This window comes from Cibotium barometz, chromosome 20, assembly GCF_041138505.1.
Source record: "Cibotium barometz isolate CiBa-2024 chromosome 20, ASM4113850v1, whole genome shotgun sequence".
In the NCBI taxonomy this organism is placed as follows: domain Eukaryota; kingdom Viridiplantae; phylum Streptophyta; class Polypodiopsida; order Cyatheales; family Cibotiaceae; genus Cibotium; species Cibotium barometz.
The window spans coordinates 50,444,114-50,516,202 of NC_141065.1; the positions used below are offsets into that span (position 1 = coordinate 50,444,114).

At 41.2% G+C, this 72,089-nt stretch overlaps 2 protein-coding genes across 3 annotated transcripts; one reads left to right on the forward strand and one right to left on the reverse strand.

The window, feature by feature from the left end:
• Positions 1-4,414: 4,414 nt before the first annotated feature.
• On the forward strand, positions 4,415-5,426 carry LOC147627986 (uncharacterized). Its single transcript, XM_086815189.1, has one exon. It carries the CDS (start codon positions 4,525-4,527, stop codon positions 5,026-5,028), a length of 504 nt encoding a protein of 167 aa, XP_086671315.1. The 5' UTR covers positions 4,415-4,524; the 3' UTR covers positions 5,029-5,426.
• A 20,598-nt stretch (positions 5,427-26,024) lies between these two features.
• CLP2 (CLP protease proteolytic subunit 2) lies at positions 26,025-58,594 on the reverse strand. 2 transcript variants are annotated; one of them, XM_086814956.1, is made up of 8 exons: positions 58,436-58,594; positions 58,265-58,337; positions 58,064-58,184; positions 27,375-27,512; positions 27,094-27,210; positions 26,881-26,949; positions 26,697-26,792; positions 26,025-26,573 (listed from the first exon to the last, which is right to left on the reverse strand). In XM_086814956.1, exons 1-8 carry the CDS (start codon positions 58,536-58,538, stop codon positions 26,436-26,438), a joined length of 855 nt encoding a protein of 284 aa, XP_086671082.1. In that variant the 5' UTR covers positions 58,539-58,594; the 3' UTR covers positions 26,025-26,435. The 2 variants fall into 2 exon arrangements, with proteins under 2 accessions (XP_086671082.1, XP_086671083.1); XM_086814957.1 differs by having other exon boundaries at positions 58,265-58,325; positions 58,436-58,581.
• Between the last annotated feature and the right edge of the window lie 13,495 nt (positions 58,595-72,089).

The window sequence follows — 72,089 nt, forward strand, 5'->3', positions numbered from 1 at the left end:
TGGTCTCTATGATCCAAGTGCAAGTCTTTTCCTTGATCTGACTATGGGAACTTACGGGTTCGGTCAAATCAGTTCAGTTAGTTAAGACTCTTGACTACATTAGAGTAAAAATATCCTAGAGGAACTGCCCGTGCTTTCCGGGCGAGGAGGGAAGTTTTTTCGGGTTCGATTTTGGAAGAACCGGGGGATTAGTCTCTTGTCCGGATATACGTGGGCGAGGCCCCGAGTAAAGGACCCTGCCCTGCGCAAGAAGTGCTACTTCCGCTGCTAGCACCCCAAGATTCATTGTGCGGAGGGGACAGGGATCCTTCAAGTAAAACAACTTGTTTATTTGCCTGCATTTGGAACCCCATAACTGTTCTTTTTTATCCACTGCTCATAATAAAAGCATATGTATAACGTGGAACGAGCTCTGAGATACCGAAATGAAACACTAGAGTCTACTATATTACACTTGAATGTGTCATTTTTATGCACCCCCTCTACAATACTCCAATGGTGCTCTCCAAGCAAGGCAACCATGTCATCACCTTGTACTTTCTTGCACACAAACATGGTAGACGTTTGTGAGAAGGTAAATTGATTAAACATCTTAGCAAAAAGATGCATTGGGCATACCAACTAATACCCACAGATCGAGAGGGCTTTGCAAACTTTAAAGATCCTTGTATATCACAAAGCATCTTTGATTTCATGACCATTACAGTCCAAGCATTTGGGTTTGGCCATTCAATAGAAGAGAGGGGGGAGATGTTATCATCTGTAACTTACCAAAACCACCATCATGCCTTGGAACCACATAGGAGTGCCGATAAAAGAAAACTTTTTTTTTTTGAGAAGTTCTGCACTATAAGAAAACATTGCTTCACCGATATCTCCATGTAATGCTTGAAATGTTCCAGTAAGACTGTGTAATGGCTGCTCCTCTACCAAGTTTGAGGAGAAAATGTCTACAAACAAGAAATAAGATGACTTAGAATAAAAGAAACTTCTGGCAGTCGTGAAATCATATGCTCCTTTCAAACTCATGATGCTTACAATTGCATGGAAACTTAGTTTGTTGGCGAAGATGGATATCTCGTGTTGTGTAAACATGTTGTACCATGGCCACTAGTTCTCCATTGCTTGCCTTTTAAATGACCTTTCCAATGAAGCTCCATCACATCTCGCCATTGAAATCGATGTGGAGACCAATTGTAGTAGGTTGTAGATAAACCCAAGAACCCTTGCAAAATGCCTCTCCCACCCAAGCACCATCGTTTTTCTTCCTATTATGCAGGGATATCTCCTCAATCTCATCTTTTGGTCTTCTTGGTGCGGCCATATCAACCTGAAGCTAAAGGTGAAGCTTGTTGTGCGAAAGGTTAGGATTGGGTGAATGTTCTAGAATGAGATTTGTAGATTAGGGTTTTAGAGGAGCCTTGGAGAATGAAGAGATGAAAGAAGGGAGGAGATTAACGAGAGTATAGTTTGGATATTCAAGAAGCTAAGGGACTTGAAAATGAGATTTTGGTCTATAAACAAGTTCGAGATAAGTTTTTAGGGAGAAAAGTGACTGTTTTGGAATAATGAGCCACAAAAATTATGGGACCACACCTACCTACTCTAACCCCCTACTTTTTGTAGGAGACAAATGTAATTATAAGGGCCAAAAGCCTAGTTCCCCTCCCTACTGCCTAGTCTCTCTCCTTATATACAAATGAGACCAAATGTGCATACTCCTCTATTCTTATTGGTTCGTTATTACTAATTACTTTCATTAGTAAAAGGCCCAAAATATGTTCAAATGCCCCCTAATGTTATGAGCACATGAGACCAACTCTCACACCTTGCATACTATCAGTAATTGAGACCATATTAGATGATTATAATTAATATGAGCACATGAGACCACCTTAAATTAACAACTCTCACCTTGCATCTATTAGTAATGGGACCATCTTAAAGTAACAAATCTCTCTCGTCTCTTAAATTAACAACTCTCACCTTGTATATTATTAGTAATGAGACCATATTCTTAAAGCAACAACTCTCTCTCACACCTTGCATGCACATGTTTGATAAATAATAATTGATAGAGATGATCATACATGCACGAACACACACACACATGTAGAGAATTGAAGAAGTGCACATTCTAGATTGTTATCAATCAATAGTTTTAGAATAAAAAGTAGAGAGACTATCCTAGCGTATAAATCATGTAAATTAAATTATTTTAACAAGTTTAGTAAGAAAACTTCAATATCATGTAAATTCTATATTGTTTATCGATCATTTTAGGATAAAACCTAGAGAGACTATCTTGGTGCATAAATCATGTAAATTATATTATTTTAACAAGTTTAGTAAGAATATTTCAATATCAACGGTGGTGCTAACATGCAATAGTGTACACACACACACACACACGAGAGAGAGAGAGAGAGAGAGAGAGAGAGAGAGAGAGAGAGAGAGAGAGAGAGAGAGAGAGAGAGAGGAGGAGGAGGAGGAGGAGGAGGAGGAAGAAGAAGAAGAAATGACAAGAGAAAAACACACACATAAATAGAAGAAGAGAAAGAAGAAGTAGAAGAAGAGGACACACACTCGGCACACATGGCTGATAAATCGGAATCAAAGAGAAGGAGGTGCATGCACACGCACCCATGAATCAAACAAGTGCAAGTTCTAATGCATTAGATGGTTTTAGAGCACAAATAGGTAGTACTACAAAAGAGAAACCATCTTGATGTATTGTGAATTCACCATAAATTGTTCTATTTTTTTGCAAGTTCACTAAGAACATTTAAGACCATATTAGGGAGTTTGGGAAATCCCAATTCCCATTTTGCAAGATCAAAAAATGGGGGACACTATAATTTCTTTAAAGATTTTGTCAAAACCCCTCAAGTGACATATCGTTGAAAAGCTCTTGAAGAGCAAGTTCTAAATCCACATTCTCTGACAACTTTGGAACTAGTATGCTCAAGATACGCCTAAAGTAGATTAAAAAGTAAATTCCCAAAGTAGTGGGATTTTTCCAAACTCCCTAATATGGTCTTATTTCCATATCCAAGATGTGCTAACATGTAATAGCGCTAGTTCACACACACACACACACACACACACACGCATCTATAGATGGTAGAGAGAGAGAGAGAGAGAGAGAGAGAGAGAGAGAGAGAGAGAGTGGTTTGCCCTCTTCTTTTAGAGCTACTACATCTATGCTACTTGTATAAAAGTGTGTTTGTTTGCTTCTTTATAAACAAATGCTAAATGTCAACTATAAATTTTAATAGTTTCACCTCTCTTGCTTTCCATGGCCAAGGACACTTATGCAAGTACCTTATGTGAGAAACTTGAGTTTACTCACTATTTGTTATGATAGATAATTCATTTGTATCTAGTAGTTATGAGCATTTAAAAATTTATGTTGATTGTGCATTTTGAACAGTTCACTTACATTATTATCCATCATTGAAAGGATATGAAAAAACAAGCATTGAACATGTTGCAATTGTACCCACTACAAGTAACAAGCTTGGTTTGTGACCGTCCTATCAAATTTTGAGAGTTTCAAGAGCATCACTTATGCCATGAATAAATTTTGATTATATAACTTTTGTCATGCAATGTTGCATGAAAATGTATGCAGTCCCATCAAGAGCATGATCGAGATGAGAACTTTGATATTCAAGATATGGATTCTTGTGTAGGCATATTGGGATTAGGGCCATGGGTTGCTTTCTCACGTAGTTCAGGCAAGTCTTTTAATAAGATCTTACAAGGAAGTATGGGCTACTTTGAAAAGTGGGTGGACTTTGGTGAAAGTTTAAGGTTTTAAAGGAAAAAGAAATACAAAGTTTTGCTTGACGGAGGCTGTATCGAAAAGAGCACAATTGCATTACAAAGGAAAGTGTAAACCCATGGGGACAACAGTCTCATTAAGATACATAAAGATTTTACTAGTTTGGAAAGGTGCTCATTAGAGAGTTGGCATAAGTTTTAGTAAAGAAAGAAAGTCATTTAATCTAGTGTTAGAACTTTGAAATGTGTTAATTTGGACAAAGTGGAGATCATCAAGAACCTCATTGGGATGATGATCTTGGGGTTTGGTATTGGTTGGGGAGAGAGAGAGAGAGAGAGAGAGAGAGATTGGTGGGAGTGCAAATTGTGCATGTAGTTGGGATGTAAGGAATGCTTTTTTTTTTTCGCTTTTATTAACGATAGGGTTAGCCTAAACGCACCATAAACAAGGACAATAAGCTTTGGCTTTTGACATCAGAGGTGCGCATTTGTTGTGCCTTGGTTGTCAAAGCTCCAAGGAGACCTAATACTCACCACCCAAACCCCCCCACCCACACACGCACGCACGCACGCACGCTCTTTACCTGCATCTCTTCTACCTGTCTGACTTGTAGCTCATGAGAACAACACTTCCCGTTGTTCAAAATCTACCAACCTCTGTACTGTTAATAGCCCACATGTATTCATTCCTTCATATATCGTAGTATCATCTCAGCAAACTCCCTTAATAGCGTCGCCATGGCACGATGGGCTGCAGCCATCGCTCGCAGCAGCAGCCTGATCAGTAGTGCTGCGAGCCATGGGTTGCCTGCAGCATTGGTGGGTGTTCTGGTTGGGATTTGTGCCATGATTGGCCTGTGTGCATTCCACGATCGAGTGCAAAGTAAAGCCTCTACCGATGGAGACGACAGCCCAACAAAATTATCTGGCGGTGGCAACACGAAGTGCATGAATCTGAGTACCAAGAGCATGAAGAAACAACATGGGCGGTATGATAGTGAGGATGAAGAAGGTGGTGCTGCTCATGATCATACTGAAGTCGAGGAGAGATCAGCACTAGACTCGCCCGTGTGGCAGCGCACCATTCTCATGGGAGAGAGGTGCGAGCCCCCTGCTTTCTCTGGTCTGATCTTGTATGATGAACATGGCAACCTTGTCCCAGAGCTTCCTTGGAGATCACCCCGGGCGGGGGTCTCTACCCCTTCACACTCTCTTCACCACTTGATGCCAGCCAAACGTTGAGGACAGCATCGTATTGATGTTAGCCTACTATCGCCTATCTTTGAGGTAAGCATGGCATCAGTTATTACAAGAACACGAAGGGAGATTTTAGAGTGAATATGCCAATCGCGGGGGTTATGGAGTTCGAGAGTCCTCAGGTTGTGGGTTCAAATCTCAGGTTGTGGGTTCAAATCTCGTTTGAATCTCCTTTATACTAGCCATGGGCACTTGTGTGTGTGGGTGATAACATGTGTACTTTCTCCTTTCAAGCCTTTTTTTTTTAGAAAAAGAAATTTAGCGTGAATAGCTCTTTGCTTATTTTTGGAGATGCCTTGCCACCACCCACTACAACCCTTCCCTATACATGGATATCATGTAGCATCGTAGCCTACCCTATATATGTAATACATGAATTGCCTTTTCAAGCTGAATATACATCATTATGAGAAATGTAGAGTTTCGCATACTACATGACAATGCTACATTGCCATGTTACATTGCCTTATTGGTTAATACTCCAAAATTAACAAGTATATGTGGTTTGAATTCAAGACATTATGTAGAAATCACAACTTTCTTTCAAAATTACTTTGAATGAGTTTGTAAAATTGATTTAAAAAATGCTTGTGCAATGTGTTGAAAAATGAGTGATGCTAGAGTGCCAAGTCACCTAGTCAAGTTATCCCACTTGAGCTATCTAAGCTTTGTTGTACCTCTCTCATATAAAAGGGGTCATTTTCGATCTATGGAATCAAGCAAGCTATCAAGCCTCTTTATGAGTACAAGTATTAAACTTGTAACCTAATTGTGCTTGAGTCTAAAGCTTAATTACCTTAGTTTATTCATTATGATTGTTATTAGGTATCACCCACCCTAGCTTAGCGTAGCACTAATCACATGTTAATTAGTGTAGGATTAAGTCTTTCTTATCATTACCATCTCCATGGGAGTTTCGATCCATAAGCTTCAACATGGTATCAGAGCCAAGTTCTTGCTCCCTATAGCTTAGCATTCATCTCTTTCAACTCACATTGCACACTAATCTCAATCTATTAGTCATTTGCACTCACTTAATCTCAACCTTATCTTCCTTTCCCTTTTGTGGCCCCAATTGAAGAGCTTAGCATTACCTATCCTCTCCACTATTTCCAAATTCCTTCTAGCAACACATTGGCCTCACGTAGGTGCTCATCTTCTCTAGAGGAATTAGGTAATTTTGCTCTCTACTACTCGAAAATCATGCAATTGCATCAGCTGGTCTTATTTATCATATGCCGTGTGTACTAAAAATTAGGGCAAGCCCCATTAGGTGTATGTTCTATATACCTTAAGATATCTACAACACAAATCTTGAGCTAAATGATTGGGTGTGTTGGCTGCAATGAACAAAAAACTAGTTGCGCGTTTTTCAACCTAATACACCATATTTAGGGTTGTTAAGCTGGGTTTTTCTACTCAATCCTTCATGTGTCATCAAGCCTAGTAATCCTATGCAAAATGCCCCATCAAAATTTCTTTCCACAAGCTCAATTGAAGGCTCCAAGTTTTTGCCCTGTTAATTACTATGATTAGCACTTAATCACTATCATTAGCAATCATTTAGTAGAAATTGAGCTGAATAAAAGTCAAAATTAAAAAATTAGAGTATTATTCCATTGTGGGAAACCCTCTCTTGCATCAAAATCGATCTCATCCACTCGCATTGCTCAACTTAAGTGATTTTTCACCGCATTGAGGTCATTTTTAGCATATAATCTACATCTTAATCACTTGTAAAAGGGCTAGACACTACCCGAGCACTAAAATCAAGGCTCAAGGTAAGACCCCTTCTCATCACAATAAGAGGACAAAAGCAATGTGGTTGTCTACACATACATCTGAGTCTGACTTGGATAATGCAGTTGTAGCATGTAGAAGTCGTCTCAAGATTTCATGGTTATGGGTTTTACACATGGCAAAGCAAGAACATGTACTTTCTTATGTGTGAGGGGCTTTGGCACCTAATTGAGGATGAATAAGTGGAGGTTAAGCCACTTCAAAACAAAAAAGAATTGCACCTTATCACTCAAAATCTTAGTGATGATAGTCACATTGCTAGCATCAAGGATTCCAGGTTGGCATGGCAGAAACTTAACAAGATTTTCGGCACTGACTCTCAAAGAGCACAAAGATCAACCTTATCATGTAGTTTTACAAGATCGAGACGAACACTGAGACCATGGCACAACACATTAGCGAATTCAAATGTATAAAGCAACAACTTAGTGCATTAAAGAAAGTTATTGAAATTATTGAAGAAGATGAATATATTGTTGTGCTATTAAAGAATGTTAATAAAGAACCATATGAATCACTTGTTTTGCTACACTAAAAAATGTGCCCAACAATAAAATTCAAGAAATAGGATCATCCTTGCTTAAACATGAATCAAAATTCAAGGATAAAGATTTAGTCAAATAACATTCAAATGAGCAAGCACTCTATACAAAGGCTGGGAGATTTTAAAGGGCAAATCAATCAACATCTTAAAAACTTGTTTATACCAAGAATGCATGCTACAATAAAGATAAACCAAAGCTTGTTTATGACTAATGTGGAAAAATTGGTCACCTCTAGAAGAAGATTGTTGTCACAAAAAGAAGCAGGAAACAACATTGAGGTCAAAGACACACCAACAGAAGACATTCTCCTCTAAAGAAAGAACCCTTGTATTTTTTTCACCACTCTTGTCTCCATAAAAAGTGTGATGTAATCAACCTCCTCTGAGTCCATATGATGTACTCAAGGTGAGATTCATATAGCCAAAGTAGCACCACAAAGGCCAAAGTAGCCTAGCACAAAGGGGGAGAGAGGAAGAGTGAAAGCCTAAAAATTTTGCCCAATCTAGCATCAAGAGGGGGTGTTGAAAAATGAGTGATGCTAGAGTGCCAAGTCACCTAGTTAAGTTATCCCACATGAGCTATCTAAGCTTTGTTGTACCTCCCTCATATCAAAGGGGTCATTTCCAATCAATGGAATTAAGCAAGCTCTCAAGCCTCTTTATGAGTATAAGACTTAATCTTGTAACCTAATTGTGCTTGAGTCTAAAGCTTAATTATCTTAGTTCATTCATCATTATTGTTATTGAGTATCACCTATCCTAGCTTAGCTTAACACTAATCACATGTTAATTAGTGTAGGAGTAAGTCTTTCTTATCATCACCATCTCCATAGAAGCTTGGATCCACAAGCTTTAACACAATGCAATGAGCTCAATGGAATTACTATTTCAGTTAGTCATTTTACAAAATATGATGTCACATTAATGTAAGTACATTTTATAAAACACTATAACACAACATTAATTTTAGTACATTTCAAATTACATCCAAGACTAGGCTTTAAATTTAGATATGATTAATCTTTGACATGATACGATTTGTCAATACATTGTACAAAACACTACAGCACAACGTTAGTGATAGTACATTTCAAAATGCATCCAAGATTGTGCTTTAAATTTAGATATAATTAATCTTTGATGTGATATTCTTCATAGGACTGCTCCATTGAGTCACATGGACATGTTGGTTGATCTAATTGAAGATCTTAGGGTGCATCTTAATGCACAACATCTTTGAGTGCCGTAAATCTTAAAACCAATAATAATGATAATAATACTCTTAAAAAACTAATTGCCAAAAGCAGGCTTCAGATGCGCTTGTTGCACCATTAGGTAAAATATGGACTCTCATTTTTACCCCTTAAGGATTTCCATACCTCCTCCCTATAGAAAAATGGACTCATGGTGAATTTTTTGTAAATCAACTCAGAAGTGAGTAGAGTTTAGACATTTTGAATCTAGCATGATGGGCAATTTTTCATATTCAAGAAGTCCCCAAATTGGTGGTGATGATGTGGCATGTTACCACCATGATGGGCAATTTTGCATATTCAAGAAGTCCCCAAATTGGTGATGATGTGGCATGTTACCACCATGATGGGGAATTTTGCATATTCAAGAAGTCCCCAAATTGGTGATGACATGGCATGTAACTATTGATATATAAGCAAACTGGGCTGATGTGAAGGGCCTGGGTAGACCCTTTCTCTTGGGTATGACGTTTCTAGTCCTTGAGATGATGGGCCTGGCCCTAGGTTTTGTACAAGTCTTTTGGCCTTATACCACTTCTGAAATAGGCACGACTCTCCAGAATGGTGGTTCAGTCTAGGCCTGTTGGCTTTCACTCTACCCTACTTCTGCTCTAGGATCTAGAGATGGTGTGGGCTCCCTTTCTTGTGGATGGTCCATACGTCTCACCCTGGCTTGCGGTTCTTCCAACTATGTGTTTCCCAAGATAAAATTGCAAAGTCTCGAAGCAAGGTTTCTCTGTGAATGTGTGGAAGAGGTAGGATCTTGCTCTTGGACAAGTGGTATGTCTATGCGCACTGAGGTTCAGGCTCTCCTGTCTCAAGGTCGGGAGTTTCTCATCCCGTACTAGGGTGGTCTTCGCTTTCACTTGTGCTATCAAAGACAAGCACCATTTGACTTTAAGCGATATTGACCAATGGATCCAACCCTATAGGCGAAGGAACTTTGGTAGAGATCACTTCATCAAAAAGAGGGTTATTTTACACCAATTTACCTAAGTGTAGGTGCATGGAAATGTGGAACTTTTGTGCGAAACCCACCAATGAAAAGGCCATTTCTTTTTTGTGGGGGGAATGGTACGAGCATACTCTTCTCAGAGGGAAGATGGCACAGACGTTCGCTTTTGCTAAAGGTCACGGGTGTGGCTTCACAAAGGAACGGACGTGCGCTTTGGAATAAAGAAGGTACAGGTGTGGTAGTTGTTGGAACAAGCGTGCCAAGCTAGGGCCGACAGAGAAGGGAATGAGTGCATGGCAAGTTTTCCATAAGCGTACTCTTCTGAATCAAGTGCAAAAGAGAATGGCACAGGTGCATGGTGGTAGAAAAGGCACAGTCGTGTGGCAACACAATTAATGTTTTGGTACGGGCATACACTTCAAATAGGAAACAACTGTGTTACTATCACATTCAAAGATTTTTAATATTTTTCAGGGGATTTCAGGGAATTTAAGGTTGCAGGTCTGACATTCACCCACTATATTCCCTGACAAATTCAATTGTACCAACTTAGTTGAATATAATTGAATTCTCTTTATGCCCAATTTAATGCAGTTATTCCATTTTTAATGCAATTTCCACATTCAGGGCTAAAGATCTTCCTAGATTTGGCCAGTGATGATGATGATGACAAGGGAACGGGCTTAGTAGATGTGCCACGGCCATGGCCTGTAAAGTGAATGGCCATACGCTTCTCAGAACTATGCCAATAGAAAGTGTTTTTTGCCTGGTTTTTCCCTCCCATTCTTGTGAATTCAGGTATCTTTCCACCTATTTTTGTGTTTTTTATATTCAATAGAGAGCTAGAGCTAGTCTCAAGCTATCTATTGGTGCCTACAATGCTTGAAAATTAACTAATTAAGATTAATTTACGAATTAAAATAAGGTGTAAACTTAATAAAAAAGAAACAAAAAATCAAAGAGTTGCATGGATGTCAAGGGTAATGTTGAGCACTTGCTTCTGCCGCACTCAGTGAAGATCTCAATGCTCCAATGCTCGATCAACCTTCAATGCTCCATGGATTCACCACCCATCAAACAAGCAACAAAAAAAAAGCACAAAATCAAGCAACCAACAAGTCGATTTGCACTCCAACCAGGCCAAACAAGGACACTAGCAAATGAACAAAGTGGAGGACCCTAAGCTAAATGCATTCCTCGGCAGCGGTGCCAAAGATGTTAAACCTAACATACTACCTTGCACACAAGACGTAGAGAGAAGAGAAGAGAGGAAACATGCAAGGGTTAAGTCTGAAGAGTTGCAATTATCCAACCCTAATGAGGGTTAGCTCCTCGATAATGTGAAGCCACTAGGGACTCAGTCCACCTCCTCTTATGTCACACCCAAGAAGAGATTCAATGGCTAGGTAAATAGCAAGAAGGAGGGAGCTATAGAAATCTCAACCTTCACCTCATGCCACATGCCACATGCCACATGCATGCAAGAGGGACTTGGTAGAGAGAAAAGAGAGGAAAGAGAAAGAAGAGGTTAGAGCATCACTATCCCTCTACAAGCACACACCAACAATCAAGCAAGCAAGCAAGAATATCACCACAAGATCAAAAGAGAGAGAGAGAGGAGGCAAAGCTCAAATGAGACTACTGGGATTGTCCCTTTTCATATTTCATAAATGTCTTATATACAAGAGCTCATAGTTACAATGGACGGCCGCCCATCACAAATGGACACCACCACACCCTTAAATCCAACTCGATTGACACTTTCAACTATCCTCCCAGGTCAGATCTAACTCTCAAGACCTTTAATCTTCAGCCTAAATGCCTCAGCTAACTTCCTCTGACAAACAGTTGACCTGAAATCCTCACAGTTAACACAGAAATGAACAAATTCTAGATGTATTCTAGAACGTATGCCTGTGGGGAAGATCGCAGTCAGAAACACTCCTGCCTAACCTCCAAAATGTCCTCCAACATCAACCAACTACAAATACTTGACCCAAAACTTCTTAGAACCTGTCAGTCCTCTTTTTCTCACACCCTACTAACACTAGTCTCATCTATTTGTCTGTAAACTGACTCGAAAGACTGACACAAAATCTGATCTAATATGTATCCTCCTTGCTCTCTTATTATCCTCCAGGTCTAGCTAACCTCAATCTCTCAACCCCATAACCACACCAAGCATTCCCCGCGGATCTTCTACTACTGACACCAATCCAACTAGCCTTCACAGATTCTTACTCGTCTTTCAAAGACAGAACTAGCCGAGCAGATACCTTACCTGGATCAAGAACTTTCTCTTACTTGTTCGCCGAATCCTCCTAACCCTTAGGCTGTCCTAATTTCATGGAAACATGATACCAAAGACTCTTTGTTGTGAACATTGACTTATTATGACTAATCTGATATCTGATTTTTCGACAGCCAACAGCTGACTCAACTGGATCCGACTTCCTTAGCTCTGAGTCCGCTAACACCTATAGACCCTCTGAACACTCAATGCACACAAGAATTCAAACCTAAATACATTAGCTAATTACAATCACCTCATAACTGCTGATCCAGAATGGCGAATTTGCCCACAAACCCATCTGTCTAACTGCTCTGCTGATTTTCGTAAGATGTCTAACTATTAAACTCAAAACTTCCCTTGAATTCAAAAGATCAAAACGACCTTTTTACCTCACCAGCTAACCCTCTAGATACACATTTGCCTATAGCTGACACTGTTATGACCCTATCTGACTGTATTCTCTCAATAAAAGATGACTGTTTCAATTATGAGGCAGCTCTAACTCCCAAGGCATTAGATATACCTTCATAATGTTCTATCTCTACAAAGTCAATTAGAATAACACATATCAAGCTCCCTATCACATTCTCATCAACCTTGACATAGATTCAAGCTTTGAACTGTCAACTTTCTACATGAAAACAAAGATAGACTATGTCTCAACACCTCTGAGATAATGGGTCCAAACATATCAGAAGAACACACGAAAACTTGGGCATCATCCACTGGTAGACCCTAGTGACTATTCAAACTACAATGAACCTACAACCAGAAACTACAGGCCTTCCGTAGACAGATACAATTCAACACTCAGCTGATTGTGACAGCAATAACCACTAGGGAGGAATTGGACTAAATCACCTCTCGAACAGAATTGCCACATAGAAATCAAAGGGAATTCTTTTCCAGTCTGATTCTCTGGCCCTCAGCGCATCTTCTACTCTAGTTTATCTGAATTCGTCTCTGTTGCACTAAACTTCACTCTACAACCATCGAATTTTGTCAGACCTTCAATCTATAGGTAGTCTCTTCACTGTAGTCTCGCTTCACTCTCCTAACTCTCTTGCTCTTCTTACACTTCTCTTCCTTGTCTACTATTAACACCATATTAGAGAATTTGGAAAAATCCCAATACCCCTTTTGCAAGATTATAAAAAAAGGACCATGGTGAACTTTTTTAAGCTTTTGTCAAAACCCCCTAATGTGACATATCATTGGCCGGGGTGCTGGGTTTGTTTTTGTAAGAAAACAAGGTAAACAGTTGTGGTGGTCTGGTAGCCAAGAGATTCAGGTTAAAATCAACAATGAGGCTGAGTATTCTAGCCTCAGTATGGGTCTTGAGAGGAGTGCATACAGAGGAAAGTTAGAAGACTGGTTATAAAGGGAGACTCTCTACTTTTTATAATAAGGAAGGTACAAGGTACTTGGAAAAGTTAACAAAGATGAGATGAAGAACTGGTTTTTTAAGGTGAGGAAGCTTCTAAATTGTTTCCAGGCCTTTCAGATATGGCATGTATCTAGGGAAGACAACATGAGAGCCCATGAGTTAGCAGAGTAGGTTTTCTCCAAGGATTTGCATGCTGTGACAATTCAAAAATCATTATATCAAGGTAGAGAAACCCTTTATGAGGAAGAGCAGGTACCATTATATCGAGGTAGAGAAACCCTTTATGAGGAAGAGCATGTCCTTTTGACAGGTTTTGCAAGAAGAGAGTTGGATTCTTCAAAAAGGAGCGTAGTTTTTAGAAGAGATTTGAAATATGTATTGATTGGAGACATATTGTATCATAAAGGAAATGATGTTGTTTTGAGAAGAGTTTTGTATCAAGATGAGATTATGAATTGATTGAGAGCTTGCCATGAAGAGGGATGTGGAGGCCACTATGGGGTTGACATTACCAAAAGAAAGGTTTTAACATCAAATCTTATGTGGCCAAGCATGAACAGAGATATCCATCATTGGTGTAGAAGCTGTCATGAATGTTAAGCTTTTCAAAAGAAGGTACTAGTTCTTGAGCCCATGCATCACATTATGAGCTATGGGGCCTTTGAGAAATGGGGGATAGATATAATAAGGCCTCTTCCAGGAACTAAAAGTAGAGATTATCATCACTGTAGAGTGGACTACCTGACAAGATGGCCAAAAGCTAGAGCAACTAGCAGTGCTATTACATAGCAGGTTTGCAGGTTTGTCTATGAAATGATTTGCTGTAGATTTGGAGTTTCTTTGGAACTAATTAGTGACCAAGTGAGGGAGTTTAGAGATGATTTAGTCAAAGATCTGACCAAGAAATTGGGTATTAAACACAGGTTTACCACACCATACCATCCGCAATAATGTCATGGACTAGTTGAAAGCTTTAATGGAGTTTTGCAGAAGTTATTATTCAAACTAGTGGAAGACCATCCCAATGATTGGGACATGTACCTCAATATGGGCATTGGGGTATCTAAGAAGAATACAACTGGGTATATCCCATATCATTTAGTGTAATATGGAGAAGATTGTGTATTTCCAATGAATGTGATGCTACCATCACTTGACTTTTTGTCACAACATAATATAACCCAAGAGGAAAAAGAGAGAAAGAGGTTGACTAGTTTATATTCTTTACTGTTGGAAAGAGAGGAAGCTATTAAATGGTATGAAAAGGTCACTTAGAAGAGGATTCAAACTTTTAATGATAAGCTAGGAAGCAAAGATATGAAGAAGGGTATGTTGGTTCTAAGGTACAATAGTGCTTTAAATAATACATTTCAGACCAAGTTCAGAGTCAGATGGGAGGGACCTTTTATTACACATGAATTTTTTTCTAATGGAACTTATCAACAAGACTTGGGAGAATACATGCATGCGAGTAGAGTTGATGGCTTGAGGTTGAGGCCATATCATATTAGAGTCATGTGAGATAGAAAACAGAGTGTGAAACACTTGAAAGTGTTTCACTAAAGGGTTGGGAAATACGTGAGAGGAGCATGAGGCTAAAAACAAACATGGAATGTGGGAACATATATTGTACATAAGGTTAGATGACATGGATCCTAGGTGGCAGAAACAGCGTGGCGACCATAATGGATAAGAGCAGGTGCAAGAAAACAAAAATAGAAGGTGTATGGTCAATTGTGGAAAGCCCAACGACACAATAGTCCAAAAGGTAGCGAGGCGGCATGATGGGCAAAAAGGGAAAATCAAGATAATTTTCATAAGAGTAGATAGAGAAGAGAAGAAAGAAGAGAAAGAGAGTGAAGAGTGAGTGAAATGAGAGACTACAGTGAAGAGACTATAACCTGTAGACTGAGAGTGAAGAGTGAGTGAAATGAGAGACTACAGTGAAGAGATTATAACCTATAGACTGAAGGTATGTCAAAATTCTATGGTTGTAGAGTACATTGGCGGTGGAGACGAATTTGGATAAATCAAAGCGAAGATTGTGCCATGGACCAGAGAATCAGTTGGAGGAGGTTTCACTTTGATTTTTGCATGGCAATTCTATTAGAGACATTATTGGTCCAATTCTTCCTGTAGCCGTCAGTCAACTAAGTGGTGCTGAATTGTGTCTGTCTAGGGAAGGCTTGTAGTTTATGGTCATAGGTTGATTATAGTTTGAATAGTCACTGGGATCTATCAATAGACGATCCCCCAATTTTTAGTGTATTCTTCTTATATGTTTGAACCCATTGTCTCAGGGGTGTTGAGATAGAGTCTGTCTTTGTTTTGTAAACAAAGTTGAGAGTTTGAATCTGTGTTAAGATTGATGAGAGTTTGTGATATGGAGCTTGATATGTGTAATTCTGGTTGACTTTGTTGAGATAGAACAATTATGAAGGTATTTTTAATGCCTTGTAAGTCAAAGTTGTCTAGATAAGGTATGTCTAACGTCTTGGAAGTCAGAGCTATCTCATAGTTGAAGCAGTCATCTTCTGTCGAGAGAATTAATTAAATAAGGTCAGAAGAGTGTCAACCCGCAATCAGTTGTGCATCTAGGGGGTTAGCTGGTGAGGTAAAAGGGTTGTTTTGACATTTTGGATTCAAAGGAAGTTGTTTGAGTGTGACGAACAAAGATCTGTAAGAAGTCTATAGTCAGATAGATAGGTTTTGTGGGCAAATTGGTCGTTTTAGATCAGCTATGAGTTGATTGTGATCAGGTTAATGTCTATAGAGTTGTATCTTTGTGTGGTTTGAGTGTTTAGAGGGTTTAAAGGGGTTAGAGGACTCAGAGCTAAGGAAATCTGATCTAGTTGAGTCAACTATCAGCTATTAGTAGCAAAACAATGATCAGATCAATCAAATCAGTCTCAATAATAAGTTGGTTGTGGATAGCAAATCAGTCAAATTAGTCAATAGTAAGTTGGTTGTGGATAGCAAGGTGTCTTTGGTATCATATCTTCATGAAATTAGGGAAACCTAAGGGTTAGGAGGATTCGGCAAACATGTAGGAGATAGTTCCTGATCCAGATAAGGCTTCTGAGTCTGTTGGTTCTACCTCTAAAAGCAAAATCAATATCTGTCAAGACCAGTCGGATTAATGTCTACAAAAGGTCCGCAGAGCATAAGGAGATGTTCAGCATGGTTTTGGGGTTGAGATATTGAGGCTAGCTGGACTAGGAGGATAACAAGAGAGCAAGGAGAACTTATATGGGATATGATTCTGCATTAGTCATCTAAGCTAGATTACATGTAGCTAGGGCAAACTAGTGTTGGTAGGGAGAGCTAACAAGATCTAGGAAGTTCAAGGTCAAGTGTTTGTAGTTGGCTGACATTGAAAGAAACTCTGGAGATTAAGTGGACATGTTTCTGTCTAGGATCTGTTTGTAGGCATCTGTTCTAGACTACAATCAGAATTTGGTCATTTCTGTGTCAGCTAGGGAAGATTCTGGTCAGCTATTTGTCTGCTGAAGATAGCGCATTTAGGCTAAAGATTTGAATTCTTGGTGGTTTGGTCTAACCTGAGAAGACAGTTGGAGGCATCAACCAAGTTGGTTTGAAGGGTGTAGAGGTGTTTGTTTGTGTTAGCTGTGGAGGTCAAAGGATATAGTCTGAGCTAATTGGTGCCTTTAGAGCTAGGATCCTAGTGTCCCAAAGTTTTGATCCTCTTACATTTTCTTCTTATGTGCCTTCTGGTGGTGTAGTAGAGGCCATCACCCAACCACCACACAATGTGCCTTCTGGTGGTGTAGTAGAGGCCATCACCCAACCACCACACAATGTGTCATCACTCAAAAAAATCCACCTCTAATACATGGCAGTGGTGCATTCAATGCTCATGCATAAAAAAATTATAAGGGTGTTTTATTGCATGCATTCTTCCAAGCCGTTTGTTCTCTAAGTTTTTTCCTACGTTCTTCCAAGCAACTCTAGCAATTTTCAAAACTATATGTACCATGATAGATATGTCGATAACAATCCGTGCTGTTTTGATTTTCCACAAATTATTTTAGGTTATTTCTGTGTATTAAGATAGAAGCCCCACAACGTGAATAGGTCATTTCTTCATGAACGAACACAGCCCTATCACACATTATTGTGATTCATATGAAAGTCATGGAATTAATTTTATTTGCACCATTAAGACACTTTGAACACGTTATTTTAGGCCATTTCTTGAGTTATTTCTGTGTTTATGATAGAATCATCACCAACCCTGTCGCATTATGGTGATTTGTATGGAAGTCCTGGAATAAATGTTATTTGCATTAAGGCACTTTGAATACGTTATTTTAGGCCATTTCTTGAATTATTTCTGTGTATTACGATAGAATCATAACAATGCGAACATGTCGTGTTTTCGTGGACAAACACAGCCCTATCGCATTGTAGTGATTTGTATGAAAGTCATGGAATTAATGTTATTTGTACCATTAAAACACTTTGAACACGTTATTTTAGGCCATTTCTTGATTTATTTCTGTGTATTAAGGTAGAATCACCACAGTGCGAATAGGCCGTTTATTCATGGACAAACACAATCCTGTCACATTATTGTGGTTGTATGAAAGTCATGGAATTAATGTTATTTGCACCATTAAGACACTTTGAACACACTATTATCGATTCTTGATACAAAGAAAATGCTTCTAGAGATGTGGTTAATTTGATTTGACATTATTTTATTTTGAACTCGTCAAAATCACCACAACCCAAACTTTGCTGAGAGAGGAATTTAGCTTAGTCTCTTGATGTTAATGTTAAATTTGCGGCAATGTGATGAGATATGGTGGATCAAATGCAAGAGTCAACATAATTAGAAAGTGATTAGATGATGATTAAGATGAGATTAGTCATCAGCAATTAATCTAATCGCTTAATGTAGGCATGGATACTCAAAAACCAGCAAATTATCATTAGGCCAATGCCTCAATTTATAGGTTGTACATCCACAAGATGCCAAGCATCTAATCCCACTGATTTCTCCTTGATTTGTGCCACCTCCCCTACATCTAGGGGCACCTTTTCCTAGAATCTTTCTACACCCCTATATTCACTCATGCTACCCTTGATTCTCTCATCAGTAGATTCCTCTCACATTTTCACTGCTACTCACTCAATTACAGACTCCCTTTTATAGTCTCTTGCTACTAAGAGGTTGTTCCTGCACACACCCATTCACTTGCATATTTCAACAGTTAAGCGGATTTGTTGAGGAGACTTTGATTCAGCCTCAGGAGGACATAACAGTGCTGCTCAAAGATAATAATGGCATTCCTACGTTTACTTTGTCGTCTTTCCCAATCGGAGATCTCCATTATGTTTTGACATCGGATCTACACACAGTCTTTAACCTTAGTAGGGAGGACTATTGCCTCGTAATCATTGTGCAAAATCTCTACGAGGAGGATAATTTTGTAGACACAGAGGGGATAGATAAGTACTTTTTCTCGACTCCGATGTTAAGGATACAACACTCCTTACTACTAGTGAAGCCTTGGAAATGATGTTTAGAGATGCTTGAAATCTAGAATATTCAGAAAAGCTCCACATTTCTGATATGGGAAGGAATGTAGATCCAGGGGGGTCTTCAAGGAGACAAATGAATGTTGATCCAGGGGAGTCCTCAAGGGGACGGATGAATGCTGAGCAAGGGGAGTCCTCAACTGATCTTTGGACGGATGAAATACTTATTTACGATGAAAATTAGAAGGTGTGTATGAATGAATGGATCATCCATACGTTTGGATAGTAGCTACTATGTATGTGTTTTGTTTCCTTGTTAAAATGGTATGTGTTGCTTGTTTTTTATAGCTGGCTATGTATATGTTTTGTTTCCTTACATGTTGCTTGTTTACAGCTCTTCGTGTATAAAGGCAACTTCATTCATGGAGGCAAAGCTCACGGATAGGAGGATTGGGAAAGGACTCGGCCCTTGGAGAATACATAAAATCGTTCAAACTACCACAATTTGTTATATATCACCACCCATAGAAGTTTTCAAAAAATGTAAGTTTTCCATTGTTTACAATCAAGACTTTGTCTAGATATCTTGGGGGCTATCCTATCAGATGGAATAACGAGAAGATAATGCTCCTAGAGAAGCAAACGGCTTTACAAGTGTTCGGTCAAGAGCCTGGCACTTGCATCTTCAAAAGGACCTTACCACTTGACATACATAGCATGTACACTATCATGTGGAATTAAGGATAGCCGGTTGCTTAAAGATTTTGGAAAAATAGAGCTCCTTAGCTATCAAAAACAAATACCTGCTCCAATCGAAGATCATGTAAATGATGAGCCAGCTTTGAAAAGGAGAAGTGTTTAGTGATTTTTCAATGATGATGATCATGATACTCATCAATATTGCATATGATTTTGTTTGTAATTTTTACTGAAATTTTTATATCTCTCATAGAAAGAGTATTACAACTCACAAGGCATACTATTGTTAATTGCCTCATGTGCTTCAGAAGGGGAAAGTCGAAACATATTTTAACTATCTTGCACATTGGCTCCATAGGAAACTTAATTTCTCTAACCAAATACGTGTATATCAAAACAGTTGGTTGATCATCCCGGATCTCATACATGTCATCTCCTATGGATTTATACTAGTGCCACTTCACGAAATATGTATTTTTATCAATCTTGTTGCCCCACACATCCCTTCGATCCTTAGGTACTAGCCCTTTGACTAACGTACATTTGACAAGGTAGAAATCAACAATTTCTTCATTCTCCTCTTCGGGAGGGACTGTAAAGTTATCTCTGACACAAAGGGCATCACTTAAGTAATCAATTTGTCCCGTGTAAGTGGGATCATGAATGTTATCAACACCACATGAGTCGTCATCGTCATCTGTTGTATTAGCATCATTAGAATCATCATCAGCGATGAGCACCAAAATGTGGTATTGCCACATCTCTACATGCGACCTACTCTTGCATCTTCTCCATTTACCCTCAATACAAGGAGCACAAAAGCATGAAAATCTCCTTGATCGCAGCGTAATAGTATCAGTTTTAGAATACCCATTTACACAATGCATAGACCGTGAACCTTTTACTGTCATACAATTCCACTTATGCGGATTCTATTATCACCTTTCTTTACTTCCCAAAAAACTCACCTCACTTCCCTTCTTTTCTTATCATAAAATGTTGTGGCTCCATTACTAAGGTGGACTCTCAAGAAAGCCACAACTTCAGCTACACTGGGATGAAGTAGATGCAGGCATGTGTTGTGCATATGTAAGAATGACACTATCTATCTTTTCATGATTCCCCTTCTATGGCCAAACAAAAGAAATTCCATGTCATTTCCATACATGTGAGCTCCTAGTATCTAGCGACAAAGTAGAAATGTCACTTTGCTTTAAACTATGAAGCTGCTCCATCAGTCCACACCCAATGCTGCTTGAATGCAAGCCCTTGATCTTTTAGCCATTCAACATGTAATAGGAAATAAAGTTACACAACTAAAGTATCATGCACCTTATCATCTAAAATGAAGAAATGCATGGTCTTCTTGATCTCACCTGAAGCAATGCACAAATATGTAATCATGACAAAAATGGTTACTTGACTTGTGAGCCAATGCATTGACTAAACTTCATTTTGTTCTTTAAAATGAGTAGTTCTCCGCAAAGTCTACTACACAGAGACCATAACATCATTAGAAAACTGTGACACATTCCTTGAATTGATGGGCTTATCACCTGTATATAAAGTTATGCATAATGAATTTTTGTAGGTTGTCTTTAAATAATTGTAGAAGATCTAGGAAACATTTTCTTGTGAACAATATCTTTACATTTTTTTCGCTTTCCTTTCTCATCTTGTCTCTTCTTTATCTTCAAAAACCTTAACAGATAGCTGCAAATTCAGGTACACAGCCTCTCTAGGACACAAGCCCAATTGTGTCACATCACATGTATCACACATTCCCATTACACATTTGTATGCATGAAAGATAAACCTATTACGCATGGAACATAATATAGTCTCCCAAAGAGATGTAACACTCGTATATGTATTGCATGAGGTGAAACAACCATGAAAGACTCTCTTTGCTGTAAGACATATCGAGCAAGTACATCCACATGATGTCCCATGGATTCCAAACTGGTGATGACACATTTGATTGACACTATCCTTTAAAAAAATCATTTGTACATGTGCAATACAGTGGTCTTTCAATATTTGAACAAAAAAAGGCTTTAACCTTTCAAGCAATGCTGTGAGATCTTCAATCCTGGATATGTTGCCTTGAATCTTAGGAAAAGTTCAACATGCAATATCCTTATATGACTTAAAGCCCTTGAAAAACCATAAAATGAATAGAAAGTAGCATCTTCAACACAACTCAATTTGAAAATACAAATAGAAATTTGCATGTACTAACTACTTCTCACTAGATGCCAATTATAGACAGTTTTCTCACTTGAGGCTCATTAAGAAAATGAATTGGATGCTTCATATATGTAGAGCGAGCCAATCTTTTGAGACAAACATCTCTCTTGTTTGGAGGAGACCCTTGTCTCACTTGATCAAAAAACAAATACAAGGCCCTTGACCTCTTGAGTGATATGGGTGTTGCGTCCATGTTTTTGGCATGCCAATAAAGGCATTAATCCATTTTCATCAATTAATAACCAAGATTTTGCCAAATACAAATTTCTCTTATGGAGCCCTAAAACTTTTGCAGCTTGTGAAAGACGCATGTCATATGCTTCACTACCTTAACCATTCACCACCATCATGAGGATTGATTTCTTCATGAAAAGTTCAGCTGTGCTGACGGCCTTGGCACCTTCACTCGTTCAAGGTGTTGCGAACATTTCTTAGAGTTGTAGCTTCAATTTTTGAAGCTTTATCATGCACTCATGAAGCTAGGTTGATGAAGAAGTTTCTAGAAATATCCTTTCGAATACTTGAGTCCATTCCCATAGTCTCTTGATCAAAGCATTGCACCATAGCCCAGCATATCTTACCTCTTCTTTGCTTATCTACCACACTATTATTTTGAGTCACTGTATTGTTAAATCTTTCTCGTTACTTTCATTTGCGTTTTTTCCAATATGCTCTTAAAGTTTTTCTTTTAGATGTAGAAGCCTCATGGTTACATTCTTTTGCAAGTTCTTGAGAAATATCCATATTTGTAGTAGTTGCGCAGGTCATATCTTCGTACAATTGTTGTGATGGAAATGTCTCCATTTTCTTGTGCCAATACATAACCATTTTAAAAAGAGTTAATATTTTCTCTAAGTATCCACTACAACTCCCTAGTAATTATGTAATTAAAATTTGGATACCTTTGGGAAGTCATATATGTAGCTACACAGTTCATATCCATGAGCAACGCTCAACAAGAGAGGGTTATAGAGAAGATCTTCACAAAAGCGCTTACTTGCGTACATAAAGAGACCTACACAGGTGCATTTCTGAGACTCAAGTGAATTTTAAACGCACAAAAGGGGAGACTGGGAGGATGGAAGAAAGTAGTTGGATAGCAGACAGGAAGTTATTAACACTTACTAGCATTTGTCAATTAGCGATTTAAAATGCTAATAATGTACTTAAAATTTAAATTATCTTTTTTTTTAAATTGTATTGATAGTCACTTTTAAGCACCAAAAAAGGAATGTCCTTACACACTACTTTCAGAGCCACCTACATGTGATTTCACCCAAGCCCCGAAGAAGCCACACTTGGATGTGGCTAGACAAATTCTCTCCTATTGTTTTAAGAGTTAGTGAAAGGTGGATCAAATGTCTAAACAATACATGCTAAATGAGTTTCCACAACCTCACATTGGCCTCCAGTTCTCTGATAAATAGATGAAGAATAGAATGAGTCTCTCACTATCTAATAGGGAGAAACCATGTGAGTAGGTGTGGACAAGAACATAAGGCTCTCCCTATCTAATAGGAGAAACTATGTGAGTAGGTGTGTATGAGAACATAAGAGCAAGCCGGATGGATGTTCTACTCGAGAGTGGATGTATGCCCTTAAAATGTTCATGAGAAACCATCTCCAAGTGAACAACACTCGGAAGCAAGCAGAATAAGGATGCAAAAGTGGAGTGCTTCCCACTTCAAGTGAGGAGGAAAGGCGGCATTCATAGCACGCTTTGTGAGTAAAAAATTTAGTTGAATTCTTTTATGTTTTAAGTCTAATAAATTTTTAGTATATTAAGTTAAAAATTATCTTCATTTACTTGATATGTAGAAAGAGGTTATTGGTCGTTCACCAACAAAGGATGAGTATGCATATGGATTTAATCATAATCAATGCATATGGATTTAATCATAATCAATCCGATTTGTGGAAATGGCTCCGTGAGAATGGTGTGGACCTTAATGATCATATTCTAATCCATATCATATATTTTTTCTTGCCACATGATAGCTATTGATATTTGTTGTTTCCTTAACATGTAGAGTGATGACAATGAAGATGATGATGAGGATAATGAAGATGATGAGGATGAGGACGAGTAGGTATGGAGACGGACGAGCCATCAACCACTATGTGTTTCATCCCTTGTGCAATGTTTTGGCTCTTGTGCTTTTGTGTCACCGCATATACTTTGTATGCCATTCTTAACCTTCTAGTCATCCTTCCTTACTTGGTGATCCACTTTAACTTGGCAATAGTCAATTTTGAATATAATGCAAAACTTGTGATGTTGTTTTTGGGACTCTCTCTCTCTCTCTCTCTCTCTCTCTCTCTCTCAACCTGGGGCGGCAGACTGGGGACATACCATGTATGTCGATGGTATGTCCCCAGTATGTTCCAATTTTTTTCTTGGCATTGGTAAATTCATATCGCTAGGCATTGGTAAATTTGCTGGTATAATTGCTAGTAAGATCGTTGGATTCTAGTGATCCCATACCAACAATGCTACCCCAACAGTTGTACCAATGATCTCAACAAGTTTAAAAACCTGTAAAAAATCGATGGTACAAGCGCTAGTTCACACTTCTCTCCTTGTAGTGAATAAACAAAACTTATTAGCCGATGGGAGAAATGTGTTTGTGTGTGTGTGTGTGTGTGTGTGTGTGTGTGTGTGTGTGTGTGAGAGAGAGAGAGAGAGAGAGAGAGAGAGAGAGAGAGCGAGCTACACATGTTCTCACTTCATAGTTCACACGATGCTACAAGCTATAGATTTGGACTTGAGTCCAAATCTTCCCATGAGGCTTCATATTTGGACTTGGGTCCAAATCTCCCTACCATAGTTAATTATGTACTTTTCTAAGGCTAGCAAAGAGATATAGATACATGGATACAAAAATGCTAATTAGATTGGTAGTGTCACAGACGAGATCTTCCAACAACTATCTTTTCTTTTAAGAGTGTTGCTATGAGTTAGAGTAGTAAGAAATAGCCATTATAGCTTTATTGTTAAGTATAGAGACAGAGTACATGGACCCTGCTATGAAAACTCGTGAGGTACCTTAGTTTTAAGCTACTTGGTTATATAGGTGAGCCCATTGATAAGATCGTAATCATTTATTGTGAAAACATGAGCATCATACAGTTGGTGAGCAACCTAGTCTATCATGCTAGGACAAAGCACATTGAAGTACATTATCACTCCATGAAAGAGAAAGTTCTAACAAGCTATACTGATTTGGTATATGTCAGCACAGAGGATAAGGTGACTGACATCTTCACAAAGACACTTGATATAAAGAAGCTCCCCAAGTTTTTAAGAGCTTACTTTAATTGCAAAGTGTAAAGTTGAGCTCGAAGGAGAGTGTTGAGATATCAAGCTCAACTAGTGCTACCAACATTGATGACTGACTTGTGTGATAGCTTCTGCACTTATGCCATTAGAATGACTACTGAGATTGTGTTTGATATGCCACACTCCAATGGACGACATGATGTATGCTGACAACCATATTTGGATTACTAGAGTATAACATAATTATAACACCAACTCATATAGTCGAGCTCACACTATGTATTGACCATTGTATGTTATATAGCAAGAGAGTACTCTTATCTCTTTAGTTTATGGTTGTTGAGAAGAGATGAAGGTAGAAGAAAATTCATCCATCCATCTCTCTTGTGACTTACGCTCTTTTGTGTGTGTGTGTGTGTGTGTGTGTGTGTGTGCATGTGTGTGTTCTTGCAAGGAACTCAAGCACCCTCTCTCCCCACACTCTTTAAGTTATCGCAGAGATACCTACATGAATGTACTTAAGTATTCATAAAATATTTCTTACACCATTCTTTAAAAAGTAGTTAAAGCATACTTGGGACCAAAAGTCATCACATTAAATGCAAAGGCTCCCCATTCAATCAAAAATGTCTTCTATCGGTCTTTTGGAGCGATTAAAACTTGATTGTACCCACTAAAGCCATCAAAAAAGGAATACATTTCATGGCCCGCTAGAGCATCCAGTAGAGTAGTCCCTAATCAAAGCTGCTACTATACTGATTCATGCAGTAATCTGATGCAAAAAGCAAATCACCATACTTACATTTAACGTCTTTAGAGCACAAATGAAACAAACTTAAATTTTCTAAAACCAACCGCAGTACAAGGGCAACCAGACTTAAAGCCTACTTTGATTCCTGACCTTTAAATCCTTTTGATAGCCTGCATGTCTACTCCACACAATTCATCAAACTCAACAACGGAAATTCCTTTGCCTACATAGTCACATATTTTTTGTCTTTTAACACATGATGCCTTCAAGAAAGAAATTTGATTAGACATGAAGGAAACAATACAAAAAACCAAAGCTCAAGGAATTAATACACGATGCGTGGCATGAACCACATAGGTGGCTAACATGAGCCCTTTCTGCATTATGCACATTCAGTAATCAAGCGAGAGAAATTATGGCATCCAAGGCCTTGAAGGGAGCGAGGAAGGAGAAAGGGGGTTGGGGAAGGATCAATGGTGGACATAGTTGAAAGTGCAAGTTGGAACATATTTGCAGGTGAAGCAGGCCTGCGGTGAGAAAATATCCTAGCACGACTTCCTTTAAACAATAACAGACTGAATGTTATTTCTCAATGTACAAACTGTGTGTCTTCCAAGGTATTGTGGCTGAAGCAAATTTGTGTGATAAACATTGGCCTGTGGAATACTTCATACTTCAGCCAAGTCCAACAGTTGCTTCTTTCTTTGGTGCATCAGGCTTGATTCGACGAGGCCTAACTATTCGGTCAATCAAACCATAGTCTAATGCTTCTTGAGCACTAAAACGCTTCATGCGGCTGAGGTCTTTTGCAACCTGCAGAGCATCCAACACACTAAGAAAACAGTGACACGTACAGATGTGCAGATGCACAAGTCTTCTTGCACATGCCTTGCTGCGTTACTTTAGAAGAACCAAAGGGTGGAGCTGGAACCTTACCTTTTCATTTGGCTGTCCCGTCTTTTTCGAAAGTTGATCAAAAAGGTAATTTCGAACACGAAGCAACTCTTTGGCCTCATTCTGAATGTCATCAGCCTGCATCAGTTTCAATGTTAGTATAAAAAACTACAAACAAAAGCACAATAGTAAACCACTAAATCGTACCAACAAACAACATAACTACCTGACCACGTGCAGCTCCAGCAGGGGACACGAGCGCAATTCTTGTCAAGGGCATTGCAACTCGTAATCCCTGAGGATGCCATCCAAAGAAAGAAAAAAAAGGTGTTAAGGGAAAGCTCTTCCATGAAGAAACAATCAAAACACACTGAAAAGCTAGCACAAGACCCATCTCTCATGATCAAAACTCAGGTGATCTGAACACTAGGAAATTTACCTTGGTGCCAGCTGCAAGCAAAAATCCGGTAATATTGTAGGCATACCCTAGAGCTAAGGTGCCCACAGGACTCTTTATGCTATCCATGGTATCATACAAAGCCATGGAAGGAGTGATCTGGAAAAAGAACACGTGAACTTATACCTCTTTGACATCACAAGGGTTAGAAAAATCACAAGAATGTGTAAGAAATACAGCACTTTTGGTATCAATAATAACCCACAATCTCTTCTTTTAACAAAGAAAAAGAAACATTTAAACAGGAAGGATAACCAACCCACATCTCCGCCGGGTGAATTGAGATACAGGTATAAATTCTTGGATGAGTCAATGCTGTCCAGGTACAGCATAGTAGCTAATACTTGATTGCCAAACTCCTCGTCTATATACTGCCCTATAAAAATAATTCTTTCTCTATACTGCAAGAGAGTTTTATGACAAGATCAGATTAAAACATGAACTGGCCCTGGCATAGTACACTCCAAACAAAAAACAAATCTAGCAGATTTTGAAACGTAGTGAATATATCTATGATGGTTACAAATTCTGCATTGATGTGTATTATATATGTCGTATTGATGCTTGGGCACTCCACAAATATGTTATGTAATGAACAAAAAATGATGACTCCCTTAGAGGAACCAAAAATTGGAGTGACCAGTGTTTTAAAGGTTCGAGTTTCGCAACTTTATAGTAGATAAGAATAGTTTAAAAATGAAGGTTCTCATTCCCAACATACTACCAAATGCAGAGTATGCACCATAGGGGAGGTAGAGGATGAGGCTCACTATATGTTCAGATGCCCAGCATATAATGAGATACGGGGGAGATTTCGCTGCCTCTTCCGGGAGGGGTTCAGGCGACTGGCACGGGTGATGCAGTATGAGGACCAGCAATGTCTTGGGATGTACATGATAGAGCTCAGATGACATAGGGACAGAGTATTGAGAGGACATGCTGAGAGACAAGGCCAGCCCATACATGACCTTGCCCAAAGATCCATTGCTAATTTCTTCAAGGCACGTGCATCCAAATGCCGACACTGCCGCATCGAGATCAGCTCATATCAGCATACATGGGCCATATTCGTGTCCCAAAGGAGTCCTAAGTGGGCAGGCCATAGTTAACACACGTTTCTTTCAAATCCCAGACGTTTCCAAAACGTTTCACACAAAAGGGGGGGGGGGGGGGTACATGCAACAAAATTTATATATAAGTTTATAATATGTATAAAAAAAATATTGCCTTCCCGGCAAAACAATATTAAACATGCATCATTTACACAAAACATGTTTACAAGTTAAAACTAAAGAATATGGGTAAAAAAACACTTAAAATCGTACAGTCCCCAAGTCCCCAGGTGACCACAAATGAAACGTGTTTCATTCGTATGGAATGTTTTGTTTCCTTCAAACTGAATGAAACGCATTTCATTGCAACTATGGGGCAGGCCTACTCTATCCTACATGCTAGGCGGCCCCAAGCTAGAGCACCAAGGATCTTCACCACAAAGAGAGAGATCCATGAGATGACATGCCCGCCACATCTGCCATCAGGAGGCTTATAGAGTCATGTTATTTCACGTCCTTTTTTTAGTTTTTCCATGAAACTCTATAACCCATGGTATCACTGTACTAATGATGGTCTCATAGGCCCTTTAGGTATTTTGTAGACATTAATAGATCTTTCTTTTCTTTCTTTCTTTCTCTCTCATATTCTTGAGTAAAAAAGAACCCCCACACCTATCACAGACCCTGTAGACATATACCACATGGGCAGTGATGTGTGTGAACACACTTGATAGCTGGGGCACTTTTTCTCTCACAACAAGGCTCCTCTGTCTAAAAAGTAACCAATCCTCGAGGGATTGCATTTGGCCCATCTTCAGAGCTCTCCCCACGACACATGCAAACGGATGACCACTGCGTAACCAGACCACAGGGTTCCATATCAAGGGCTGTCGGGGGTGGTTGTACGGCAGATGCATTTGTATAGGTAGTTGTACAGTCGGGCTGCACACGCACGCACAAAGAAAGCCCTCGATAATTTGGGAGACCTTAGGGCATGGAAACACACAAAAGCGCCTCTCTGTTTTGAGGAAAAACATGTTTGGGATGGGGCCTAGTACCTTCTAGTTAATTTATTAAAGGCAAACTCACCTCCCACACATAGATTCCATCAAGAATCTCCCCCAAGCCAGGAGCTAAGGCTCCACTCCCCACAGGCCAAGCCAATCAACCCTAGCGTCCCATACCAACAGAGCCTGTCCTAAGGGACCTTTGGCAAGACCACCTATGAATTGCCATGTCGATGGCAAGAGTCTGGTCCAGGCACAAACCGTCAACCAACTCTATGACTGAATTTATCACAATAACCCATAAGTCACTTGTATAATGGCCACTGCTGCTATAAATAACAATCCAGCTATAAATAGCCAGTAACAATGGATTATCACTAATTATGAACCCCTAGCTACCCGTAAACTGTCTATTGCATTCTCCTAATCCCAAGGCTCCCCAACCCTGACCATATTAAGACCTAATCCTAAGGATTAGTGTTAGGTACATAACAGCTTTGGATCCTGAGGGCTCGAACCCCCCTCCACCTTGATGAGGCGCTGTGTTGGTGGGGGGGGGGGGTACTGACGGCGGTAGGGGCATGCTCTAGCAAGATGCCCCATCTGACAGCAAATGAAGCACTATCCAAGCATGCCAAGAGTACCCAACTCTCTACATAATAGGATCTCCTCGGAGGCACGAAACAGAGATGACATGAGAAACAGACTCTAGAGACGATGCAAATGCAAAGGGAGGGAATCCCTACCGTCCGAGCTAGAACCGAAGCGGGGGGGGTTTTTCGGGGGGGGGGGGGGGGAGGGCAGGGGGGGGAGGGGGGGGATTCCATCACTCTTGATAACTCTACCAATCACTAGGAGTAGGGGAAGGCACTCCTTCTTGAGGCCAAGAAAATAAACTGTAACTAGGAAGCCCAAGACACTTGGCAGGGGGTCGGATGCTGGGTCGAAGCCGTGCTGCCACCTCGCAAAGAAGGCCTGGGCCGTTCACAGTGCGACGGGGCTCCGCTACATGACTTGATCTAATGCTGCAAGTGAATCAAACGCCGCCTGGTGGTATCCATGCCCAAACTCGCCAATGAGGCCAGCCTGCAGAAGATCCCTAAGATATCCCCGCGCTGGGCGGGCACTCACAATCTTGCAAACCAAGCTCTAGGGAGGCGACTGTCGATGGGAGGCCCGCTTCGGAAAAAAATGGGCAAGGAGGGGAGCGAACCAAGCCACAAGAAGAACAAAACCTTGTCCAAGAAACTGCTCAATACCAAGGAAGGCCAAGGGGAAAACAAATGAGGGAAAGGCTGAGGAGGATAAAAAGGAGGCGGAGGAAAGATTGAGGAGGAAGAAGGGAAGACGGAAGCAGGCAGGGGGGCCGAGGATAAGCAAGCGGCAGCAGCGGCGAATACGACGACGACGCAAGGAGTATGAAGGGGCGCGAAAGCGGAGAAGAGGGCGGGGTGGGAGGGGCTGAAGGCGGACAGACAGGAGGGGAGGCAGTACAGGAGAAAGAGACAAGAGCTGATGGCTGGCACGCAAGAGGCAGTGAAGAGGCAGAGGGCAGTGGTACAGGGCAGGAAGGGGGCGATAAGGGGGGCAGCATGACAGGGCCAGCGAGGGGGGCTAGGCGCAGCCCGTGGTGGCAGAGCACCGCGGGGGGGGGGGGGGAGTTGGGGGGTTGTTGGTGTGTGTTTGAACAACACACAAGGACGAGGGGGCTTGTAGGCATATGCTCACTTATGGTAGTGCTATGTGTGAACAGGGCTTAACCAAGGGCACTTTTTCCCATGTGGTTTTTCCCCTTGGACATCAAGTGTGAAAGGACACATAATATATTTTGTAGTTCTATATTATATGGATGTGGCACACATGCAAGGGTTGACTTGCATTTTGTGGATACCACACTTTTGGCTCTCTCTCTCTCTCTCTCTCATTTCTGTGTGTGAGCTTCTCTACCCTGCACCTAACCCTAATGTGCAGGTTTGTGTGTGTGAGTGTGTGAGTCCAACACCCAACATTTGGTATCAGAGCTGGGAGCTGGGAGCTGGCCCTGATATTCTGCTACTGGAAAAATTCCTGCAAAATTCCGTCGCCACTGTGGTTCCGTCCGTCGAATTCCGTCGCCGCTGTGTTTCCATCCGTCGGATTCCGTCGCCGGATTATCTGGTTCCGTCGGAGCTCCTCCGTCCAGCCAGCAGGAACGGGCGGCACTAGTGGAGAGCCCACCACCACCGCCCAGCTCGCGGACGCCGCCGCCGTTCCCAGCCGGCGGCACAGCAACGTGCGTGGCTCCGTTCATATGCCCGTCGCGGTTCCGTTCCTCCGTCAGAGCCCCCAGCCAGTCGACGTCAACACCTCCTCCGCAGCACCCGCCGGCCAGCGTCGTCCGACCGCTTCCGGCCACGCCTCTCCGTTCCAGACGCCGTCTGTCCGGCGTCTCCGTTCCGGTCGGCGCCTTGCGCTCCGTCACAGCAGCCGACGTCTCTGCTCAGGCCGTCTGGACCCGCCGGCCGTCTCTGCTCCGTCTCGACCTCCATCGCCGACTCCAGTCGCCTCTGCTGTTCGCACCAGCCTTACCAAGCTGCAGGCGGATGTTTGCTCGCTCGACACCTGCAACTGGGCCCCGTCACCTTCAGTGCCGTGCTGCTCGCCCGACGCCTAAGCGCCGTGCTGCTTCCGCCGTTCTGCTCGCACGACGCCTGCACACCTCCCACTCGCTCGACTACTCAACATTCCGCCTGCTCGACTCAACATTCCGCCTGCTCGACCCTCCAACATTTGGTTCGATTCCCTCCAACATTTGGTTCGACTCCCTCCAACGTCTCCACCTGCAACGACTGGCCACCTACAACGACACCTTGCCTGAAGGTATTTTTCTGTACAAATTTCTAGGTCAAATACAAAATCTGCAGCCATTGCAGGGCAGGTCATATGCCGATTTTGCAGACAATGAATACTACAAGTCAGATTGAAAAGAAAATTGCAGATGAAATTTGGGGGTTTATAAAATTGAGGTCAAAATCAGCAAATTGAACCTCTCTAATTTGCAGAAATTTGGGGGTTTTCAAAATTGAGGACAAAATTGGCAAATTGAATCTCTTATATTTGCAGAAATTTGGGGCTTTTCTGAAAATTGGCCAATTAGATGCACATTGAAGCGATTGGAGTGCATAAAAATTGGGGATTTTCTGATTGGAGCATGTAATTGGGCATTACACCTGCGATTTGTCGCGTATGTATACACATTGAGTGTAATTGGACAATTTGGTGCAGGTTTACACTTGCTTTGGTTTGCAGGCATACATTTGCTCAGGACATTTGGTTGCCTGGCAGTGCACATTGGTGCTTGGTTTGCTTGCAGATATATTTTGTTGACATGGCACAGAATGCTACAGATGTATTTGGTGTGCTCACCCAGGAGGACAAGCTGGATGGATCTAACTACTCCCTCTGGAGTTTCATGATCCGTAATTTGCTGGTAGCCAAAGGGCTTTGGGGCATCGTGTGTGGTGATGACACACGCCCACATACCATTCAGCCAGCCACGCCTCAAAGGGGAGGTGCTCAAAGAGCTCCTGATGTAGATCCTGCTCCCACACAAGAGCAGAAGAGATGGGACTCTAGAGATGCACAGGCCATGTCATTGATAGTCCTTTCAGTGAAAAGGACTATTATTCCGCACATTCGTTCATGCAAGACATCGAAGCTTGCATGGGACACATTGGAAGCAATGTATCAGGTACGCAACGAGGCAAGAGTTGCCTACTTGAAGAGGCAATTGGATCTTCTTTCTATGGATGAGGGTGACTCCATGGCAGATCATCTCACCAAAGTGAAAGATTTGCAGGAACAATTGCTCAACATTGATGAGGTTATCCCAGACAGACAGATGGTCACCAACACTCTTCATTCTTTACCGCCTTCCTACTTGGGTTTTCACACCTCTCTCAACCTCTCAATGAGAGGAGGTGGTGATCCCGTCACTTTTGAAGAGCTCGTGGGTTTACTCTTGCAGAAAGAGCAAACAAGAGCAAACATATCGAGCAACCGTGGTGGAGAAAAGGCATTTACAGCCAAGGATAAGGGTAAAGCAAAGAGCTTTAAGCATGGGGGACAACAGTCTAGCAAGGCTGGTCATGGACAGCCCTCTTCTAGTGGTGAAAAGTCTGACAAAGGGGATGCAAACAAGCCCAAAAAGAAGGGCACATGTCACTACTGCCATAAGCCTGGACACTACATCAGTGAATGTAGGAAAAGGATTGCAAAAGAGAAAAAGAAAGAAGCAGGCAATGCAGTAGCAGATTCTTCGCATGACAAAGCACAGCAATCAGCTAATGTAATCCAGGAAGAGTACACTTTTTTGGTCACATGCACTAGTGACACACCAGGTGCTTCAGACACTGATATGTCTTGCATTGCATCTGACAGACAGAATGCATCATGGTATTTTGATAGTGGTGCTTCGAGCCACATCACTTCATGCAAAGATGTATTTCAGCACTTGGTTTATGTTTCAAATGGCCGCACTGTATCATGTGCAGATCGTACCACATATCCAGTAAAGGGAATTGGTAATGTTATACTTATTGCAGCCAATGGTGCCAATATATGTATGAAAAATGTATTGTATGTTCCAAGGATAAAGAAAAATCTGCTCTCCGTCTCAGCCCCATAAACGACCAAGGTTTAAAGGTTGAATTTGAAGATGGGAAGTGTTTGGTAAAAGACCCATCAAAGGGTTATGAAATAGTCACTTCTGGAACACGATACAAAGGCTTGTATAAGCTGGACACCTATGACAAGCGCACTTATGATGCAAATACAGTGGCTGCCCACACTCGTGCTATGCATGATGCAGAGCTATGGCATGCTCGTTTTGGGCATGTAAATTTTCAGAGTTTGATGCTTTTGCAGAAGCATCATATGGTTGATAATATGCCGCCTCTTGAGTCTCCACCAAGACATGTTTGTGAGGGGTGTATTTTGGGAAAGATGCAACGAAAACCATTCCCCAAAGATGGAGCTGTTAGAGCTGAAAGTAAATTACAGCTCATACATAGTGATGTATGTGGTCCAATGCGGACACCATCCATAGGGGGGCATCTTTACTTCGTCACATTCATTGATGACTACTCAAGGTTTGCTTGGGCTTACCCTTTGACAGCAAAAGAAGATGTGTTTACATGCTTTCGACACCTTATAGATGTGTGCATGTAAAGTCCAAACACTCCGCTCAGATAGAGGTGGAGAATACATGTCAAATGCATTCAAGGACTATATGCTTCAAAAGGGCATCAAACACCAATGTACTGTGCCTTATACACCACAGCAGAATGGTGTAGCTGAAAGGAAAAATAGATCTCTCATGGAGATGGCAAGATGCATGGTGAAAGCACAAAAGTTGCCTCACAAATTTTGGATGGAAGCTATAATGTGTGCAACTCATGTGTTGAACAGGTGTCCAACAAAAGCTTTGAAAACCATAACACCATTTGAGGCTTGGTATAGCCGAAAGCCAACAGTGGATTATATGCGTACATTTGGGTGTTTGGCATATGCACATGTGCCAGAACAACTCCGAACAAAGCTTGATGACAAAGCAATTAAATGCATTTTTGTGGGCTACAGCAATGAAAGCAAAGGATACCGTCTTTATAATCCAACTACACGAAGGATTTTTGTAAGTAGAGATGTGGTATTTGCTGAAAATTCAGAACAGCCCATGGTCAGCTTGTATAAAAGCAATGAACAGCCATAGACACAAGTCAGTGCCAAGATGGTTGCTGAAAACTTTGCAAGAAAGCAAACTTGCAGCTCCACTCATCACAGGTAGAACAAGGGCTAGTTCCAACCATGCTTTGAATGTACATCGTGGGGAGTCTGCATTCGCAATGGGTGGTCTCTTTGATTCAGAAGAGCCTTCTTCTTATGAAGAAGCACATGAGAATGAGCATTGGTTGCAAGCTATGCAAGCTGAAATTTCTTCTATCATGAAGAACAATACATGGGATCTTGTGGAATTGCCTAAAGGCAAGCATGTAATTGGAACAAAGTGGATGTACAAAGTCAAAAGAAAGTCTGATGGTACTATTGACAGGTACAAAGCAAGACTTGTGGCTAAAGGCTACTCCCAGAAAAAGGGAATAGATTATGAAGAGACTTTTGCTCCTACTTCGAGAATGACCACAATAAGATCAGTGATTGCATTGGCTGCCCATAAAGGATGGAAAGTGCATCAATTGGATATCAAAACTGCATTCTTAAATGGGGATTTACAGGAGGAAGTATATGTAAATCAGCCCATTGGTTTTGTAGTTCCTGGTGAGGAACATAAAGTATGCAGGTTGCACAAAGCATTGTATGGGTTAAAGCAAGCTCCAAGAGCTTGGTATGATAAGATACATGCTCATCTAACCAGCCAAGGTTATGAGAATAGTCCAGCTGAAATCACATTGTATGTGAAGAAAACCGATGCCGATATTCTCATAGTCATCTTGTATGTAGATGACATGCTCATTACAGGTACAAGCAAAGCACAAATTTCAGATTTCAAAGCTGATTTGAAAGCTGAATTTGATATGTCAGATTTGGAACCTTTACACTACTATCTCGGCATACAGTTTATGCATACAGATGATGGCATTGTTATGCAGCAAACTAAGTACATAAAAAGTTTGCTAAAAAGGTTTCACATGGATGAATGTAAGCCCATTTCTACTCCGGTAGAACCAGGTATACGGCTTACTATGCATGATATTGGAGAGCCTTTTGACGTCGGCCTTTATAGCCAGGCAGTGGGATGCCTCATTTACTTGTGTAACACGAGGTCAGACATATCTTTTGGGGTGTCTTTGTTGAGCAAATTCATGCACAGCCCAAGCACAAAGCATTGGCAAGCAGTCAAACGCATTTTTCGATATCTTAAGAGTACCCTGGATCTTGGTTTGTTCTATCCCGGGGGGGCAGCTTGCAGCTTTATGCATACAGTGATTCAGATTGGGCTGGTGATTATGATACCAGGCAATCCACCAGTGGAAATTGTTTTTTTCTTGGCAGCTCATGCATATCTTGGTTGAGTAAAAAGCAACCCACTGTTGCTACATCTACTTGTGAGGCTGAGTACAGGGCAGTCTTTACAGCTACAGTAGATTGTGTATGGTTGAGGAGACTATTGGCTGATCTTCGTGAGTGTCAGCAGACACCCACCACCATTCTCACTGATAGCCAGAGTGCTATGGCCGTGGCACGAAATCCAGTATTTCATGCACATACCAAGCACATAGAGATTCATTATCACTATGTCAGAGAGAGGCTACATGCAGGGGAGATCAGTTTATCTTATTGCCCTACACAGGATAATGTTGCAGATCTATTCACAAAGGCTTTACCTCGAGAAAAGTTTGAAGCTTTCCGCAAAGCTTTGGGCTTACTCTCATACAGAGAGTAATCTGCTACCTTGTACAGGTTCACACTTCCACTACAGGGGGGATTTGTAGGCATATGCTCACTTATGGTAGTGGTATGTGTGAACAGGGCTTAACCAAGGGCACTTTTTCCCATGTGGTTTTTCCCCTTGGACATCAAGTGTGAAAGGACACATAATATATTTTGTAGTTCTATATTATATGGATGTGGCACACATGCAAGGGTTGACTTGCATTTTGTGGATACCACACTTTTGGCTCTCTCTCTCTCTCTCTCATTTCTGTGTGTGAGCTTCTCTACCCTGCACCTAACCCTAATGTGCAGGTTTGTGTGTGTGAGTGTGTGAGTCCAACACCCAACAGGGCTCCTCCAGCTCACATGATAGTCCCTTGCTCCTGCCTACTGACCTTATTGTGTGGCCTTTGGCTGGCTTTTCGATTGCTACTGCATGTGTTATATAGCCACCATAGTTATCCTGTATAGCCTTGCTTAACTAAGCTAGCCGTGCATAGCATAGCCCATAGCTAAGCGCCAACACAACAGCGCAGCCAGCCGTGCGCCACAGCCAGCCAGCACCGCTGCAGCGGCCTTCATCTCCACCCAGCCAGCACATAACAGCGGCCTGTACAGCCAGCCCACCTCAGCTCCATGCACCCCTCCTGCCTGCGCACCCAGCAGCAGCAGCCACCGTCGCAGTGCCACTGCCACCCTCTGCAACCCATTGCCGCCTCTGCAGAGCCTGAAACACCTCCAACTTTTCTCTTCCGCCACCCTTCCACCAGATTTTGGGGCTTTTCCAACAAAAAAGAAAAAACAAGTCCAGATAAGGGAGAATTTGAGCTTCTTCAAAAATCTGCTTCAGATTTTGGGGCTTTTCTGATTTCAGACCAAAATCGAACAATTGGACCATCACCAGTGCCAATCAATTGGGGTTCTTCAAAAAATCAAGCTCCGACACCTTCAATTCCAACATCAGACTAGTACTTTCTATCCCTACACTTGAAATTTCAATCCATTTGCAGGTTAACAGCCACAAGTAAGCCACTTCACAGCCATACAGGTTGCATTCAATGGGCATTGCCTTCGCAGTGTGTTTGGACACTTGCACTGTGTGGGTCCGAGATCTTGTTTGCAGGAACAATTGTCATGGGCATGCCTAATCCCAAGCTAATACCTGATTTGCAGCAGATAAAACATCAGGATTTGAGCAGTGGCAGCTCTCATGAGGAGGTATAATGTGTGGACCAAGACCCAGTTCAGCATTTATCTGATGTGGTCGACCGTCGGCAACATATATATTTTATTCATGTCCAAGGAACTGGCCGACAGCAGTTCAAACATCAGGATTTGAGCACTGGCAGCTCTCATGAGGAGGTATAATGTGTGGACCAAGACCCAGTTCAGCATTTATCTGATGTGGTCGACCATCCGCAACATATATATTTTATTCATGTCCATGATTTATTCCTCCCAAGGCCTATAAAAGGCATCACACTTCTCATTGTTAGATATCTCACTACTTATGGAGTTAGGTCATAGATAGGTTGATGATGATCCTTATTGTTAGGCCAAGGCCACAAAACATGTACCTTTTTGTACTATATGAATATATTGAAAACACAGCCATCTCTCTCTCCATTCTCTATCTATGTTGATTGTTCTTGGCCTCGAGACTGCTGCCGGCCTTGGCTGCATAAAGCAAGTGCATGTCTGCACTAGATCCAGGCTCCTGACCATAGAGCTCTCACAAAGACACACGAGACTCTATGAACTAATGACTAACCTTGGCCACCCTTTTATAGGCTCTTGGCCGATCATCCGGCGTCCACACTTGGGCGCTAGCCCATCCATACTTGGGTGCCCGCCCATTAGTCTATCCCTAACTCAGCTCGCCAATCAACCTGCCTTGCTCCAAGTTTCTCCAAACCTCGAAGCTAGTCTTGTGTGCGTGTAGCACACAGTAGATACACACTGTGCACATGACATACTCCCCTTCCTCTAAGAGCTCACTCCTGAGCTCACTAAAAAGCCAAGGTAATCCCTCTGAAGGGTAGTCAATGTCTTCCATGTAACGTCCTCCTCAACACGATCCTTCCACTTGATCTTGAATTCCGTGATAAGTGTATTACGCAATCGTCTTTCATGAAATCCAAGAATCTTTTCAAGTTCATGTGGAACAAATGTCATATCCTCGACATCTATAATTTCTTGAGGAGTAACTAACTGGTCTGTTGATCTAGGTTGAAAACCATACATAAGCATGAAAGGACTAAGACCTATACTCGTATGCTTAGAACTATTATATGTAAATTCTAACATAGGAAGATAATCCTCCCATGAACTCTGTTTTTTGGAGACATATGCTCGAAGCATGTTTTCCAAAATCTGATTCACTCCTTCAGTCTGGCCATCAGATTGAGGATGATCTGAGGAACTCAAATTCAAAGTTGTTTCCAACTTCTCAAAAACAAGTCTCCAAAAGTCACTTGTAAACTTAGAGTCCCTATCATTGACTATGTCTTACGGTAACCCGTACAGTCTAAACAATTGCTAGATAAACTGTAAACTGCCGTGCTAATTGCGTAGCTGAAATGATCTTCCGTGTCGGTAAAAATCTAGCCATTTTTGTCAAGCGATCCACCACAAGCCAAACAAAATCGTGGCCTTGACGTGTTCTTGGCAATCCGGTAATAAAATCCATGGAAATACTTTCCCATTTATTACCTGGGATTTGCAAAGGATGCAATAGCCCAGTTTGTCTAAAGCATTCAGCTTTATTTGCTTGACAAACTTGACACTTGAGAACATAATCTTCTACATACTCTTTCATCTTTGGCCAATAAAAAGTGTGTTTCACTAAAGCTAATGTCCTATGTACCCTAGGGTGTCCAGTAAAAGGGGCATCGTGACACTCCTTAAGAATCTTGGACCTAATGTCCGAGATCTGTGGTACATAAATTTTGTCATTTTACGGAATAGTAAACCATTCCGAATCATCCACTGACCTCCTGCAGCCTGAATTGTAGGCTGCTCAGTCATTGAGTCTTGGTCAATCAATGAGCTCCCGTCCTGGATCTTCTGCCAAAATGAACCAAAATAACTATCAGTCTTGCAAAGCCCTCTCAATGACTAAAATAAGTCAGTAGAAATCTCGGTGAACAACAAAGTATTCACCTCTCTAATTCGACTAAGCGTATTTGCGACACTATTCGTGGACCCCTTTCGATAACGAATCTCAAAATCAAAATCTTGCATTAACTCAGCCCATCGAGCTTTTCTTCCTCTCAAATCATCTGCATCACACACGTATTTGATTGACTGATGATCAATGCCACAAACTTGGAGCCATATAAATAATGTCTCCAAACCTTAAGAGCGTAAATGACAGCATAAAGCTCCTTCTCAAGGGTTGGCCAGCGAGATTGAGTGCCGTCTAGCTTCTTACTCTCAAAAGCAACAGGTCTACCATCTTGAAATAGAGCAGCCCCGATTGCATAGTCACTGTTTCAAGAACATAAGACGGACTAGGATCGAGTAATGCTAAGATCGGTGCTTCCTTGACTTGATCTTTCAAAAATCTGAAGGCCATATCCAGATCGTTATTCCAAGTAATAGGCTGATTCGACTTACGTCCACGACCTTTTAACAAGTCGGTCATCAGTAGTGTGAGCTGAAAGTACTCCCGCACAGATTTTCGAAGAAAAACAACAAAACCGAGAAAATAACGAAGTTGCTTCAATGTCTGAAGTATAGGCCAGACCAGAACCTTCTGAACTCGGTCATAGTTAATGCTCAACCCGTCTCTAGTGATCTTGTGTCCCAAGTAAATGATGTCTGTCATAAAAAATTCACATTTACTTAATTTAATCCTTTGCTTTCAAACACACTTAATTCATTGACATCCATAGAAGGTATGAGAAATAAAGAAAGTGGAATCAAGAGACAATGGAAAGCAGTATACAAAGAAGAATCCATTATATTTTCAAAATCAACTTTACAAGAGGTCCCTGAGAGGGTTGTATACAATCACCTAAGATACAAGTCTAGGTGTTCCTATGTTCAAAAGAAAAAGTATGACGAGACCAATCTATCTAGACTTCAAGAGTCTTAAACCACTCAATTCCTAATAACAAGTCTACATGCTTAAGATGCATAATATAGCATTCCAGAGTATCTTCCTAGTCCTGAATCCGGATCGGTAGCGTCTCCACCTTTCGATCCCATACTTGCCGAACCGCAGGTAGGCGTATCTCATAGATATGATCGTTGGGTGTTGTGTCAAGACCCAATTTTTGCACAAGTTTGTAATTAACAAAGTTGTGTGAGCTGCCAGGGTCCAAAAGAATATGTATTCTATGGCCATTCACTTCTCCATAAACTCGAAGAAGATCATGCAAGCTAAAAACTTTAGAGTTGAATATACAATCAGAACATGAACTAGGACAAGAAAGTACAGTAACTGACGTACCTGTCAAAGACAACTAGTTAGCTGCCTTTGGCTTGGGCCCTGCGTTGGTCTTGACACCCTTCTTCTTCGGACACTCGTTATACATGTCCTTCTTCTTGCAGATGAATCAACGTCCCTCCTCCTTGAGACGTCTTTTCTTTACTGAGGTCGAAGTAGTCAAAGGTTAGTCCGAAGACTTATCTTCTGTCGTGCTAGCCATCGGTGCGGAGAACTTCCTTTTATGCTTGTTCCCCTGCTCGGTCACGGGTTTAGATTTAGAAGAGAATATTGTATCATCATAGATACGAGTGGAATGAATGGCCTCGTCCAAAGTTTTGTATTTGTTGTTTTTAGCGTGTAAACGGTACGAGTCGGATAAACTGACTAAGAAGAAACCCAAAAGAGTGGTGAAATCCTCTTCATAGCTTTCATCTGCAAGTCTCTAAATTTTTGGAGATAGACCTCATAAGTGAGGTTCTGCAAGGTTATAGTCAAAGTAGCAAACTGGGCAACAATATCATAGTCATCCTCTTTCTTAAGGAATTTCATATGGATGAAACTCGAAATGAACTTGCCACTTATGTAGCCAAGTGTCCACTATCTCCTTGGTACGTTGCTTTTGCTCGCCCCCAAAATGTTCCAGAGTAATATTGGGGCCTAAAGCAAATGCCAAAGTATCAGTAGATAAGATAGTGGTCAACAAAGAGATGGAGTTCTGTAAAGCCTGCATCTACGCAATGACTTACGCTTGACGTTCCGAGAAAGAAGCTTCGAAAGCAACTTTAAACTCTTGGAAATCAGATTTTGAAACAAAATCGTCGAAGAGATCACCATCGGTGGCTTCCATAGGCAGCAAGTCTTCACGTTCGGGAATGGGCTTCAACTCGAATTCTTGGGTTGACATCTTGAAGAGGGCAAGATGAGAGAAAAGTTTGATCTTGCACAAAGAAGAGTGCTAGAGAGCTTGAGAGCTTGAGAGATGTGTGGCAAGAAGCCTCCTTAGCTTCCCCAAAAGCTTACTTAGCTTTTGCTTTTGTGTTTTTTTTTTTTTTGTGTGTGTGTGTGTGTGTGTATTCTTTAAAACAAAAACACCCACAAAGCAAGGTGTGGGTTCTTTAAACCCTTTAGCTAAGGTTCAGCAAAAAAAAAAAACGAAAGCAAGACGTGGAGGTTTTTTTTTTTACGAAAGCTAAATTTATCAAAAAAAACTCCACCCGGCAACTGTGCTTTTCGCGTTTTTCTGCAGCATCCTTAGCGCCACTTGCCTCCCACCCGTCGGCCTGCGTGTACCAGCCACCTGCTTGCACGTGCTGGAGGGCTGCCTGTGCACCCATACTCGCCCGCCTGCTTGCCTGAGCCAGCCCGCCTGCGTGCAACAGTCATAAGGCTACGATAATCATGCTTGCTCGCCTACCTTCTTCGCTTACGTGGATTGCGCAGTCGCAACTTCTCTCTCTCTCTCGCTTACATATATACAACCGACATGCTTTTCACTACTTCTCTCTCTTTCTCAAACTGTTCACACAGTTGGAAAAAAACACACAACCCTTCTTCTTGCAAAGCAAAACAACCCTTACAAGACCAAAATCCCCATCACACGGGTTCTTACAATGCAAAGAAACATGCTGAAACTGAAAAAACAGCAATCTTCTCGAACTCATACCTTTTCTTTGACCTCTTCTTCTCTACCTACCGACTTGCTCGTTCTCGAGGCTTGCTCTGATAACACTGTCAAATGCCCATATGATCACCTCATAGAATGCTCCTGGTACAAGACTCGAAACCTGCAAACAAACCAAGCAAACGTGAAGGGGATGCATGCCTGACTCACCTCCCAACCTTGACAGCCATGGGCAAGCCCACAAGTCTTGGCTGTACCCATCGAGCCACGAGCTGAGCTAACTAGATGGACGTACCGACCAATCTCTACCTCATGACGTCCCATACCGCCACAAAGCTACCCTCGCGGCCTTGGCTGCATAAAGCAGGTGCACGTCTGCACTAGATCCAGGCTCCTGACCATAGAGCTCTCACAAAGACACGCGAGACTCTATGAACTAATGACTAACCTTGGCCACCCTTTTATAGGCTCTTGGCCAGTCATCGTGTCCACACTTGGGCGCCCGCCCGTCCATACTTGGGTGCCCACCCGTCACTCTATCCCTAACTCAGCTCGCCAATCAGCCTGCCTATCTCCAAGCTTCCCCAAACCTCGAAGCTAGTCTTGTGTGCGTGTAGCACACGGTAGATACACATTGTGCACATGACAAGTGTGGTGGCCATGCAACATTGTATCAGCATCAGGCTCAAATATGCTAAGTACGGTTGGCATCCCAGAAGAAATGCACACATCCAAGGAGAGAAACTCAGCATGTGTTAAGAACCCCAGAAGCTAGTTGGTGTCAGGCAAACCCGAGGGGACTTTGATCCACTTTCTAACAAGTGTCAGGCCACTTGTCTCACTTTGGTTCACTTTCTTGCCACATGTCCCAATCTAAGAGATGGGTCCTTCCATAAACTTTATCTCTAAACATATCCCAACTAGTAGACATTCTGTCATAGGCACTTTGCCAACTCTTGGTATCTGCTCAATTCGAGATGTAATGACGCGAACAAAATTTCCATCGGAGTCGGGCCAAAAATAGCAACTCTCCTAAATTTTAGGAAAGTGGTCTTTTGTATTCCAGGATAATCCCCCATTCCCAAAGCTTGTACTTTCCAAATATTTAGATGTCTTGGAGTCCACCATATCCCTTTCATACTGGGAAATGCCCTGGCTGGTGACAGAACCAATTGAAGAAACGCTCCGCAAAAAAGAAGACGAAGACAACCAAAAGCTAAAGGAGCAAATACGGCAACTCCACATTCACACTTAATGGTCACTGGGGCGTTTGACACATTCCGATTGATCTCCAATGTGTGCTTGTCCCACTTGACATCTGGAAGAAACTTGTGAAACCACTGAATGCCCAAAATTATGTCTGCTCGCTCACCCTCCTGCTTAGCATCAAATACCACGGATGGCATAGGATGCATGGAAGGTAAAAGTTGATCTGCATTTGAGGTAGTAGGCGGGGCTGGAGAAGTTGGGGAGGCTGTGTTTGGCAACTGTGGCAGAAGAAGCTTTGGCGGCTTGTGCTGCTTGCCATTTGTGGCAATCCTTCTTACCATGCCCTATAATATGACAGAAAAAACATCTATTTTCTGACTGGTACTTCCTTTGCTCCTCTGGAGGAAGATAACCTCCAGTAATGCCTTCTTTAGCCTTTTCATCAGGGGTTTTCTTAGGTTCTTTATCTTTCTTACTCCCTGAACTAGAGCTATTACTGCTGTCCTTCTTAGCATCTTTAGAAGACGCGTTACCTTTCCCTGTCTGTGCAGCTTGATTGCTGCTGCTGCTGGGGTTTGGTATTGGACTGAGATGACTGCTTGGGCTTGCCCCCGTTAAGCTTCATTTCTTCATTCTGAGCGAGAGTCAGAGCCCAGTCATATGTACTTGGTTCAAAGTTACGAACTGTGAACCGAATGTTAGTCCAATCCACAAATGAATTGCTCCATCTTAGCCTACTCAGATAACCCTGACTGATGTGATAAAGTAATAACCTTACCGGAAAACTGAAGCACTAGGGATCCGTTCTGTCTGAGTCCATAGAACTCGTCTTTCAGACCGGCCATGTACTGGGGCGGGAGAAATCTGGTCTTCAAGTCATGGACAAAGATGTCCCAGTCAAAGACTGTGACACCTGTGGCCTGGTCTGTATGAATACTAGACCAATGCTGCCACCAAGTGACTGCTAAGTGGACTTTGTCTTGAGGGTCTGTGATCCTAGCTAATGGAAAATGAGCATTAAACTGATGAATAAATTGAGTAACTGATAAATGATCACACTTACCATCATACTTACTGAAGTTTGGTTGACTGCGAATGATGGTGGTTGATGCTGCTGCGGACTGCTATAGCTGGTGACACCTATGACTAGGGAGACTGAGGAGAGCTGTTGATACCTCAAGTGTATGGCCTCCTTTTCCCATTGGTGCTCGAGTAATATACGTTCTCGATCAAGCTCACGTTGGTGTTCCCGAGCGGCGAGTTCAGCCTGACGCCGGTCTTCGTCGATCCTACGTTGGGCTTCCTCATAGTCCCGTCTTTCTACTTTTTCTCTTTTCCTTCGGGCCTCCTCCTCTCTCCTTTGTTGTTCCATCTGAAAGAAGAGGGAGATGTAATCGGGTGATGCTGGAGGTGTAGAAGGACGTGCTGCTGCTGCCTCCAAGAGTTGGAGATGCTCCATGAGCAGCAGGTTCTGAGCTCTAAGAAGAGCTATGGTGTCTACTGTAGGCGGCGAAAGAACATGGTCTCCTTCGGGGGAGACGTCTTCTGGCTGATGAGTACTCTCTTCTGTAGACATGATGTTGAAGTCGGTGGTCGTGCCGGAACGCAATCTAACCATCCAAGGATGCCCCCACGCTAGGATACGGTGTGTGTGGACAATCTAAATCTGATACCAATGTGATATGCAGGGGAAGTCTTTGTATTGGAAGATCCTGTCACACAAATGCTCACACCGTCTTCTATATCTTGAGTTTCGTGAGTTTAGCAATCCACTTTAATACTTCAAACTTTAAAGAGATGTGAGAGAGAGATATGAGAACTGTACACCAGATTCGGTCCCGAATTACCCACTGAAGGGCCCCCTATTCCAATAACGAGATAGTATTTGCTTTATTTCTTTAGAGAGAATGACTATGGACTGTAGATAAGCCAAACGCAAGATCTCGGAGGATCGTATATCGACTGAACTGTACACGGCTGTAGAAACACCTCGATGAACTAATCTCGAGCCTATGCACTCTTCCCAAGGGCATGAGGAAGGGTTGCACACCTGAGGCTCAGAAAAGGAGATGGTGGACTGTTATAAGCTATGTTAGAATGCTGTAAATGCTTATGAATGCTGTGTTACCTTCACCAGATGACTGTTGCATGTATGGATGATGCACCGAAGGCGGGGTACTGCTGTAGAACTGATGCAAGACTGAAAACGCAAGCCGTAGGACTGAAACGCAGGGCTGTGCTGCTGCTAGACAGAAACGCAGATGTGTAAGGCTGCAGATCTATAAACGCAGGCTGACTGTAGACGGCTGGTTCACATGCAGAAAACGCAGGACTGTATGCTGAATCAGGGGTTGATCTGATGCTGATTGCAGGCGCCTATGGCTGTAGGGACTGCTGAACTGCAGGCGTTGGAGGACCAGGGCTGGCTAAAGCAACCTCAAGCACTCCAAGGGCTGGATGAGACTAGTCTAGTGCTAAAGGCAAAGGAACTCCTAGGGTCGAGGAGGAAAGCTCTTAGCACACTGAAGACTGAATGAGAAACTAAGCCCTATGCAAGCCTATTTATACTAACTAGAGGTTGGTCAAGTTGGCTGGTCATTTAATAAAGGTTATATTTATAAATGACAAATAATGCTAAATAAATACTATAAAATATGAAAAAAAATACCAGATAAATCCTAGTAAATTCCCTAAGGCTTCTGGGATGTTCTAAATGATGCACAGGCATATGAATGCATATTATGCAGGATGCAGAGTGCTTTCTGATGCAAACCCTAAGGCTTCTACTGACTCTACATGCATGAATGATTCTCTCCAAGTGGGTTAAGGGACTTGACTGACTGACTGACCCGCTAAGGCTGAGGAATGACCTACGTAGCTCGTGCCTGACTTATCCTGGACTGAGGATGTACAATGGGGTCACGGCGTACGACAAATATCATCCTACTGGGTTTTAATACTGTACAATTGTTGCACTTCTGATGATGAGCCATCTTGTCACCATGCACCATAGTTACCACGGAACGGGAACGTTCCGGGAACGTTGGATGCTAGAACGGGAGCGGGAACGGGAACGGGAGCGGATCGGGAACGTCGCGGAACGCCACGTCATATGACATGTCAGCATATGACACAAAAAAATGTAACTTTTTGTATACGGATAGCCAAATATGCTTCCTAATATTTGCTCCCCCAAGACATGAACATACATTTCTGCAAGCAAAACAAACGTTCCGCAAAAAAAAAAAAAAAAAAAAAAAAAAAAAAAAAAGCAAAAAAAAAAGCAAAAAAAAAATTTTTTTTTGCGGAACGTTCCGGCGTTCCGGGAACGTGCCTTTGCCCGGAACGGCGTTCCGGCGTTCCAGGAAGGCGGAACGACGTTCCGTGGTAACTATGCCATGCACTGAGTGCAGAGTGCATGTGACAAGCACTCTATGCTAAGGGTGGAAAATTTCAAAGAAACAATGAACCAAACTCTTCACTTCCAAGATTTGTCATTGTAGAAAAGTCTCACCAATCCCTAATTTTGCGGAGCTTCTTATGTTAATCTTGTGGGCATGCGGGCATGTATATGGATCTTGTGGTAGCATATGCTACTTGGAGGCCAAGGACATTACATGATTATTTTTGGAATCTATGGACTGTACAGGCACTATAGTGCTGGGGCCTAGATTCATGGTGTGTATAGGTGATTGTGCCTTGGCGCCAATATTTATTCATGGTCTGTTCAGGTGTTTATACTTGGGGCCTGTACATATCTTTGGTCTGCACAAGTATTTATACCCGAGGCATGTAATGGATTTTTGGAGTACGTAAGAGTTGATGGGAAATTCTTCCAATCTTCAATGCATGCATGTGCATGAATGATTTTATTTGACTGTGAGACTTGTTTTGATTGTATGGACAATGCCTGGTTTTACTCCATGTGTTGTCACGTGCACCCTGCACTAGGGTACATAGTGACACATTGGCGTGATCATCAGTGCAACATTTGTACAGAAGTATCCAATTGTGAACCCTCAGTCTAGGGACAATCAGGCACGAGCTACGTAGGTCGATCTCTGAGCCTTAGAGGTCAGTCAAGAGTCGATCCTCTTAACCCACTTGGAGAATTCATCAAATAAGTGCATGTAGAGTCAACTTTAGCAGTAGGTCTTGCATTAGCAAGCATATAATTGCATTAGGTGCTTATGGGACAGCCAAGGCCATCCCACAAGCATGGCAGCCCACCAAGGGCAGCACCTAGGCCATGAAGGGGCCTGGGCAGCCAGTCGACTGCCTACCTATGCCCTACATGCAGTCGGCCAGCATTAAATACTCAAGGACTGCAGTTGGCCAGCATCATGGTCACCAGCAACAGGTCGAGCAGCATCATCCAATTCGCCACATCACGAGACAGCAATAGATGTTATGCACAGCATTTAATGTTGCCAATTAAGCATTTTTTGTCCATTTTCTGCTGGCCGACAACCCTTCCCTGGACCGACCAGCATCATGAGGACATATATAGGCAGTCGCCTCAAATCCTCATAAATCATTCAGTCTTCAGCAAAGTATTCAGCAGTACAAGCAGCAGCTAGTCATCCTATTTATTCCATGCAAACATTGGAGATCCCATTCAGCATTCAGCCAGCATATGTGCAGTCCTATAGCTATCTAGACTTGCATCAGTGGCCCGAAGAGTCTTCCGCAGTGCCTCGGATTGGTGGACGGTCTTCCTCGTCCTGCGTTGGTCACTCATATTGCTTAGCATTGTACAGCATTCTCCAAAGAATTATCCAAGCAAATACTCCTACTTGTGTGTGTGTGGGGGGGGGCCTGCTTTTCAGCGGGTATTTGGGACCCGATAAGGTGTCGTCTACTTCACTCTCATTCTCTTCTCACTCTAATCTCTGAATTGGATGCTAAAGAATCTCACCGGATAAAGGTATAAAAAAGGCCCTGTTGTGCGTTATCATGATCAACCTTAGTGCATGTAGCATGTGTTGCCCATGAGGCCAGGAGATCACTCAATGGATTATGGGCTCACCTATTTATACTACCTATAAACAGCAGTCGGCCAGCATTATTCCAGGCGGCCAGTTCTAATTCTGTCCCACGACTGAATTATAGCATTAAACACTAGAAAAATCTAGTAAAAAGATGCGCTTTTCTTCATGGCTGGCTGGGCATCAGGCGCATGAATACCAAGGGGCTGGACACTGTTTTGCAAGCAGTTTGGGGTCTGGGCAGCCTGTATGGGCTGCCCCATACTAGCCCTACAGCCATACAAAGGCTGCATATCCTGTATGTTTTCCCCTAGCCTGCCCCTAGGGCTGTCCTACAGCCCCTCCATGGCTGGTGGGTTCAGCCAAGGCCTTCCTGGCCCTCATGGTCCCCATGCCCACACAAAGACTTGGGGTAGCCCTATGGGCTGGCCCCTTTCCTAAAAGTAAACCCTAACTAACTACACAGTGATCTGGCATCCGGTACCATACCAGATACACAGAATCACTGTCATCATTCCAAAGGGAGACTCACAGTGCGGACTAGCACTGTTTCATGTGCAGGACAGTGCACATCTGACCTTGGACTCCTGTGCAGGACAATGCACACCTTACCTCGGATGACTGGGATGGATCCCTGGCTGACTCATCCCGGACTGGGCTCACATGGGACCAGTTTACCATCCCAGGTCCTGCACCTTCTGTACAGATATGTCTACGTGGCATCCAAGTGCGGGATGCACGTGACAACATACCCAAAGAAAGACTCTTCTAGAGAAAGAACCATTTTATTCTTTACCTGTCTTATCTATACAAAAAAGTGTTGTAATCAGCCTCTGAGGCCATATGATGCACTCAACCTGAAATTTATAGCCAAAGTAACTATATGCCAAAGTAGCACAAGGGCCAAAGTAGCCTGGCACAAAGGGAGAGAGAGAGAGAGAGATAGAGAGAGTGAAAGCCTAAAAATTGTACCCAATATGGCACCAAGGGAGGGTGTTGAGAAATGTGGTGCCATAGTGCACAAGTTGAAAGGTAAGGAGTAAGTAGAAGAGCAAGCCTAACATCAAGCCATGTGGCCAAAGCCTCGAATTATCGCATATGCAAGAGCCTAATGTTAGCAGTTATCTCGTGTCTAGACATTACACACCAGTCAGCTGTCTTTGTCTAGCCGACCAGCATAGGGGGGTGGTTAAAATACCACCCCTACCCCCACTTCATTGTATTGTACCGGATCTTGTACATAGCAGAGTTTATACAGCTCTCTCTCTCTTCTGCGTTTGCTCTTCTACGCTCAATTGTGTTCAGATTCAGGCTGGTGGTTCTCTCCTGTGTTTGCTCGCCTTCAGCATAGAGTCCTGCTACGTGTGCTCTCAGGTTTTTGTCTCATATCTGTTGTGTATTCCAACATGGTATCAAAGCCCCATGTGGCTTGAAGTTTGGAGATATTGGAGAGCTTGCGGGACTGTTGATTTCTTGAAGACCTTGGAGAGCTTGCAGGACTGCTGGTTTTTGGTGCTGATTGGAGATTTCTTGGGCTGTTCGGGACTTGGAGATCGGGTAGAAGGCGGCCATCACCACAGGTGATTAATCATATCAAACATATGACGCTGGCCAGAGGGATTTGGCAACATTTGGCTTCTTTGTATAATAGGGTATCACCCATGAAGCGGATTTCCTTGGACGTGCAAATGCGGGTGATGGATCCTGCAAAGTCTTCGATGATGCGGGAGCACATCAACAAGTTGCAAGCTCTTCAGCAAGAGGTTCTTCGGACTGGGAAGGAGATATCTTCAGAGGACATGGCCATCACTTTGCCGGCTCATCTGACCTCTCAGTACTCAGCTTTCTACTCCTCTTTGATCACTAGTGGCAGGCTCAGCATCATCACATGGGAGGAGCTTGTGCCTATGGTCTTGGACCAGGAAGAGCGTTTTACAAACCCTCCGGAGGTTCCAAGGCCTTGACTGGCCAACGGTCGCAAGGCCACAGTAAGGGCAAAAGGAAGTCTTCACATGAGAAGTCTTTCGAGTAGGAGCCCGACTTGGATTGTGACGCCTTGAAGACAAAGAGGACCTGTAACAATTATGGCAAGAAAGGCCATTATTGGAGGAAATGTCCTAAGCAGAGCACCGAGAAGGGTGCAGATTCCTCAGTAGTAACTATAGCTTTTGTGCACTTGGAGATTATGGACACCGACGTTTCTTCTTCGAGCAAGGAGGCGGTTGGACTCACTGCCAGGGACACTCAGGATTAGATTCTCGACAGTGGTGCTTCTAGGCACATGACTCCTTCCCGAGAGTTATTATAGGATCTTCTAAGGCACGCAGTTCACATCTTGATTGGTGACGAGTCCACTATCCCTATTCACAATGAGAGCAGGTTAGAGATCGTTCCCGATGGCAGAGGGAGAAAGCATTCCTCCCAGGTTCTTTTTGTCCCATCTCTTGGTTTTCATCTGTTGTTAGTGCATGAGGTTTGCAAGACTGGCGTACGGGTGGAGTTTGATGAGCATTTTGTTGCTCTACGAGACAAAGTAACAAGCCAAATTGTATGGGAAGGCGGAGTGGAGAATGGGATCTACAAACTCTCAGCATGTGTAGCAGTTTCGTCAGACCACTTGAATGTGGATACGTTGCAGCTGGCTTTCCGGGACCAAATGGTGGATGGCTTGCCAGATCTTGGCAAGAGTAGGCAGGGACATTCCAATTCTTGTGTTCGTCAATCAGAGGAGCCTTTACAAGTAAACTATGCTTTGATGTCTCGTATCATTCGAGACAAAGAACCTCCTACAGTTGAGGAAGCTCTTTCCTAGGGGACTTGTAGAAAAGCCATGCAAGTGGCACATTTTGACTTGCAAATGTTAAGCAACCTCTAGGCTTTGAGGTTCCGGGTTCAGAGGGGGTGGTTTACAAGTTCCGAACGGCCTTCAATGGTCTTCGGAAGGTCCCTAAGACTTGGCGTACCAAAGTTACAGTTCATGATCCTTGTGAGGAGGTTGATGCCTCCTTGTATCGGAAGCAGTTTGGTTCATTGATTTGGTTACTGAACACCAGATTGGACTTGAGCTTCCTGGTGGGGCTATTGAGCTCATTCATGCAAACGCCTCTGAAGACTCATTGGGACGCACAATTGCGGATCTTGCAGTATCTGCATAGCACGAAGGATCTTGGAATCTTCTATGATACTAGAGGGGGAACGACGGATGGAGTCACACTCCACGGTTGGAGTGACTCAGATTGGGGAGGAGATCCAGACACAAGGAGATCTACATCAAGCTATGGTTTTACCCTTGGCTTAGGAGCTATTTCATGGTGCAGCAAGACGCAACCAACTATTGCCTTGTTGTCTACAAAGGCAGAGTACCGGGCTGCGTGTGGTGCTACTTGCGAGGTGGTGCGGTTGCAAAGGTTACTTGGTGAGATTGGGTTTCCCCTGGTGGAACCCACAATCATCCAGAGTCACTTTGTTCATGAGAAGTTTTTTTTTGCTAATGACATCTTGCTAGAGTTTTGTTCAACGTAGGACAATGCGGCGAACCTCTTCACGAAGGCTCTACCTCAGGCGATGCTCCGGCAGCTCTCTGACTCACTGGGGTTACATCCAGGAGCTGAGAGGGGGTGTGGGTGTTAACAGTCATCTCCTATCTGTACATTACACACCAGGGCCAGTGTTGTGGGTGTGCCCGCCCATTTAGGTGTTTATCCATTTTTCCATCATTTGTACTAGTCATGGGGTTGTTGTACTGGCCAACTTGGAGCCTTGTACCTAGCCGACTGTCCCCTGCTCGCCGACTACTTGTATGCAATCGTGGACTTGTCCAACTTCCAGTCAGCTGTCTTTTGGCTGGCCGACCAGCATAGGGGGGTGGTATTTACGACCAACATAGGGGGGTGGTATAAATACCACCCCTATCCCTACTTCATTGTATTGTACCGGATCTTGTATATAGTAGAGTTTATACAGCTTCTCTCTCTCTCTCTTTTCTACGTTTGCTCTTCTATGTTCAGATTCAGCCTGGTGGTTCTCTCCTGCGTTTGCTCGTCTTCAGCATAGAGTCCTGCTGCGTGTGCTCTCAGGTTTTTGTCTCATATCCGCTACGTATTCCGACACCTAAAAGTTATACCCGACTCCTATATAAGTGGTCATTTTCGAGCAATCAATCAATCACATCTCAAGTTTCTCTATGAGTGCAAGACTCAATCTTGTAACCTAATTAACTTGAGTCCATTTCAAATTAGCACACACACACACACACATACTCATGAGGAGTTCCAATGATTTCAATCCACTTAACTCACCTTCTTCATCATCACCTCCATGGCTATGGAGAGCTCTAGATCCATGTTTTCTAACACATGGCGTCTCTCCCCATTTCAGTACAGCCTGGATTCCCCCTACCTCTCACCCACAAGAGATCAACCGGATCATCCGGTTAGATCTACATTCATCCAATGTGCATGTCCCTGTCAAAGCTTGGTAAGAAATGTAAGCTCTACAAAGATCACTTCTTGAGACTCTATGAGGATGGATTCTTTGAGATCCCGAGATACTAACAGATACACACGTCACATGCTATGTGTATTGTGATTGGCTAGCTCAAGTATCCTCCTACTGCCTCAAGGTAGAGAGGTAGACTGAGCCAAGGATATCTCACGAGAGGAGAGGATAGCAAAGTATGTATCACAGGAGAGGTAGACCATAGTGAACGAGGGACAGTAACCTGCTCGGCCTACTATGAGATATAGGGGAGCCCAGACACCTCTCAGAGAGCAATCATAGATTTCTTCACGGTACAAGCATCCAAATCAAAGTCCTCCACCTATAACAATGCCTCTACTCAGACATCAGAGCCCACCACCCATACCCGCACTTTGGATCCACGCCCTAGAGGAGTTCTTAATGAGTGAGCCCCATCTATCCTAAAGACCAAACACCATCGATCCAAAGCACCACAAACCACCATCTAACAAAGAATGATCCATGAGATTCTCATCGATATGACATGCTCCCATCAAAGAGGCCTGAAATTCCCTCCGCCATCAAATCTAGCTGAGGCAAGTATCGTCATTAGCTAATTATGGCATATCTCATTCTACACAAGATCATATGCTACACTGGAGAAATTCTTCTCTGTCAAACAATCTTGTTTGGTACATGTATTCATTTCTTTAGTTCATGACAAATCTAGCTTAAAGAGCCCATGGAACATTGTACAAAATAAAATACTCCGATAATATACTTGGTATTGAAGCTCGGGGCGGGGGGTACAACCTGCTTCCGGCCCCAGTGTGGTGTCGCCGTGCAATTGTTCATTTTCAGCATTGTCCTTGTCTTGTGCAGTTTAATTGTTAATTATTTACAAGACAATGCCCAAGTAGTGCTCACACCCAACCGAGTGAATTAGAGATACCATTGTCAGGTTTAGGGTTAGCAATGAAGCACACAATGCACAGTTGACTTACAAAAGGAGAGAGAGTGACATAACACAATGCACACAATAATGAGATTAGGGTGCAAGTACAAAAGTGACTTAATAAGTCTATAAATCTCACACCCCCCCTCCTTTTTTTAGGTATATATTATCAAAAGGAGTCTACTCCAAGAATATAAGATCCCATGTGTTTGGGGTTCATCGTGGTCTGCACCTCATACTCCCAAGTATGCCGAATACAAATCAAACAAGAAGTTGAGTCCACGGGTCAACACCCTGAATCTTGTGCCATTGCACAAAGAAAGATAACACCACGGGTTGTTACCTTGTGTCATGTGCCAATGCACCAAGAGTGCACTCCAAAAAGATACCGAAGAAAGGCAAACAATCAGCCCGCCCACTGTACTAATGCAATCGAATCCCCAACCGTACAAGCAGATTTGTTAAAAACTTTACGAGGAGGTCTGAATAGCCTCTACATTGTTGTACAACTCTACCTAGATGTTGTCGTTGAGCTATGTTTTTATATTTCAACAGAGTATAAAGTGGACAATTTTGAAAAATTGTGTAGTGTAAGGTTTTAAATATACTTTTTTGTAGAAGTGCTAGACACACAAAGTATATTTAAGAAAGAGAGAAATGAAATGAAATGAAATGTTATATTAACGTCTTCAAAAGGCCATAATGACCTATGAGACCAAAAGTTACATCATGGTGGATCTGATACAATGTCTGGATAAAAAAACCCAGAAAATGAAAAATAAAGATGATACTACTGGCACCTAGAAAATGAAACTGGAACTGGAAGGTACACTATGGAGGTACCTCCATCTCATAATATGTGCCGCATCGGACACTGGCGGATCTCCTCAATATCCTCTGTAGAGAGAGAGAGAGAGAGAGAGAGAGAGAGAGAGAGAGAAGGGGTGGGGGAGAGAGGGCGCGATGAACTATACGAATTCTGGCCCAACGCTAGGTCGATGAACATTTCAAGTAAGTTGGTCCTCCTTCCCAAGAAACTTGGTGAAGATGTTAGCACAATTGTGTTTTGTCAATACTCGAGCTCCACTATCTAGTCCTTGATCAGCTCTCACATAGTGATACTATATCTCTATATGCTTTGTGCATGCATAGAGCATAAGGTTCTTAGTGATGGCCATGCAACACTAATTGTTGCACCTCAATGTGGTTGTGTTGTACTCTCCTTCAGTTGAAGAATTAATAAGAACTCAATAAAACAGCACATTTAAGTGTGACAATGTTCTCAAGTAAAATTTCCCCTCTAAAAGTCCAATTCATGTGCAGTATAAGAGTCAAGAGTAGAGCAGCTGAGCCAATAAATAAGCTTGTGCATAAGACCCAATGCTTCATGTTAAATATCTTGTGTGCTATGCCTCATAGTTAATAGGTAGTGTTCAAGCTTGCAAGTTGAGCTATTAAGTGAGTTGCTCATGCTAAATGAGGTGAGCATAAGAGTCTAATTCTGGTATGTTAAGTGTTGAAGCAAAGGAGAAGTCCGACTGCACAGACTATAGAGACAGTTACACTTGCTATAAGGATGGTTGTTGCACCTGTCGAAAACTAATCGACTTACTTTTGCTTTTTTGTCATGTGAAAGTGTGTCGGAACGTCCATGGACAGCCCTAGAAGTAGGCAACTAGCAGAGAGGCCCTTGGAAGTAGTTAACCAGCCTCCTTGCAAGTACCAAGCTCTTGTTATGATAAAATCAGCCCCCAAGCCACCTTTTGTAGTAAGTTGATCCTTGCTTTTGAAAGGCACAAAAATGCTTTCTTGTATTCCAAAGGTACAAAAATGCCATCAAGAACACCATTGTGTACATGGCTAAAATCACAATGGCCCTTGCTCATGGGCCATCACCCAAACATCTCTAAGTGGTCGTTGCCCAAGGTTCCGAAACATCACACGGGCCATTGCCAATGCTCCATACCTCCTGTCATGTCCTACATGGACTTACACATGGACACGACCCATTTAATCCATACATAAGATCAATACCAACATGCCATGCATGCTTCAGGATAATCATAACTTGTCAGTCCGAGAAACTAGGGATTTGTGACATTCCCCCATAAGTCTTCAAAAGATCTCGTTAATCTTAAAAGTAGGCCTCATCCATCCACTTTGCCTCCAACATTGGAGAGTTCATAAATTTCATAAGTACCATTTTGCCCCTTGGACCCTTCCGCTCCTTATGAAATACAAACTACTCGGGTTGTAGAACCTCCTCAAGCTCATCCACCTATGGTGGATCTTCCAAAACTGGCTCTATTGATGTAGGTCCCATGGGTGGTCTCAAAAGACCGTATATATTGAAAATCTATTGTTCTCAATATTTACACTGGTCCACAAGGCTCTAGTCATCAAACGAAGACTTTTAATTAAGACATTAACCCAAAAAACAAACAAACAAACAAACAAAAACAAAACAAAACAAAAAAAAACCCAAAAAAAAACAAAAACAAAAACAAAATAGCAAAACAGAGATCTGTAAACTCTAGACCTAAAGCACTAAGAGCCAAAACCAGACATTAAGCTAAACTTTAAAAAAGACTTCGACTCAAAAGTGCAACCATTAACTCCAATGTCTGTCTCCGAACATGAAGTGTAGGTTCATCAACTCTATCATGCATAGCATGGACAATAAGCTATGACATCCCTACTCACGTCATCAGTGCCCAAGAGTAGGTGCAGGTTTGTATAAGGTTAGTCCAAAAGAAATGCTTTATAAAACCAGTGAACTGAGTTTTTCTATCACTCTCCGGAGGTGATGGGCACATATGCTGAGGTTAGTCCAACCAACAAAGTCAGGATATAAAACAATCCACCCGTCAACTAGTCTAGACATTTAGTCAAAGTTCCAAGCATTTGATCTCTCTCATGTATACTTCCAAGGCTACCTCATGCATCGATATCATTTGGCCATCATGAGAGAGTGTGTGACGAATCATAAAACTTGTCACCCCACAATTGACACGCTAATGCTCAAACAACCAAGAAAGTCTCTTATCTTGTTGTCGCTCACAGACTAGCATTGCTCCTCACAGTTACCAGAGGTTAACTATGCTAAAGCATAGTGTCCAAGACAAGAAACCCGTGAAGCCTTAGGAGACCCTGCATGGGAATATGCTCTGACATCCCATACCACCAGAGCACATGCCACATAAAACCCCCATGAAGTATGATCATAGATGGTATGGCCAACTTTCCCATTTTCAACCCACCAAAGATCATCTGACCTAGAACCGAAACCTTAATGAGGTTTCATAGACCTAGATCAATACATAAACACCCCCTACACACACACAAAAAAGGAAATCTAAACGCACACAAAAGGGAATCTATGCTAGGCTTCAAAGACCGTTTCTGCCTAGATATGCACAACTATGCTTCAAATGCAAGGCAAGTTTAGGTAGTCCATAAATATATGTGTTCATAATTGCACATGGGTAAAAATGCATGCACCTATATTTGATCTATCTAATTGTCATCCATAGGTCCAACCAACTTTCTTCCATCTATGTAGTATATATATGTGCGTACATATGTACATGCTCAAGGGCCGTGAATGATCCATTCATGCATGGAATGAGGATATTGTGCGTATGATGTGAGTGTGTGCAACCCGTGTGCATATATTGAGTGAGAAACAGAGAGCACATAGACATGAATATATTGAAAAGCCCCATTATTATCATGCTCAAAAACAACAAAATTCAGAGGCAAATATAAGGGATATATGCATACGCAATGATATACGTACGAGCACATTCCAAATGTCGACCCATTGCCACCCTCCCTCTCCCGGAGTTCTGTATGGCACTTTCGGGGTGCCTATGGGCATCATGGTCACCTGAGCTCGAGAGCCTCTTGATCTCCCATAGCTGATTTTGAGAATGACGAGTGGACAACTCAAAAACCAAAAAGACTCCAAATTGTGACTAGAAGAAACAAGCGATGCTACCTTGTTGAGAGAGACTGCTGGACTTTTTCGAAGAAACAACGAGACAGGTCTTGTCTGTGTGCTGACGCGACGCCTGCAGATAAAAACCCTAAGTCAGAGGAACAGGATAAAAATCTGCGAAGATTTCATTTACAAAAAAGTTAAGAATCCTCGTTTTGCCCACGAACTTACCAGTGCATCTTGCTGCTTTGGACTGCAAGCAGGCAATGGGATTGCCCGACCGCACCGCCGGTAACGCCGCCCCTACAGGCGTGGACAAGTGAAGCATGGCCATGGTCTCGTCTACAGCAGTCTCTGCAAATTTTGGCACACGGCCTTCATTTATCCATGATTAACTCGTTTCACACTACATGCCAGCGGCCATAGCACGCCCATAGGGAGGGGCCTTTTTTTTTTCCGAAGGTACTCACACACCCAGCCTCCGTGAGGTGGAGGCGGCTCCGTCGGGATGAGACCTGGCGAACCCATCGTACATGCTTATAATCAACCCATCAAGGGTAGGTACCTAACGAGGCCCCCAAGACTTGAACACAAGACCTTGGGAGTAGAGACCAACGCTCTACCAGATGAGCTAGCACTCGTTGGTGGGAGGGGCCGTTTTGGCACTTGGAACTTGCATAGTTTCTATTTGACTTTTGACCATTTTTGTTCGTAAACTACTTAAAGTGCCCGTCAAAAATTACAGAAAAATATAGAAAAAACTTACTACATTTCATCAAACCTGTCAGTTTTCAAGGGCAAGGGAATCAAGCCTGCTTGGAAGGGTTGAAGCTGGTTGTTGTAAGTGTAGTTCACACTTTTTCAAAGACATAAAATATATCGCGTAATCATAATCTACAAAATGTATCTACTTCAAATAGAAAAACTATGAAGAAATAATAAAATTATAAATATAAAAGGTAGACTTACCTTTTTCCGGACTTGGTTTGAAGTCGCTCTTAAGAACTCAATCCATGACCTTGTAAGTTCTCTACAAGATCTTGTAAGCTCAATCCAATTTCTTACAAGCTCAATCTCATTCTTTTTCACATTCTTCTTCTTCTCATTCACAGTCTTTTTCATGTTCTTCTTCTTCTCATTCTCCACTTGCATTTTTTATAAGACCTAACATCTAAGACTCACATCTACATTTCATCAAACCTGTCAGTTTTGAAGGGCAAGGGAATCAAGCCTGCTTGGAAGGGTTGAAGCTGGTTGTTGTAAGTGTAGTTCACACTAAGCGGTGGACAATGTGAGCTGTTGAGCCAACTATTCAAATATGTTTTCGGCCTCCCACTTTCGACTCACCCAGATCTCTTCCAGCATCAACCACTGGCCTTCGAGCTGAAGATAATGGCGTCTTTTTTCCATAGCCTACTGTTCCCGTCACTCTCTTCTACTCTATCTAGATAATTTCTTATATTACCTTCTCATGGTTCATTTCACTACCATTATCAGGCCACGTTGTCTGACCCCACCTAAATCCCATTTTTACTTGGGTAGCATAGCATGGGTTTTTTGAATGGTGCAAGCATGTTAAGCCACGTATTGCAAGTATGTTTGGCTATGTGGCATTTAAAAAGCGAAGCAAAATAGTGCTTTGCCGATAAAAGTTACGGTTTTTCTAGCTCCATCTCAACTTTGTAACTATTTCATGCTACATACAAGTTTTGTTGCATATCTCTCTCTCTCTCCCTCTCTCGACTTTGTAACTATTTTATGCTACGTACAAGTTTTGTTACACGTATCTCTCCCTCACTTTGACCCCAACCTAAATCCATTTTTACTTGGGTAGCATAACATGGGTTTTTTGAATGATGCAAGCATGTTAAGCCACATGTTGCAAGTATGTTTGGCTATGTGGCATTTTAAGAATGTAGCAAAATAGTGCTTTGCCGTTAAAAGTTACTGTTTTTCTAGCTCCATCTCAACTTTGTAGCTACTTCATGCTACATACGAGTTTTGTTGTGCATCTTTCTCTCCCTCTCTCCGCTTTGTAGCTATTTCATGCTACGTATAGGTTTTGTTACGTCTCTCTCTCTCTCTCTCTCTCTCTCTCTCTCTCTCTCTCTCTCTCTCTCTCTCTCTCTCTCTCTCTCTCTCTCTCTCTCTCTCTCTCTCTCTCTCTCTCTCTCTCCACACACACACACACACACCTAAAACTTGAGGAAACCTATGGTAATAAATGCCCTACTCAATTCTTTGTAGACATTTTAACTTCGTATTTCCAAATTAGGTGCCCAAATGCTAGTTTCAAAAAAAATTTAAAAAAGTTCATGTCAACTTTGGAGAACTTTGGCATTTCCTCACAAGAAAAGGTTCATATATGGTTGACAACACTAATGCATTGACACCACCCTTTTTTTATTTGGAGTATCATCACCATGCCATAACTTTCACATTTAGCATTACAACTCGAATGAGGCTCTCAATATTGAGAAATAAACCTCTAACGCTCCAATTTACTTATTCGAAAGACCCTCATATTCTAAAAGAATGAGTACATCCTAATTACAAGTACATAAATAAACAAAATAAGGAAAGAAATAAAACACTCAACTAATAACTTCCCTTCCTTGAAAATGTGAGGCTCTTGAAAGCTTGATCCATTGGCAAATGTTTCGTTTCATTAAACCATGGTATTCAACCAAGCAAAAAAATTTAACAATAATAAGTATTTTCAAAGACATAAAATATATCGCGTAATCATAATCTACAAAATGTATCTACTTCAAATAGAAAAACTATGAAGAAATAATAAAATTATAAATATAAAAGGTAAACTTACCTTTTTCCAGACTTGGTTTGAAGTCGCTCTTAAGAACTCAATCCATGACCTTGTAAGTTCTCTACAAGATCTTGTAAGCTCAATCCAATTTCTTACAAGCTCAATCCAATTTCTTGTAAGCTCAATCCAATTTCTTACAAGCTCAATCTCATTCTTTTTCACATTCTTCTTCTTCTCATTCACAGTCTTTTTCATGTTCTTCTTCTTCTCATTCTCCACTTGCATTTTTTATAAGACCTAACATCTAAGACACACAATTTTTTTTCACGTCATCACTCTTCATATTCTTTTTCTACCTCTTTTCTACATCCTTATTCTTCTCATTCTCATTCTTATTCTCATCCATATTCGTATTCTGCTCATTCTCATCCACATTCTTATTCTCATCCACATTCTTATTCTTCTCATTCTCATTCACATTCTTTTTTTCAAGTCATTACTCGTCACATTCTTTTTCCATATTCTTATTCTTCTTATTCTCATCCACATTCTTTTTCCATATTCTTATTCTTCTTATTCTCATCCACATTCTTATTCTTCTCATTCTCATTCACATTCTTTTTCTAAATTCTTATTCTTTTCATTCTCATTCACATTCTTCTTCTCATTCTCATTCACAATGTTTCTCCTCATTTTCATTCATGTTCTTTTTCTTTTCATCAATCACCTTTATAGAGGGATAATCTCAATCAATAGTCATAATTAATTTAGTCAACAGTCAAAAATGATTCAATGAGGACTTATCTCACTCGCACTCACACCTCAATGAGGTTCAGCTATAGCAACTATGCACATTCTTGCCTCTATATAGGTCTTATATCAAAATCACAAAATAGTCATGCCAAATCACTAGCCACAATATCCCATACCGTTGTGGCAACTTAATATCGTTCACAATCACAAATTTGTTATACAAATTATTCACAATCAAAATCATGATCTGCCATATCGAGTTGTTCATGATCCTACATCACAAAACTATTATACAAATTATTCACAATCAAAATCATGATCTGCCATATCGAGTTGTTCATGATCTTACATCTCAATATCAATCATAAAGAATCTCTTTCTTATTCTCAAATTGTCTCATTCTCAATCTTAATTCTAATTCATATTACTCAATCATAGTAGTCGATGTTAAGAAAAAATAACACAAAACAAAGCCTTGTAACTCACTTTGAAGCTATGTATCTTTTGAATGGTGAAGATATGGATAAAACTCAAAATACCAAAGCGATAGTACTTTAGATCAATGTAACTCACTTTGAAGCTATGTATCTTCTAATTGGTCTAAAGTGATAGTACTTTAGATCAATGTAACTTACTTTGAAGCTATCTATCTTCTAATTGGAAGATATGGATAGAACTCAAAATAGTGATCCCATTGAATGGTCTCTAAAAATGATTATAAATTTCTATCTCAAAATAGGTCCACAAAATGTTCCCAAAGTCAACTTCTATATCAAGATAGGTCCACAAAATGGTCCCAATGTTAACTTCTATATAAAACTATAAAAAATAACTATGCAACCATCTTCAACTCAAAATATATCCCAATCTAAGCCAAATTTAATAAAGCCCATTAAATGCACTTTTACATATATTCTTATGATCTACAACTTTTGCGTTGAGACACGCTTTCTTAAAATTAGCCTTTCTTAAAAACAATCTCTAATAAAGGTTGGTTTGTTTCAAAAAAAATTATATCTTCCTAATATCACTAAAAACCCACGATTATCTAGTGTTTGAATCTTCCATGTGAAGAACTAATCATATCTCAAAATTAGTATAAAAAATGATGCAACTCATACCCCATCTTTGCATCCATAACCACTCTTTATTCATATTAGCCAAAAGACATATTCCCAAACTCAAAATGATTCACAATCATTAAAATCAAAGGCCTACTAGGAAATAAGCAATTATATTTACACTCCTTATTGATTATATACCACCGTAGAGGTAAAAGACTTGTTTGAGGCACCTTGTTAGGTCCTACAGATTTCCTTCTAGCTAATAGAAACTTGTTTTCATCATAAGCTATGCATCTTAACTCCCAATATAGTCATCAAAGTAATCAAATATATTGGGAAATTTAGCATGGGAAATATTAAAAAAGACTCTTGAAATAGTCATAAATATGTCATCTTAAAAAATGCATGACTTTTTGCTATTTTGGTATTCATACCTATTTGACGACCATGTCTAGCAATGTTTTAGTATTCATAGCCATTGATGACCAAGTCTAGTATTATTTTGGGTTCAATGACACCTCATTTTTTATTCATAATGATTTATTGCATTAAGAGTAGTATTATTTATGTATATGATTTGAAAGATTAACTCGATTTTATTTAGATTTTTTAGAGCAAACATATTTATTATTCATAAGATTGACTTTATGATTAAATTAATGAGAATAAATAACCCCTTTAGTGAAATTATGGTTTAAAGATGATATGAGGTTAGTACTTTTACATGTTTAAAGGCCATGAATACCAAATTAGTTGAAAAAGCATGCAATGTTTTAAGAGTCTTTTTTGAAATTTTCCCATGATGGATTGTAGACTAGAGAAGTTCCTGAGTATCTAGATGACTATATTCGGAGTTCAGATGTAGAATTTATGATGAAAATGATTTAATGACAGTTAGGACAATCAACTCTGCATCTTCTAATTCTTTATATATTTACACACTATCTTAGATAAAAGTTTATAAAAAATAATCTCTCTTTCGATTCTCTTCCTAGGAAATTTGGAATTCAATCTTTACTAAAAATCCATGATTATCTAGTGCTTGAATCTTCCATGAAGAACTAATCATATGTCAAAATTAGTATCAAAAGTGATACAAATCACTCATACTCCATATGCACATCCATAATCACTCTTTGTTTCATATTAACCAAAATATATATTACCAAACTAAAATAAAATCAAAGGAATAAGAAAGGGGCACTTATATTTTCACTCCTTATTTCTCATATATATCATAGAGGTGAAAGACTTGTTTGATGCACCTTGTAGGTCCTAGAGTTCGCTTTATAGTTAGAGAGTTGACTGTCATGACTTCAACGTCAAATTGTTTTCATCATCAGCTCCACGTCTTAACTCTAAATATAGTCATCAAGGTGCTCAAATTTGAAAGACATTTCTTACGCGGGTCAAATGAAAAAAAAGACTTAAAAAGGTAGTTTAAATGCATCAATTTCAAAAACACATGTTTTTGTTAATATTTATAAATTCATGGCCTTTAAACTCTTAAAAGTACTCCAATTATCCAAAATCATGACTTCACTCAAGGAATTATGTATTCTTATTAATTTAATCCTAAAGGTAACTTTTGGGTTGTTGGAATTAGGGTTGCAAAAAAGCACACCAGAAAAGCACACAAAGCTTGGAGAAGAAGAAGCAAGAATGCACACAACACACAGTGTATTAGATTGTGTCAATGTATAAAGATAAGTTAGCCCTAGAATAATGGGCGTATATACAAGCCGGGGGAAAAAACCTCCTAAAGAGGGAAAAAGTGCCCCGGTGGTCCTAAGTGTGTTCACACACATCACTGCCTATATATATGGCAACATGGGTTAACTTAGCATCTCTTTGCTACACATGATAGATGGCTTATAATAATAAGTGTCATGAATGGCACTATAAAATGTTGTATCATGGGAAAAGTTGGCTAATGACCAAGCTTACAATAAGTTTTTGGGCTCCCAAGTGTGAATAAGCTCCAAATGTATATGCGTAACTTTTTCTCATAATCAAGGAATAATCCTCCTTTGTGCCAATTAAGTCTTGCTTGTCTAGTTTCTTCCTTGTGCACTAGTCTTGTGTGAGAAATAGAGTTGAGAGTATTATATGTGATTCTTGGTGCATGTGCCTCTTGTTTATTATGCGAGAGTGAGAAAGAGTGAGAGGAGTGAGAGCCCTTGTGGGTTTACACATATATTCTTGAGGTGATACCAAGGAGAGGGATTCAGAGGAGAAGAAGTTACCACATGGAGCTTGGAGTCTTTAAGAAATACGAGATTGGCAGTAAGTCCCTACAATAAGTTAAGGTAAGCATAGCTTATTATTTAAGCAATCTTGCAAGGGGTTGTGCAAGCCATAACATTTTTGGTGCCGTTTTGTAGGGAAAAGTAGTTGGTTCTTTTTCTACTCCTTTTTGAGTCCTCATTGCCCATCCCAAAAACATGGCTTCTTAAAGTAGTGTGTGTGGTAGAGAGGTGGATAAGGTTGGAGAGTAGATAAGTGGATATGGCTGGAGAGTAGAGGAGAAAAAGAAGGAAAAATTAGTGTTTTTAATAATTTTCATTGATGTTTTTGTTTTGTAGGCATTAAACAAGAAAAAAACTATTTAAAAATATCATTTACCTCCATTTTTGCATTGCACGACTTGCAAAATCACACTGTGATTATGTAGGTCCTGCCTCATATTCAGTATTTTCCCAAAAAACAAAAATAGGAAAAAATAAGAGATTAGATCCCATTGCATAAAATTCAATGAGCAAGGGTCCATTCTAGAACATCTTAGCAGGGAACACTCTGATTTGCACCCTCAAAGCACAAGCAAAAAATCAAAGCCTGCACAATCAGGATCGTAATTTTTTTCTATGGAATCACGCCTATAATCGAGATCATAGTTGGAATTTTTTCTGAAAATCATGGTGTTTTAGTGTTGACCCAAACATTAGGACTGTATTTTCTGTCATAAATAGATAACATTATCTTATCTTATCCAAAGGACATCGTGATTGGGAGACATGATCACGAGTGTGATTTTCAATCATGCTCCATGATTGGACGCATGATCCCATTTTGTGATCGCACCATGATCCCATCTCGTGATCACGATGATGATTTCCAAGTGCAGGTTTTCCTAAGGATACTCAAGTTTCCCCTGATACGATGTTGTGACTGGCTTTAGGACTAATCATTTTTCCTAAGGATACTCAAGTTTCCCCTTATACGATGTTGTGACTGGCTTTAGGACTAATCATTTTTCTTTACATTTTTTCCACCATAGGAAATATAGCGAAACTTTGATAGTCTTTTATAATGGGATCATGGATGTCTCAATTTTGCTTTTAGCTTCAATTTCCCATTCACCCTGAGATGGAGGCACTCCTAAAGAGTTGGTTTAAAGCATACTTTTCCTCATTTTTGTGTTCATCATTCTGAAGAGTACCCAATGTGGTGCTCAGTGTGAACAATGGCACTGAAGGACCCCTTTCTGTGTTTATTGAGACTTGTTTAAAAGTCTGTGAGGACCTTGGAGGTTCCTATGTGACATCATGGTGTTATTTCCATATATATTCCTAAAGAGTTGGTCTAAAGCATAGTTTTCCTCATTTGTGTGTTCATCATTTTGAAAAGTACCTAATGTGGTGCTCAGCACGAACAATGGCACTAAAGAACCCCTTGCTATGTTAATTGAGACTTGTTTAAAAGCTTATGAAGACCTTGGAGGTTCCTATGTAGCATCATGGTGTTAATCCTTTTCCATACATCATTCCCTCTTGTTACCCTCTTTCTTTAGATTCATTCTCCATTCATCTACATTCTTGTCATTTGCTTGAGCTTAGGCTTGTGAGTGAGAGGTGAGTGTGTAGTGATAGTGTGAGAGATGTGTGAGTTGCTTTCCTTTTCCTTAGATTATGTTCATTCCCTCTTGTTCTAGGTTATTCATTATCCATTCATCTAGATTATAACAAAGATTAGGTTCATTCCCTCTTGTTACCCTCTTTCCTTAGATTAGGTTATTCATTATCCATTCATCTTCAACAAAGATTATCACATTCATCATTCTTTTATTCTTTATTCTTTGCTTGAGGGCTTGGGTGAGAGCACCTCACGAGTGGCTTAACACATGGTTTAATGGATCGGTTTTGGTAGGTAGTGCCTCTTTCTATTGAAAAGGAAAGTGGTACTCCTCTTTTGGTTGGTTTTGGGAAATCCTCTTGGGTTTAACAAGATGTGGTTCAATGTCAGCTAGTGACCTAGTCAATACTTAGACCAGTTTGAGCATGATCTCTTGAGAGTATTTTTTGCTATGGCTTTTGTTCTCATCTTGGGGTGGTGGGTCGGGTCTTATGACTTGGATTTTAATTGCACTAGTTGAGGTTTTAGAACTTGTTTCTTCATGTGAGATCACTAGTAGATTCCCACTGTTCTTTCCCATGCAGTAAGAGAATTTTGTTTTTAGGCCTTCTAGTAATGTTTGCATACATTGTGTCCTTGGTGTCAATGCTTGTGTATTGTGTCAAGCTTTTACCTCCCCTAGGTTTATGTTTTTTTCATGCCTCTTTTCCTTCTTTTGAGGTTGACTTATTCTCTTTAGTTTGTGTAGCTTTTGCTTTCTTGGGTTTAGGAGGTTGTGAATCTTTTATTGGTTGTTGTTTCAAGACAACATTCTCCTCAACGCATCATTTAGAGTGTTATTTTGCAAGACTTTTGGCTTCTTCTTGTACCTTGGCTTGCAAACTGTGTGAGCACATTAAGTGGTACCATAGACAAGTGTCCATTTTGCACACTTAAGATATTGAGAGTTGGGTATTGTGAGGCAGCTTGCAATAAAGCATCTCTTCTTGGCTAGTCTATGAACAAGTAATCAATGGCACACATCGTTCGCACATGGGTTGTGTGGCATCAGGAGCTACAGGTACATTCCATGGCATAGGAGCTACAAGTGCATTCCACATTGGGAGTAGTTTGCAATGTTGTGTGGTCCACGACAATAGAAGCACTGTATTGTTTGTTTAACTGGATTCTTATAAGTTTCTATCCCTGGTTTTGTTTCTATTTTAATTAAGAAGACTAAATATGTGAATAGGGCTCCTTGAGGTGATTGTTGTTGTACACTTGTTACATGTGAGTACATACATTGCAAGATGTCATGAAGGAAAGCCTATCAATGACTGCAATATAGAAAGAAGGGTTTAGCGTACATGCAATGTAGATTGGGATGGTGGTGCTTGCAGTGTACATGTTAAGTCTACAAGAGAAAGGGATTGTAAAGGTTGCTGGAAATTTAGCTAATCTCCTTTCTTGTAGTGAATTTCTAAGTTTTTAAGTAAGAAATTATAGAAGTTTGTAAACGACATCTCAGAGATCAATGTCTCTTTGCTTCTTGCCTTCATTGGTTTAGACAAGGAAGATTTCATATCAATGGTATCTTCCATCATGTTGTCATCCAAATGGATTGCTTCTTTACAACATTGATTAAAAGAATACTATAATTAGATTATACAAAGTGTTTTTCTTTAACCCCGTGTGAGGAAACATTGCTTTGTTTGTGTATCATTGAGTTTCTCCTAGTCCTCACATTGTTTATTGTATAAGATTTAATCCCATACAGTTTCCTCAGCTCTTTGCTCTATCATGTACAACTTTGTTGCAGCACTCCACTATTAATCCAATTCTAGGATTAACAAGAGCTACCACCATTATCTTACATTAAGGAGTCATAGTAGATACACTAAAGGGTCATACATTCAAGATATGAAGTAATAGTGTCCATTATCTTACATTAAGGAGTCACAGTAGATACACCAAAGGGTCATACATTCAAGATATGAAGCAAGTGTCCAAAGCTACAACTTGGACGAGTGCCCGTAATGGTGTGACGGAGTATTTATGGCGATTCTCGCTTCAAGAGTGTGTGGTAGCAAGTTAAGTCTTAAGTGATGTACTTCATGGATATATTATAAGAGTAGTCATTGTAATAGCATTAGGCCTCTTATGAGCCTAAAGTGCCTCGCCGGCCATAGTTTAAGTGAGTGTGAACACTTATGGCCATGTATATAAGTGAATTTCTCTCATAATACACTATACTCTCCTATTATACAATTGAGTCTTGCTCTTGCTAATCCTCTTGCTAATTCTATCCCTAATACATGCTAGTGATTGTGTGTGAGTGAAGTGAGGTGAGAGGAGGGACGAGGATCCATAGTGCAACGCGGCGGTGTGACAACGCTCACGGGGGAGACGCGGTGGAATTGCTTCTCAAGGAGTTGCAGAGCTTGGAGACCTCAAGGGTTATGAGCTAGGCCATTGGAAAGATCCTCACGACAGTTACGGTTCACCAGGTAATCTCTTTTTAGATGTGTTTCAAGGAAGGTTAGGGTGAGCCATAACATTTTTGGTGCCGCTGTCGGGGAGCCATCCCTTGGCTTTTTCCATCGTTTTGCCTCTAATCTACGCATAACCCATTTCCCATTATCTTGATAAATGGTTTCCCATGAAAAAGATGTGGAATCAAGTGTACGCATTGGGTACTCTTGAAAAAGCTGAGACCCAAATAGAGGATGAAAGTGAATGGGAATATGAAACAAACACAGGATCTAAAGCTGAAACAATAACCAAAACACCCATGGTTCCTTTGGAAGATTCTATCATGGTATGTTTGGATTTCCCTACAGGCAATGATGTTCAGCGCAAACGCGCATTGATTAGCCCTAGAGCAAGTCATAACATCATGACAATAGACACTTAGATGGGTGTCATTGGGACAACCTAAACTCATCCCTATAAGCAATAGTATTGCAAAAGGAATCAATGAGAACAAAACATTGAAGTTTTAGGTTAACATTACTTAAACAATTGATGGCGATATGGAATTTACATTCCATGTTACCCTAGATTCCCTTGAGTATGATGTCGTCTTTGGTGGACCTTGGATAAGTGAATCATTGTATTCACTAGATGAATCCATGTAAATAGTCACCTTGAACACTCATGTAGGCAAAGTACCCCAAACATGGCATGTTCAAGTCTTGTGTACAGTGTATTCTTCTTCAGGATTTGCCGTGAGTATTGATTGACCTAACAAATCCCATAGCTCAAGGGTCATGAGATTGTGTTCTCGTATTAGATAAAGCTGTGCTTGAGCTGTGATGATTTTATTTGCAATTTCCAATCCAACCAGAATCCTAGAGATCTTTTCGGTAAGATATGTTGGAAGTTCCATCTCCTCTACAAGGTTTCTTCCTCCAGTAAAATAGCAATTGTACATACATACAATGTATATTGAAACTAACCCCCTCACTTGCAAGTTTTTTGTGGTTGAGTATGTGTTGGAAGCAGATTTGATCTTGGGGCATAAATGGACTATTGCTGCCCAAGCACCATTATGCTTTGCTAGAGATAGAGTCATCATGATGGTCAACGATAAAAATTTGACAATACCATACTGCATGGAAGAGGATCCAACTTTAATGGATATCTATGGTGCTGAACGCAAAAGGATACAAGCCTCTTCCACAAAAGCCCCTCTACACAATGACCTACCATCTGCATTAACAACCGACTCCGATAATGCATCTACTCCTTCAACCCCATCCTCGCCTACGAAGTTTGATGCCAAAACCTCGCAATCAACATCTATTCCTGAAGAAGTTCCCAGAGCCCAACCATCTATCTCTAACAGGAAACTTAAAGGAAAGGCCCCGGATCCTATGCATCTTCATCGACAAACCTCACCAAAGGAGACAACCACATGCTCAAAGGCCTCGTCAACAGCCACTAAACAAGAGACTCTAGCCTCATCATCATCAATAATGCCCATGATTCTCAAACCCGCAGCCTCAGTAGCAACCAAAGTCAAGGAGAGCCGCAAACCTTCCACATCAATACAAAAGAAAACTCCACCATGACAACCACAATCAAGGCATCTTAATAGTATCAAAATGTGGGTGGAGAAGCAACTACTTGTAGCTCAAGGCTACTATGAAGGTGCCAATCAAATTTGGGTGTCTCGACAGTCAAAACCTCTTCCTCAACACAGCACTCAGAGGCCATGGAAGAAGAAGAGTACTCCACAACATAGTCCACCAAAGCCTATGCGAGTTCCTCAAAGAACTCCACCAATGCAACAAGTGTGGGTACCAAAAACACTACTGCAGGCACAAAGGTACTACCAAATAAATAGCAAATCTTGGGTCCCCAAGCGCATCACAAAGTCCCCTAAGCTTACACAAAGAAGAAAGCCTCAACACCAAGCACATCGGCGGCCACCAAATTACAGTGTTCGTTAAAGATGGGTGCCTGTGCATGTGCTTCAACAACAAGGATACTATGATGGTAATTCCATCATATGGTTGCCAAAATCGAACAATGTGAAGAAAACCTCACCCAACTTCAACCCCAACAACTTCACCTATAGTTCGACAAGAATGGCGGCCCAAGCAAAAGCAAGCAAATCACTCAACCACTCTCGCGCATTTAGCACCAACACAAGAGCTTGTCTATTCAAGCAAACAATCAGCAGTCTTCCCTATTGCCTCAACATCATTTTAGCAAAAAATTTAAGAAGCAATACGGAGACTTAGGAGCACATCAAGAACAAAATAACAATGCTCTTATCACCCCTCTAATAGCGAGAAATGAGCGCACAAGAAGCTGTTTCTTACAAATCATGACCTAGATGACCCATAAAAGCAAAAAAAAAAAAAAGAAAATCCCTCGGGGTCAAAACTTGCAACTTCACCAAATTAGGCCATCTCACGAAATAACCCTTCATCACGGTTAAAAATCCTACAATCTCACGAGTTCAGGTTTCTCAAGAAGCACAATCTCAAGGCTTAAATACTCGTACTTTCACGATTTAAGCCTCATCACATGGATTAAGCCATATCACACAAATAGCCACTATATAATTGTTAAGCTTATTGCTTACTATTCTTTTGGCTCAATTAATGTAGCAACTACTCCATGAGTAAGTATCCATACTCATGCAGTGGAAAACATTTACACCAAAGCCTCACCATCGACAACTTTTAGGTACATCCCTGGATGGGGGGGCCATGGTAAGCGAAAGCTTGGTCAATGGTACAACCCATCGCCTGGAATTTTCCTTCACATTACAAACCTCTCCAAACGATGCCACCATCTTCACAAATCAATGGTCTTCAATCCTTAGTGAAGATATCTATATTAGCCTCGCAAGTCAACATAATTCTTTCAATCCTCACCAACAAAGAGCTACTTCACCATAGAGCAGTTCAATAAGAGTCTATATGACTCAATTCTTGTACTTCATGTAAATCTGCTT

Coding starts and splice junctions, on each gene's coding strand:
- LOC147627986 (XM_086815189.1), top strand. CDS start 4,525: ATGGCACGATGGGCTGCAGCCATCGCTCGCAGCAGCAGCCTGATCAGT.
- CLP2 (XM_086814956.1), bottom strand. CDS start 58,538: ATGGCCATGCTTCACTTGTCCACGCCTGTAGGGGCGGCGTTACCGGCG. Junction 27,211..27,374: donor TCAATTCACCCGGCGGAGAT/GTGGGTTGGTTA, acceptor TTCTTTTTCCAG/ATCACTCCTTCCATGGCTTT. Junction 26,574..26,696: donor CGGGACAGCCAAATGAAAAG/GTAAGGTTCCAG, acceptor GATGCTCTGCAG/GTTGCAAAAGACCTCAGCCG.